The sequence below is a fragment of the Sarcophilus harrisii genome, chromosome 2, assembly GCF_902635505.1.
Source record: "Sarcophilus harrisii chromosome 2, mSarHar1.11, whole genome shotgun sequence".
NCBI lineage: Eukaryota > Metazoa > Chordata > Mammalia > Dasyuromorphia > Dasyuridae > Sarcophilus > Sarcophilus harrisii.
This window is the reverse complement of record NC_045427.1, coordinates 39,839,802-39,911,283: the sequence shown is the minus strand read 5'-3', so window position 1 is coordinate 39,911,283 and position 71,482 is coordinate 39,839,802. Positions and strand designations below refer to the sequence as shown.

Genomic DNA, 71,482 nt, shown 5'->3' with positions numbered 1-71,482 from the left:
AACAGTTTCACTCTCTCCCTCTAACTCATTTCCCTCTGCAGTCCAGGAATGAGAAGAGAAAACAAAGGAAAAAAAGCCATCGTCACTCTCTTAACAATTGAATTTGCTTTGAAATTTTATTCCCCAACCATCATTCTAAAGGTCTTTCTTGAAGCTGCAACCTGGCCAGGGTTGGAGCTTAGAAAAGAAACCTTTAATTGTTGACAGGGGCATAGAACGCCAATCCAGAAAAAAATAGGAGAGAGTGTGCTAAGAGCAAAAGGTCTTGGGACTGAGAAAATTAGGAGCAGAAAAGTTCCCACCCGTGAGGTTGGGTAGGAAAGTGAGAGAAAGGACATTGCACAGCTATGCTATTCCTTCCACAGCTAGGCTATTCATCACCCCACAAGGAGCTAAGGAAAGTTTAAGCAAGTGCTCTGAGGCTAGGAAAAAAAACCAGAGAGCCGTTTGGAATCCCACTTGTCTTTGTAATCATGAGCATGAGCACGCAAAAGCATAAAAGGTTGTGACAGAGGCATTACTCTAATGCAGGATAGATAGAAATCAGGGAAACCAAGTCCGGTTTTAAAATGTATGGGACGAGCATGCTTCCTGAGAGGGCTGGAAGCTGTGGCTCCTTTAAGATTCAGGCAAAGGGTCTGGGAAGGGGATGGCCCATTTGTCCAGTTTGTGGGTAAACTTCTGTTAATTTAAAAGTTGGTGGAACTGGTGGGACTGATATTGGGGAGTGGGAAAGTGGTTGAATTATTGTTAACATTTTAACTGTATCACTGTGTTTAAGATTTATTAAAACTGGGATTTGTTAAAAACTGTTTAACTATTGCTATATGTTTGAGGGATTTTTAGGAAACTTACCATACTAGTCTGTTGTGTATAGGAATTTTGATTCACTCTTGGGATCTATATGTGGAATGGTAATTTGATCATTTCTTTCCGTGTAAAAAAAGGGAGGAAGAAAACTGGTTGAAATTGGTCAGGCAATTGGGGGGAAAAACTGCTGTATTTTTCTTAGGTATTTCTGCCCTGCCCCCTATTTCATTAGTTCAGATTGAATTGGAAATTATTTAACTCCTTGCTTAAAATTTGCTGGACTTCGAGTTGCTGATTATGTTTGAACGTTGAATTCCCTTATTCTGCTGGAATTGCCCTGGCAGACTCAGTTTTGGGGATTATTTTTTTAGAAACAACCAGAAATCAGACAACTGTCTTGGGACTGGCAGTCTCTCTGATCTGTTTCTTCACTCCTGTTACCCCAGTTCCTTAATTAGCATTTCAGCATTTTGATATCAGGCCTCTAATAGTTTGGGGTTCCCTGCCTTGGTCTAACTGCATAATCTGCTCAGAAATCTGTCTCCCAGTAGCAGCTCCTGTTCCATAGAGAGAGGACAGGTGGAGCTACTCCAGGCCCCACTTTTTCCCTTTTGGAGTCCCTGACAGATTTGGGGTGCCCTCTTAGGGTAGCAGGACTGTCTTTAGCACTGCTACTCAGCAGAGGCTGAATTAATGCACAAATGGCCACAGACCTCAAACTGTCCATCTCTGTCTGAGATGCTCCCCAACTGCAGAGGACCTGAACAGGGAGGCCTGTGTGTCTCCCTAAATGAGGAATGCTGTTAATAACTCTGGGATTTTCAGGGAGAGACTGGTCCTTACCATAAATCCTTGCATGTTTCTAGTTTTAGTTTGATATATATGCTTTACATAGGGTTGATCAAAATTATGGTGCTAAGACTTTCTAGAGGAAGGTAATTCAATGATTTGAATATTCAGAAGAAAGAGAATATGTAATGTTGTGCCACAGTTCTCAGTTTCCATAATTATCCTGACCCAGTTCTGACTCAGTTTCCCTGCTGCTCAAAGCTCAGTCCTGCTAAACTTCCCCCTCCTCTCCCTGTCAGAACCGATTGTCAGAGTCCCTTTTCCCATTCTCAGCACCCTGACTCCACCCTGCCTCAGTCTAACCCTTGAGTCTGAACCATGTGTATACAGGTCATTGAAAACACTCATGATTTGCTGGATTCTTGGAGACCATAATCTCATTCAGCCCTGGGACCAAACCACCGATCCATTTGGTCCCAGTAAATATCTACCATTTCATAAATTATCAAATATTCTCTAATCTCTATCCTGCCTCAGTTTCTCCAGCATTACAGATTGGCGCTTAAATTGGGTCCACACGCCAGACCTCTCACTTCCACAGAGAAGAAAAGGAAAAACATTCTGATTTTTCTTTTGGATCAAGCTCGATCATAATTATATGGTATTCAATATATAGCTTTGATATCTTGCTGATAAACATATAGTTTTTGAGAGGAGAGTTACAAATTGTTACTAATTGAAAAAGTGCTCAATCTCATAATCAAAGCGATGCAAATTAAAACAACTTTGGTGTACCACTCCATAGATGTTATATTGACCAAAATCACCCAAAGCAACAAAATCCCAGCTGGCAGAATTACAGAAAATCTTTAGAGTATCTTTTGGTAGTACATAGTAAAAATTACAAAAAATTATTGTACCCACTGACCCAGGAATTCTATTTTTAGAAATATAACTTGAAGGCATGGTTTATTTTTTTTTAATTCCCATAGTATTTTATTTTTCAAATACATGTAAAAATAGTTTTAAACATTTGTTTTTATAAGACTTTGTGTTCCAGATTGCTCTCCCTTCCTTACCTCACTCTTCTACAAGATAGCAATATGTGCAATTCTTTTAAACATATTTAAACATATTTCCATATTTGTCATGTTGTGCAAGAAAAAAAAAAATCAGACCAAAAGGGAAAAACTGTGAGAAAGAAAACAAAAAACTAAAACAAACAAGAAGTGAAAATAGTATGCTTTGATCCATATTCAGTCTTAATAGTCCTCTTTCTGTATGAGGATAGCATTTTCCATTCCAAGTCTATTGGAATTAAACAGTATTTTATGTTATTACAAAAAAAGGGAAACCATTTGAATATCTAATATTTATAGCTATCATTTAAGGTTTGCAAAGCACATATCTTATCTCTGATTCTCACATTAACCTTATTAGCATCTTCATTTTATAGAGCCATAGATATAGAATATCTTGCCTAGGTCATGCAGCTATTAAGTATGTGAGATTGGATTGAACTTAAGTCTTCTTTTTTTTTTCTTTTATTGTTTTTTTTCCTGGTTATACATGTATATTAACTTTTAAAATACACATTTCTTTATGAATCATGTTAGGAGAGGAAAAATAAGAACAAAAGAAAAAAATCATGGGAGAGAAAAAAAATAAGTGAACATAGCATGTGTTGAATTACATTCAATCTTCATAGTCCTTTTTCTGGATGCAGATGGCATTTTCCATCCAAATTTATTGGGATTGCTTTGGACCATTGAACCATTGAGAAGAACCAAGTCTGTCATAGTTGGTCATTGCACAATCTGGCTTTTATTGTGTAGAATATATTCCTGGTTCTGCTTGTTTTCCTCAGCATCAATTCATGTAAATCTTTCCAGGCCTTTCTAAAACAGTTTGTTCATCATTTCTTATAGAGCAATAATATTCCATTACCTTCATATGCCAAAACTTATTCAAACATTTCCCAGTTGATGGGCATTTACTCATTTTCCAATTCTTTGCCACCACAGAAAGAACTGCCACAAACTTTTTTGCACATGTATGATTTCCTTGGGATACAGACCCAGTAATGGCACTGCTAGATCAAAGATATTCAGCTTGATAACTTATTGGGCATAATTCCAAACTGTTCTCCAGAATGGTTGGATCATTTCACAACTCCACCAACAATGTATCAGTGTCCCAGTTTTCCCACATCTGTAATATTCTCTGGTTTGGTTTTCTTGTGTTCTCTGGAAGCAGCCTTCCTTTCAGTTCAGTAATCACCAGGAGAACAACCAGGTATTAAAGTCCAAATCCTTTAAGGTCTCCTTGCCTGGGGCTGGGCAGCTTTCTTAGAGGCCTTCTGGAGTCTTGATTTCAGTGGAGGAAATGTAGGAGGCCAGGCCAGCCACCATGAGCCTGACTGAAGATGGAAGATGGAATGAATCTGGTCCACTCCTTGCTGGCTTTTATATACTCCATTATCATAGGTGTGAATCTTGTGGAACTATATTAAGTACTAGGTACATGTAAACACCATGCTAAACTAGATATCTATTGCATTGACTTAACACCTTATAAGAATCCTTGTTTCACTGAATGGATGCCCACCAATTGGAGAATGGCTGAATAAATTGTGGTATATGGATGTTATGGAATATTATTGTTCTGTAAGAAATGACCAGCAAGATGATTTCAGAAAGGCCTGGAGAGACTTACATGAACTGATGCTGAGTGAAATGAGCAGGACCAGGAGATCATTATATACTTCAACAACAATAATATATGATGATCAAGTCTGATGGAAGTGACTCTCTTCAACAATGAGATGATCCAAACCAGTTCCATTTGTTCAATAATGAATAAAACCAGGGTCACCCAGCGAAGGAACTCTGAGAAATGAGTATGAACCACTACGTAGCATTCCCAATACCTCTGTTTTTGTCCACTTGCATTTTTTATTTCCTTCACAGGTTAATTGTACATTATTTCAAATTTTGATTCTTCTTGTGCAGCAAAATAACTGTAGGATATGTATACATATATTGTATTTAACATATACTTTAACATATTTAACATGTATCGGTCTACCTGACATCTGGGGAGAAGGGTGAGGGGAAGAAGGGGAAAAATTGGAACAAAAGGTTTTGCAAGGGTCAATGCGGAAAAATTACCCATGCATATATCTTGTAAATAAAAAGCTATAATAATAAAAAAGAAAGAAAAAAAGAAAGAAAGAAAGAAAACTTTATAAACAAAACAAACAAACAAAAAATCCTTGTTTCAGAGTTCTGGCCTATAACACACATCTCCTCAAACATTCATCATTATCTTTTCTTGTCATCTTAGCCAATCTGAGAGATATGGAGTGATACCTCATGGTTATTTTAATTTGCGGTTCTCTAATCAACAGTGATTAAGAGCAATTTTTTTTCATATGAATATAGATGGCTTTAATTTTATCATCTAAATTAGTATGGCAGAAACTAGGCATTGACCCACACTTAACACTGTACACCAAGGTAAGGTCAAAATGTGTTCATGACCTAGACATAAAGAATGACATTATAAATAAATTAAAAGAACATAAGAGAGTTTACCTCTCAGACTTGTGGAGGAGGAAGAAAATTATGACAAAAGAAGAACTAGAGATCATTATTGATCACAAAATAGAAAACTTTGAGTATATGAAATTGTTAAGTTTTTGTACAAGCAGAACTGATGAAGACAAGATTAGAAGGGAAGCAATAAACTGCAAAAACAATTTTAGTTAAATGTTCTGATAAAGGCCTTATTTCCAAAATATATAGAGAATTGACTCTAATTTATAAGAAATCAAGTCATTCTCCAATTGATAAATGGTCAAAGGATATGAATAGGCAATTCTCAAAGAAATTGAAACTATTTTTAGCCATTTGAAAAGATGCTCCAAGTCATTATTAATCAGAGAAATGCAAATTAAGTCAACTCTGAGATACCACTACACACCTGTCAGATTGGCTAGAATGACAGGGAAAGATAATGCAGAATGTTGGAGGGGATGTGGGAAAACTGGGACACTGATGCATTGTTGGTGGAATTATGAACAAATCCAAACATTCTGGAGAGCAATTTGGAACTATGCTCAAAAAGTTATCAAACTGAGCATACCCTTTGATCCAGCAATGTTTCTACTGGGCTTATATCACAAAGAGATCATAAAGAAGGGAAAGGAACCTGTATGTGCAAGAATGTTTGTGGCAGCCCTCTTTGTAGTGGCCAGAAACTGGAAACTGAGTGGATGCCCATCAGTGGGAGAATGGCTGAATAAATTGTGGTATATGAATATTATGGAATATTATTGTTCTGTAAGAAATGACCAACAGGATGATTTCAGAAAAGCCTGGAGAGACTTACATGAACTGATGCTAAATGAAATGAGCAGGACCAGGAGATCATTATGTACTTCAACAACAATACTATATGATGATCAATTCTGATGGACGTGGCCATCTCCAGCAATGAGATGAAACAAATCAGTTCCAATAGAATAGTAATGAATTGAATCAGCTACACTCAGCAAAAGAACTCTGGGAGATGACTATGAACCACTATATAGAATTCCCAATCCTTCTATTTTTGTCCACCTGCACTTTTGATTTCCTTCATAGGCTAATTGTACACTATTTCAAAGTCGGATTCTTCTTGTGCAGCAAAATAATTATATGACTGTATACATATACTGTATTTAACATATATTTTAACATATTTAACATGTATTAGTCAACATGCCATCTGTTGGGAGGAGATGGGGGAAAGGAGAAGAAAAATTGGAACAAAAGGTTTTGCAATTGTCCATGCTGTAAAATTATCCATGCATATATCTTGTAAATTATTATTTACAATAATGAAAATGAAAAATATAATGAAAAAAAATAATGAAAAATTTAAAAAAAATTTCATGATCTGAAAATTGGCTTGAACTCAGCCTTCTGATGCCAAGTCGAAAGCTCTGTTCAGTTCACTGCCCAGCTGCCTATACTTCTTTAATATAGAGACATTGGTGAGGAAAGTCTTCTGTCACAGATCGGTACCTGTTGTACAAGGAAAGTCTCAGGTTGTTACTTGGAGCACTGAGAAGTGGTGATTTGCTTGGGTCAAAATAGTGCAGCAGGGGTGAATTTGAACCTGGTTTCCTGTCCCTATAACACACTACAATCTTGATTGAAATATTGTGCATCTCTGCAATAAAATTAAAACCAACACATAGAAAGAATACAAAGAAACCTGCAAAGATTCATAAAATAATGCAAAGTGAGAGGGCAAGAAACTGAAGCAGAAGGAGTGTTCACTAATTATGAACCCCCAAAGAAGAAAAGTGAATGAGAATGAAGAGAGAATCCTGAAGAATACTATGTTACCAAATATGGCTTGATAGAGCAGGACCAAAATTCACTCGTTTAAATATGAGCAGTTATTAAGTTGATTGTATTAATGTACAATACTATTTTTAATGAAACATTTCATTGAACCAATATATATTACCAGGAAGACAATTTTCTGACAATGAGCCCTTACTTTGCTAGGCTAGTCCCCAGATATTTATTCAGTCAACGAGCATTTATTAAGCCTTTATAGTTCATCATGCATCCCTGGGTCCATTTTCAACATTTTTTTCAGCTTAATAAGACATCCTTAAATTTCTAAAAACATATTTTTAAAAATTTATTTTGGTCAATTAGCCAACATTTATATTCTCTCTCTTTCCTTATCCCCTAAATTTCATTCATTTTTTATTTATTTTTAAGACACATTGCTTTAAAACACATGTTGGGAGAGAAAAATGAGAACAAAAGGGAAAAACCATGGGAGAGAGATTAAAAAAAAAGTTTTTAATCAGAAAAAAGAAGTGAACCCAACATGTGTTGATTTACACTCAATTTCCATACTTGTCTTTCTGGATGCAGATGGTATCTTCTATCCAAAGTCTATCAGGATTGCTTTGGATAACCTCCACTTCCCAACTTTAAGCCCTGTTGGCAATTTAAATCCTTTTCAAGAACTCAAATCATATGTTACCATAAGTGCCTAATAAATGCCTGTTGCATTGAAGCTTCCTTTACCAGTCTGGGAGCTCCTTGGGGGCTATATCTCAGATTTCTCTCCATTAGTAAGCTCTCTGTAAATATTTTTTGAATGAATAAATGAGTTACTTGGAACAAAGGAAAAAGACTGGGAAGTAGAGGGCGCCATTTTGAAATTTGTCACCAGAAGGATAAGATTTATTTGCCTAAAGTCTTTAAGGCATGTATCAGGTCCTAGTAGAAGGCAAAGGGATGGATTCCTTGACCTCTGCTGGTAGCCCCCAGATAGCAAGTCTGTAGAGTCCCTGAGCTCTTGCATCCAAACAGGGAAAACTCAATTTCAGGAGCAAAGTTGTAGGGCAAGAAGAGGAGGCAGGTCAGAGCAGGGGAGGCAGAGCTGCAGATGGGGAGAAGAAGAGACTGGCCCCTTGGCCCTTGGAGAAGACCTCTCTGGGAAGAGGAAGAGGAGCAGCTGCCCCACCTGCTTATCACTCCAAGATGTCTTGGAGCTGGGTAGGGCAGTGGAGAGAAGGAAGGTGCATCTCCGGCCTCTCCTGAGAGCCAAGGCTATTGGCCCAGTGCCCCACTGGTGAGGGAAGGCAGAGATATAAGGAGGGAGGGAAACACTGGGCCAGCTGTCTCACCCGGGCACCATGGCATTGCTTCAGCTCCTGTCCTGCCTGGCCTTCGTGGCTGCCGTCTCAGGTGAGTCCTGTTCCCTGATCCTCACCCAGCAGGCCATTGTCAGCCCCCATGAGCTCTCACAGAGTCAGGGAGGTGCCTGGAAATAGATGCTGCCTCTGCTGCTTCCTACCTCTGTATCCCAGCACAAGTCACTTAAGCTCTGAGGAAGAAAAGGGAGTGATGGATGGCCTCTGGGGTCCCCTCCAGCAGTGGATGTCTGGACTCGGGACTCAGGTGATGAGAGAGGAGGGGCCCCTGCTTTCATCCCCCCCACCCCTAATAATGGCATTCCTCAGATTAAGAATTCACTTTGGAGGGTAATAAGTGTTTTTTTTTTTTTTTTAACTTGCACTTATCCCTGAAGAGGTTTAGAGACAGTAGCTTACAGCTTAGTAAAAACTAGTCTGAAATTTTGCTTTCTTCGTAAATTGGTATTGAAATCAGCTCTTAGTTGGAGAAATTTGGAGGAGAAAGTGATGTTAGATCTGAGTAATGGAGAGCGCCTGAGGGAAGATGGGGGGGTGAGGGGAGGAGAATGGGGTGGCCCAGAGTTGGGGAGCTACTTTCAAATTTCAGTCCTGGGTGGGTAGGGCTCTGCCTTCGTTTGCATTTCCGGGGTGGGGAGGTAGCTGTGGCCTGAAGCCCAGAGACAATGTCTGGGCACCTGAGAGGGCTCTCCCCACTCCCCAGACCAGGGCAAGGAGAGCCCACTCTAGGGAGAGCCTTGTTCAGGGAAGGCTGATGGCAACCGAGGGGACTTCAGCTGCTCCTAGAGGCAATCCTTCATTTCCAGCCCCCTCTCCTCTTCCCATTCTCTGGCAGAAATGGGACTGGATGTTACAGGGGAGAGGGAGGAAATTCCTTCCCTCATATACCAGAGCCAGGGGATCCCTTAAGAGCCCTCAGGGTGAACCCGGCAATGGGCTTTCTTTGTCCCTTGAGGTTTTGAGTCCTGGCTGGCATAGACTGTTCCCCCTCCTGAAACCCTGGACAGGTGTTGACCTTCAGCTCCCCTTATCCCCTTTCTCCTATTCCCTGCAGGTGAACTGGGTTTAACCCAAAGCTGATTACTATGGGGAACAAGAGGCTGGTCAGGGTTGAGGCGAGGGGTCTCCAGCAGCAGCTAAGACTTCAGAGGCCTGAGAGACTGGAGGGTGGAGAGGTGGTTAGAGCCCACCCAGCTCCTCCAAGGCTGGGAACCCTAAGCACCTTTATTTTCTCCATGCCCCTAGGCTGTGGTGTTCCTGCCATTAACACTGACTTGAATAGTATGTTCATGATTGTCAATGGTCAAAATGCTGTTCCTGGTTCTTGGCCCTGGCAAGTCTCTCTGCAGGTGAGTACCTAGACCTGCTTCATGGGAAGTGGAGCTATTACCTCCCCTCCACTTCCTTCCCCACCCCCAGATCTTTTCCTCTCCCTACAGGATAAAGGGAAGTGGGTGGAGGGTGGAATGGCCAGTGAGGGAAAAAAGAGGGATTGAGAGGCTCCAAGAAACCTCCTGGGTGGTTGGCAACAGCCTCATAAACATCAGCCTTCGTGACCCACAGCAGCTTCTGCCCTACTAGGCAAGGAGGAAATGCCAGTCCCAGATGGTGTCCAGCTTGGCAGGAGACCCAGCCAGTCTTGTCTGGGATCCCTCTTCATCCCAGTCTCCCAGTCCTGCACCCCGACTACGTTCTCTGGGCCAAGGCTTGGTGGACCTCTTGTCTGCCTCTGAGACTGTCCCTCGGTGCCCAGGGGAGGCTCCTGAGCTCTCCAAGTTTTCAGAATGCACATGATTCCTGTCTGTTCCCTTCCTTTCCAGAGAAGAGGTAACCACTTCTGCGGGGGCTCCCTCATCAGTAACAAGTGGGTGGTCACAGCTGCTCATTGCTATGTCAAGTAGGTCAAAAAAAGGTTTTTCCTTCCCTCCTTTGGAGGGGTGGTAGTGGTGGTGAAATGGGATGAGTTCTTGGGGTATTCAGTGACCTTTGATCCATGGGCCCTTCCCTTTGCTTTAGGACAACAGACAAGGTGATTGCTGGAATGCATGACATGAACTCTTATAGAGAAAAGGTCCAAGTTCTGAGGATTGCCAAGGTACAGTCTTGGCCCAGGGAAGGGGATGGGAGGAGTGTGGGATGTGCTGGGGATGTGGCAGCTGGGGCTTCCTGCATGGACCAAGGACATGTACAAGAGAGAATTCAAGCATTTATGGTGAGCAGGCCTGTGTAAATAAAGATAGGCTCTCTGATGGGAACTAATAAAATCAAAGCTATGATTTAAGGTTATTAAGAGTTGACATTTAAAAAGGGCTTATATGTAGAGTTGGCCAACAAGCATTTATTAAGTGCTTCTTATGTGGCAAACATTGTGCTAAGTTCTGGGGAAACCACAAAAGGAAAAAAAAAAACTTAACCCCCCTAATCCAACCAAACCAAATCCAAATCCAACAACAACAAAAACCCGCCAAATCTGAAAGCCCAGGATCCCTACTCTCAAGGACCTCGCACTCAAATGGGGAAGAGTATGTTTACATAATTGTGTACATAAAGGGGAAATTGGAGGCAGTCTCAGAGGGAAGGGGCAGGAGAACTTGCAAATAGTTATATAGCAATTTAAGACTTGGAAAGCACTTTACAAATACTATCTCATTATGTTCTCAAGCTATTTTGGGAAGTTGATATACTTATTATTCCTATTTTGTGGATGAGGAAACTGAGGCAGGGAGAGATGAAGTGATTTGACCAAGTTTACCCAGCTAGTCAATATCTAAGGCAGAATTAGAATTCAAGTCTCCTTAACTTTCAGTCTAGCCTACCATCTACTGTTTCATGCAGCTGAAAGTCTCATGCAGAGGGTAGGATTGAGCTGAGTCTCAAAGATGGCTGCGTGTATTTGAATTTGATCCCTTGTGAAGTAGGGAATGCAGGTCTTTGCCATTTTCCAGATAAGGAAACTCAAGCTCAGTGAGCTTCACTAACCTAGCCATGATTACACAGAGAGGATATAAGTTGCTCCTGTGGGGATTTTTCCTTTCCACAGATGGGAAGGCAGTTGAGAGGAAAATGAGGATTTGGGTAGGAATTTTGCTCTTGTTCTACAGCCACACACAACCTGGGGGTTCCAAGGACCTCAATGGGCCATAGCCAGCTCTAGAGATTGGAGGGAAGTAGAGATGATCAGCCAAGTAAGAGATTCTTGGGTTCAAATTACAGAGAAGTGGGAAAGGACTCTCCTTTTCTCTTTAGACAGAGAGTTCGAGAAAGAGAAAGACTTAGAGAGTAAAGGCAATCCATTATAAGGTTCCTTGGGAACTGGTGCCATAAACATTCGTGATTATTGCAAGTCTCTAACAGACAGTCTCACGGCAGGATGATTTCTATAACCTCTACAGCTCAGCCAGAGTCCCAGCCTCCCCATTGAGGGGGAGACACCAGTGGCCCTTTTGTCAGCCTGGAATATGTGATGGCAGTCACAACTCCTGCCCCAGGGTGCAATGAACCTGCACTCTCTAGGGCAGTCTGGGCTTCAGACCTCCTCCCAGCCAGGTAGTAAGGAGAGCTACAACTAAGTTTTTTCACTGAGATGAGTTCTGAGGGTGCAGGTATACACTGGATCCTTCCATTTTTTGTTTCAAGGTGAAATCCTCCTTAGCTTGCACCAACATAAGCTGTTGAAGAGCATACAGTAGCTGGGAAAAGCTGCTTCTTTCTGGAGGAGAGGGGAAGGTAGAAGAGACTTAAGCAGAAAAGCAAAGTTGAAGACAACTGTTCTAAGGACAGCCTTTTAGGCTGATTCTTGGACTGGGAATTTAATGGCTGGATTCAAATCCCATCTAGCCGTGAGCAAAGGAACTAGGGGGTACAGTGGATGGAGTGCAAGGTCTGGAGTTCCAACTCGGCCTCAGAAACTTCCTAGCTGTGACTCAGTTTGTGTCACTTTCCTCATTTGACAAATGAGCTAGAAAAGGAAATGACACATGATTCCATTCTTTTTGCCAAGAAAATCCCAAATGGATGTGACCAAAATGACTCGGTAATAAAGAAAAAGCTTCCTAATACTTTGATCAGGGTAAAAGTGGAGTCGGCGTTCTTGTGAGGTAGTGAGTCTCTCATCATCAGAAGTCTTCAAGGAAAGTCTGGATAACGGTGGTCAGGAAGGGCATAGAAGGGATTCCTCCAGATATTTAGCTGGACTGGGTCATCGTTGAAATTCCTCCTAATTCTGAGGCACTAGGAGGTGCCAATGAAGCTTTAGGGATGGGGGGCGAGGGGAGTCTCAGTCTCCTGTCCCTGGTCTTCCTTTCAGATCTTCAGGAACAAAAATTATGACCCAGACACTCTTATCAATGACATTGCCCTGTTGAAACTGGCCACACCTGGCAATTTAGAAAATGTGTTTTGTTCGTTTCGTTTGTGTGCTAGCGGTGATTTTCAAGGTACTACTGTAAATTGGTTGGGGTAGGATTATTTATAATGGTGAGTGTGAGAGGGGTTACTGGGTACTAGGTACTTTTGATATTTTCTATAGTACTTTTTGTTACTTTTTTTGTTTATACTAAGATTTTGTGTCTACTCATATACTTAAAATTGGCAAGACCATGGATGGTTTTTAATTGGAGAAATTAAAATACATTAATTTGTTATTTTCTAAAATATTTTTTAGATTGACTTTTAATTTTCACTTGTGATTTTTTACTATTAAATTGCAAAATTTTTCTATACTTTATAAGCTAAGTTCTGTAGTATAAATAGAAATAAAAGTAACTCAATGTCTTTCTGTGTGGATGTTTTAAAGAATCCTTCCCATACCTGCTGAATGACCCTTTTCAAGTCCATTTGTTTGAATAATTTGTAAGTTTCTGGTTCACTTGCAATTATCACAAAATATCAGAATCAAATCCAGAACTTAGCTCTTCAGCCTGGATTTAATTATAATACCATCTCAGTAAAATAAGAAATATTATTGTAAAAATTAACTTGCTTATATTTAAGGTTATATAGTATAAGCTTTAAACAAGTAAGAACCATATTTGCTCCTTGTCTCTTTCCAATCTTTCTGTGTGTTCAATTTTGTTTTCAATATACCTGTGAGCAATGCGTACCTTATTAATTTTTAGGTGATATTGCTATCTTTTTATTGCTATATTAGTTCAGATGTATTGCTCTTTTCTCTCCTTCCCGTGCCTTAAGTGTCATGCCTCCCTGCAACAAAAGAAAACAATTAAGCAAAAATACTATCTACAGTGACCTAATTTAACAATGAAAATATAATTTTGTCCCTGTAGACCTCGGCCTCTCTCCTCTCTGCTAGAAGGAGGAGGGCATGTCAAATAATGTTTTTTTAGAACCAGTATTTGTTTTATGCATGTGTTTTTAGTAATTAGAATTTGATTTCCCACAGAATACTCCTTTTAAAAAATGTTTATTTTTAATTTTTATTTCCCCCAATTATATGTTTAAAAAAACCTATTTTTTGTGTTATACAAATTTAACGCTGGAGAAACTGAGGCAGGATAGAGATTAGAGTATATTTAATAATTTATTAAATGGGAGAGATTTACTGGCACCAAATGAATACATGGTTTGGTCCCAGGGCTGAATGAGACCATGGTCTCCAAGAATCCAGCAAACAATGAAAGTTCTCAATGACCTATATATACATGTGGCTCAGACTCGGGAGGTAGACTAAAGTAGGGGCAGAGTCAGGGTGCTGAGAGAGGAACGGGACTCTGATAGGGTGGGGTGAGCCACTGGAGATGAGATGACATAATCAGGCGGAGGCACCCCAGACATAGGGAGAGGCATCTTGATAAGTTGGTATCTGACATTCTGATAGCTTGGGATGGGGAGAGGCATTCTGATATTCTACAACATAAGACCTTTTATCCTTATCAAATATTTTCATAAAGAGGGAGGGAAGGTTTTGCAGGACTGAGAAGCAGGGAAACTGAGTCAGGACTGGGTCAGGATAATTATGGAAACTGATGAGTGCAAGTAGCTGATCTTTCATTACCATTGACTAAAGTAGGCAAAGCCTGCAGGCCCAAGTGTCAGCTTCTTAAAAAATTCGCGGCTTTTTCTTGGGTTGCTCTGTAAAAAAGTTGCAAGTGGGCACTGGGGGGGTGCTCTCTCCTGGCTCCGAACACATGCCTTTTGCTCAGAGTTTGGAGGACTCCCGGCTCTGGCGAGATCCTGAGTAAAGGTTTTGTTCTATACCTTGAAATGCCCCCCGAGAGTTTAATTTTGGATAAAATTGTCCCACACGCTGAGAACTGCGGCATAACACATATACAGACATTTTAAAAAATCTATTTCCTTATGCATCATGTTGGGAAAGAAAAATCAGAACAAAAGGGGAAAATCATGGTGGGGTGGGGATGGGGGAGGAATAAACCAGAAAAAAAAAAAGTGAATATAGCATGTGTTGATTTACATTCAGTGTCCATAGCTCTGTGTGGATGTGAATGGCGTTTTCCATCCAAAGTTTACTGGGATTTCTTTGGATCACCAAACCATCGAGAAGAACCAGGTCTTTCCTAATTCAACATCGCACAATCTTGCTGTTACTGTGTATCACGTATTCCTGGTTCTGCTTATTTCTCTCAGAATTGGTTCATGTCAATCTTTCCAGGCCTTTCTAAAATCAGCTTGCTGATCATTTCCAATGGAACAATAATGTGCCATTGCTTTCATATACCAAAATTTATTCAGCCATTCCCCAACTGATGGGCAACCACTCATTTTTCAATTCCTTGTCACCACAAAAAGCTGCTACAAACATTTTTGCTCACGTGGGCCCTTTTTCTTCTTTTATGGTTTCTTTGGGATACAAAGTAAAAACATTTCTAAAGAAAGTATTATACTTTTAATTGTCAATTTTTAATCATTCTTTTCTGCTAAAAGTGAATGAGAAAAGGGGGAGAGCCAAGCTTGGAACAGAGTCTGGATATACTTTTCGGTCTAGATTTATCCTTTTCCTTGGTACTTTCTTAAATCCTTTCTTCTTCATTTTCTTAAATCTTTCTATACTTCTACTCTCTCAAGCCTATTCAGTTCACTAGCTCTGTTTAACTCTACTTCCTTCCTGTTCTGTTTCTGTAGCCAGTAGATTTCAAATATCTTCCACGTGTAGAGTTTGCTGTCCAATACTAACTGCAAGAGCTACTTTGAGTCTGTCATCATGGACACCACAATCTGTGCTGGAGCCAATGGCGTTTCTTCCTGCATGGTACCTGCCTCTCTCTGTCTCTCTCTTCTCTGGTTTTTCTCCTTTCTTTTAGAATCACAAGTGGAGTTGCCCTGAAAAGGATCTTATTATCTATATTATAAATGAGAAAACAGAGGTTTAGGAAATCAAAGTGATTTAGCATCCTGTTAATAAGCAGCAAAACCAGTCTCAATCTGGTGGTTCCCTCCCAACTCCAGTTCCATGACATCCCTCCCCCTCATCAATCACTCTCACAGAAGGAGAGTGAGAAGGAACTCTTAGATGTTCTAATTCTATCTTCAGTCTCTTTACAAACTGCCTGTCACAAGTGGTTATCCATCTTTCATTAAAACTAATTTATAAAAATGTATTCTACCTAGTCTACTTTTAGACATTTAACTGTGAGGAGTAGCTAGTTGGTAGTCGATGGAGTTCTGGGGCCAATATCAGTTCAAATCTAGATTCAGACACTGACTAGCTGGTGACCTTGGGTAGACATTTTAATTCTGTTTGCCTCAGTTTCCTTGTTCAAATGAATTGGTGAAGAAATGAAGAATTACTTCACTATATTTACAAGAATACTGTGTAAATAGGTCACAGAGTGTCAGATATGTCTGACAACAATTGAACAACACAACTTCTCTTTTATCTGGTTGGTGGCACTGCTGAAAAAACTGAGATCATATGGAGTAGCTAGGTGACACAGTGGCTAGAGCTCCAGCCCTGAAGTCAGGAGGAGCGCAGTTCAAAATCTGGTCTCAGACACCTCCCAGCTGTGTGAATTTGGAGCAAGCTACTTAACCTTGATTGTTTCAGAGGTAAAAGAATGAGATAGACACAGCATATTTGAAGAGGCAAAAGGACTTGGATAAATGTCATCTTTATTATTTTTGTATTCTCCTCCCCTCCTGTAATTGAAAAGTTCAAAACAAGCCTCTGTGGTGTAATGAGAGACTAGTCATAGTGTCATGATATTAATACCTGGAATAAGCCACCGAATTTTCAGTTCTTCATCATTTTCATTTATTTCCATACCAACTTAAAGCTTCAACAAGCTTCTAAGGCAGAAAAGATAAAATGGTGTTATCTCCATATAAAGGTATTCTTTTCTGCCATCCCATGAAGCCTCTGGTCACATGACAACAAAGTATCAGCCCCAGGATTCATATTCAAGTCTTCTGAGTCTAAATCATGAGTCTAAAATCGTGGGGGGGAAGGGAGGAGGAGAGAAACCCAAAGGAAAAAGTGAATATAGCATGTGTCAATTTACATTAAGGGTCCAATAGCTCTCTCTGGATGCAAATGGCGTTTTCCATCCAAAGTTTATTGGAATTTCTTTGGCTCACCGAACCACTGAGAAGAACCAGGTCTTTCATAGTTGACCATGGTGCAATCTTGCTAGTTGCCCTAAAGCACCCTGAGCTGCTTTGGGGCTCAGTTTGGGGTGCTGACAGACTCTTTCAATTTCTCTTGTGTCTTGTCTCCTTAGGGTGACTCCGGTGGACCCCTGGTCTGCAAGAAAAACGGTGCCTGGACCCTGGTTGGTATTGCGTCCTGGTCAAGTCTTCAGTGTACCACCCACACCCCTTCTGGGTACACGCAAGTCACCAAGTTCATCCCCTTTATCGAGAAAATCCTGGCCCACAACTGAGCCATCCTCCCCCCAAAAAAGTGGGTACTTTCAACTCTCCCTATCCCCCAATGCCAATAAATATATCTATACAGGAACATTGAGCCTCTTTTCTTTGCCGTCAGAAGAGATCTAAATGCCCATCAAATGTAGAACAACCCATCCTCAGAGAACCTGGTACAGTCCCAAGAGGCCAGAACTTTGGCAGGACTTCAGGGGATACTGGTTTCATTTCTACTGTTGATGTTGCTGACAGTTGAGAAGAGGCACAGGACTTATTTCTGCGACTCCACCTGGCAGAATGTAACGTCTAAGCCTCGAAGTTCGGCCTCTTTAGGAAGAGCCAACACCATCCCATTGACTTTCCTCAAGTGCCTGACTTCATTTGGGTACTTCTGGATACTCATCTCCCCAATTTTTCCCAACAGACACATTCCCCCACATGCCCACTCATTTCCCTTAATGACTTCTTAGGGCACCATATTCTAGGAAGGGCATTGCTACAAACTGGAAGAAGGGGAAAGAACTGGGGACCATGCCATATGCTGATCAACAGCTAGAACTAGAGCTATTTAACTTTAAAAAAAAAAAAAAAAGACAAGGAGAATGGGACATAAAAGCTTTCACCTGAAATTTGAAGAGCTGCCTGGAAGTGACTGAAACTGTCTATTAATTTCATGGAATAATGGAAAGAACGGTTAACTCTAGAGACAAAGGACTTGGATTCAAATTCTGTCATCAGAAGCTGCTTCCTGCCTGTTGAGATATGGGAAAGGAAGGGATTAAGAACACCGGGTAAAAGCAGCAGAGAATCAGATTTAGGTTCAGTGTAAAGAAATACTTCCTAACAACTGGGAACTCTTTTCCAGAGTTAAAGAAACAGCATTAGGAGGTATTGGGTTTTCTTTTTTTTCCTTTTGTTTATTTTTTAAGCTTTTAATTTTCAAAACATATGTAGGGATAATTTCACAACACTGACCCAGATTTTTTCCTCCTTCCGTCCACCCCCTCCCCTACATGGCAACCAATCTGGATTTCCTTCTGATGGAGCTCTTCAAAGAAGTTCTAGATAATGACTTGTAGTCCGGGTATTAGCTGAACTAATGCACAAATGGCCACAGACTCAAACTGTCCATCTCTGTCTGAGATGCTCCCCAACTGCAGAGGGACCTGGAACAGGAGGCCTGTGTGTCTCCCCCTAAATGAGGAAATGCTGTTAATAACTTGGATTTTCAGGGAGAGACTGTCCTTACTTCATAAATCCTTGCATGTTTCTAGTTTTAGTTTGATATATATGCTTTGTGAGTGTAGGGGTTGATTAAACTAAAGTAAGACTTTCTAGAGGAAGGTAATTCAACATTTGAATATTCAGAAGAAAGAGAATATGTAATGTTGTGCCACAGTTCTCAGTTTCCATAATTATCCTGACCCAGTTCTGACTCAGTTTCCCTGCTGCTCAAAGCTCAGTCCTGCTAAACTTCCCCCTCCTCTCCCTGTCAGAACCGATTGTCAGAGTCCCTTTTCCCATTCTCAGCACCCTGACTCCACCCTGCCTCAGTCTAACCCTTGAGTCTGAACCATGTGTATACAGGTCATTGAAAACACTCATGATTTGCTGGATTCTTGGAGACCATAATCTCATTCAGCCCTGGGACCAAACCACCGATCCATTTGGTCCCAGTAAATATCTACCATTTCATAAATTATCAAATATTCTCTAATCTCTATCCTGCCTCAGTTTCTCCAGCATTACAGATTGGCGCTTAAATTGGGTCCACACGCCAGACCTCTCACTTCCACAGAGAAGAAAAGGAAAAACATTCTGATTTTTCTTTTGGATCAAGCTCGATCATAATTATATGGTATTCAATATATAGCTTTGATATCTTGCTGATAAACATATAGTTTTTGAGAGGAGAGTTACAAATTGTTACTAATTGAAAAAGTGCTCAATCTCATAATCAAAGCGATGCAAATTAAAACAACTTTGGTGTACCACTCCATAGATGTTATATTGACCAAAATCACCCAAAGCAACAAAATCCCAGCTGGCAGAATTACAGAAAATCTTTAGAGTATCTTTTGGTAGTACATAGTAAAAATTACAAAAAATTATTGTACCCACTGACCCAGGAATTCTATTTTTAGAAATATAACTTGAAGGCATGGTTTATTTTTTTTTAATTCCCATAGTATTTTATTTTTCAAATACATGTAAAAATAGTTTTAAACATTTGTTTTTATAAGACTTTGTGTTCCAGATTGCTCTCCCTTCCTTACCTCACTCTTCTACAAGATAGCAATATGTGCAATTCTTTTAAACATATTTAAACATATTTCCATATTTGTCATGTTGTGCAAGAAAAAAAAAAATCAGACCAAAAGGGAAAAACTGTGAGAAAGAAAACAAAAAACTAAAACAAACAAGAAGTGAAAATAGTATGCTTTGATCCATATTCAGTCTTAATAGTCCTCTTTCTGTATGAGGATAGCATTTTCCATTCCAAGTCTATTGGAATTAAACAGTATTTTATGTTATTACAAAAAAAGGGAAACCATTTGAATATCTAATATTTATAGCTATCATTTAAGGTTTGCAAAGCACATATCTTATCTCTGATTCTCACATTAACCTTATTAGCATCTTCATTTTATAGAGCCATAGATATAGAATATCTTGCCTAGGTCATGCAGCTATTAAGTATGTGAGATTGGATTGAACTTAAGTCTTCTTTTTTTTTTCTTTTATTGTTTTTTTTCCTGGTTATACATGTATATTAACTTTTAAAATACACATTTCTTTATGAATCATGTTAGGAGAGGAAAAATAAGAACAAAAGAAAAAAATCATGGGAGAGAAAAAAAATAAGTGAACATAGCATGTGTTGAATTACATTCAATCTTCATAGTCCTTTTTCTGGATGCAGATGGCATTTTCCATCCAAATTTATTGGGATTGCTTTGGACCATTGAACCATTGAGAAGAACCAAGTCTGTCATAGTTGGTCATTGCACAATCTGGCTTTTATTGTGTAGAATATATTCCTGGTTCTGCTTGTTTTCCTCAGCATCAATTCATGTAAATCTTTCCAGGCCTTTCTAAAACAGTTTGTTCATCATTTCTTATAGAGCAATAATATTCCATTACCTTCATATGCCAAAACTTATTCAAACATTTCCCAGTTGATGGGCATTTACTCATTTTCCAATTCTTTGCCACCACAGAAAGAACTGCCACAAACTTTTTTGCACATGTATGATTTCCTTGGGATACAGACCCAGTAATGGCACTGCTAGATCAAAGATATTCAGCTTGATAACTTATTGGGCATAATTCCAAACTGTTCTCCAGAATGGTTGGATCATTTCACAACTCCACCAACAATGTATCAGTGTCCCAGTTTTCCCACATCTGTAATATTCTCTGGTTTGGTTTTCTTGTGTTCTCTGGAAGCAGCCTTCCTTTCAGTTCAGTAATCACCAGGAGAACAACCAGGTATTAAAGTCCAAATCCTTTAAGGTCTCCTTGCCTGGGGCTGGGCAGCTTTCTTAGAGGCCTTCTGGAGTCTTGATTTCAGTGGAGGAAATGTAGGAGGCCAGGCCAGCCACCATGAGCCTGACTGAAGATGGAAGATGGAATGAATCTGGTCCACTCCTTGCTGGCTTTTATATACTCCATTATCATAGGTGTGAATCTTGTGGAACTATATTAAGTACTAGGTACATGTAAACACCATGCTAAACTAGATATCTATTGCATTGACTTAACACCTTATAAGAATCCTTGTTTCACTGAATGGATGCCCACCAATTGGAGAATGGCTGAATAAATTGTGGTATATGGATGTTATGGAATATTATTGTTCTGTAAGAAATGACCAGCAAGATGATTTCAGAAAGGCCTGGAGAGACTTACATGAACTGATGCTGAGTGAAATGAGCAGGACCAGGAGATCATTATATACTTCAACAACAATAATATATGATGATCAAGTCTGATGGAAGTGACTCTCTTCAACAATGAGATGATCCAAACCAGTTCCATTTGTTCAATAATGAATAAAACCAGGGTCACCCAGCGAAGGAACTCTGAGAAATGAGTATGAACCACTACGTAGCATTCCCAATACCTCTGTTTTTGTCCACTTGCATTTTTTATTTCCTTCACAGGTTAATTGTACATTATTTCAAATTTTGATCTTCTTGTGCAGCAAAATAACTGTAGGATATATACATATATTGTATTTAATATATACTTTTAATATATTTAACATGTATCGGTTCACCTGACATCTGGGAGAAGGTGAGGGAAGAAGGGGAAAAATTGAATGTAAAAGGTTTTGTATAATATGGAAAAAATTACTCATGCATATATCTTGAAATAAAATACAATAATAAAAAGAAAGAAAAAAAGAAAGAAAGGAAGAAAACCCTATAAACAAAAAACAAACAAAAAGAATCCTTGTTTCAGAGTTCTGGCCCATAACACACATCCCCTCCAACATTCATCATTATCTTTTCCTGTCATTTTAGCCAATCTGAGGGATTTGGGGTGATACCTCAGAGTTGTTTTAATTTGCATTTCTCTAATCAACAGTGATTTAGAGCATTTTTTTCATATGAATATAGATGGCTTTAATTTTATCATCTAAATTAGTATGGCAGAAACTAGACATTGACCCACACTTAACACCGTACACCAAGATAAGGTCAAAATGGGTTCATGACCTAGGCATAAAGAATGAGATTATAAATAAATTAGAAGAACATAAGATAGTTTACCTCTCAGACTTGTGGAGGAGGAAGGAAATTATGACAAAAGAAGAACTAGAGATCATTATTGATCACAAAATAGAAAACTTTGAGTATATGAAATTGTTAAGTTTTTGTACAAGCAGAACTGATGAAGACAAGATTAGAAGGGAAGCAATAAACTGCAAAAACAATTTTAGTTAAATGTTCTGAAAGGCTTTATTTTGGGTAATATATAGAGAATTGACTCTAATTTATAAGAAATCAAGTCATTCTCCAATTGATAAATGGTCAAAGGATATGAATAGGCAATTCTCAAAGAAATTGAAACTATTTTTAGCCATTTGAAAAGATGCTCCAAGTCATTATTAATCAGAGAAATGCAAATTAAGTCAACTCTGAGATACCACTACACACCTGTCAGATTGGCTAGAATGACAGGGAAAGATAATGCAGAATGTTGGAGGGGATGGGAAACTGGGACACTGATGCATTGTTAGAATTATGAACAACCAAATATTCTGAGAGCAATTGAACTATGCTCAAAAGACAACTGACATACCTTTGATCCAGCAATACTTTTACTGGGCTTATATCACAAAAGAGACTCATAAAGAAGGGAAAGGAACCTGTATGTGTAAGAATGTTAGGCATTCTTCTTTGTGGTGGCTAGAAACTGAAACTGAGTGATGCTCATCAGTGGAGAATGGCTGAATAAATTGTAAGTAGTGAATATTATGGAATATTATTGTTCTGTAAGAAATGACCCAACAGGATGATTTCAGAAAAGCCTGAGAGACTTACATGAACTGATGCTAATGAAATGAGCAGGACCAGAAGATCATTATACTTCAACAACAATACTATATGATGATCAATTCTGATGGACGTGGCCATCTCCAGCAATGAGATGAAACAAATCAGTTCCAATAGAATAGTAATGAATTGAATCAGCTACACTCAGCAAAAGAACTCTGGGAGATGACTATGAACCACTATATAGAATTCCCAATCCTTCTATTTTTGTCCACCTGCACTTTTGATTTCCTTCATAGGCTAATTGTACACTATTTCAAAGTTTGATCTTCTTTGTGCAGCAAAATAATTATATGACTGTATACATATACTGTATTTAACATATATTTTAACATATTTAACATGTATTAGTCAACATGCCATCTGTTGGGAGGAGATGGGGGAAAGGAGAAGAAAAATTGGAACAAAAGGTTTTGCAATTGTCCATGCTGTAAAATTATCCATGCATATATCTTGTAAATTATTATTTACAATAATGAAAATGAAAAATATAATGAAAAAAAATAATGAAAAATTTAAAAAAAATTTCATGATCTGAAAATTGGCTTGAACTCAGCCTTCTGATGCCAAGTCGAAAGCTCTGTTCAGTTCACTGCCCAGCTGCCTATACTTCTTTAATATAGAGACATTGGTGAGGAAAGTCTTCTGTCACAGATCGGTACCTGTTGTACAAGGAAAGTCTCAGGTTGTTACTTGGAGCACTGAGAAGTGGTGATTTGCTTGGGTCAAAATAGTGCAGCAGGGGTGAATTTGAACCTGGTTTCCTGTCCCTATAACACACTACAATCTTGATTGAAATATTGTGCATCTCTGCAATAAAATTAAAACCAACACATAGAAAGAATACAAAGAAACCTGCAAAGATTCATAAAATAATGCAAAGTGAGAGGGCAAGAAACTGAAGCAGAAGGAGTGTTCACTAATTATGAACCCCCAAAGAAGAAAAGTGAATGAGAATGAAGAGAGAATCCTGAAGAATACTATGTTACCAAATATGGCTTGATAGAGCAGGACCAAAATTCACTCGTTTAAATATGAGCAGTTATTAAGTTGATTGTATTAATGTACAATACTATTTTTAATGAAACATTTCATTGAACCAATATATATTACCAGGAAGACAATTTTCTGACAATGAGCCCTTACTTTGCTAGGCTAGTCCCCAGATATTTATTCAGTCAACGAGCATTTATTAAGCCTTTATAGTTCATCATGCATCCCTGGGTCCATTTTCAACATTTTTTTCAGCTTAATAAGACATCCTTAAATTTCTAAAAACATATTTTTAAAAATTTATTTTGGTCAATTAGCCAACATTTATATTCTCTCTCTTTCCTTAACCCCCCCCCCCAAATTTCATTCATTTTTTATTTATTTTTAAGACACATTGCTTTAAAACACATGTTGGGAGAGAAAAATGAGAACAAAAGGGAAAAACCATGGGAGAGAGATTAAAAAAAAAGTTTTTAATCAGAAAAAAGAAGTGAACCCAACATGTGTTGATTTACACTCAATTTCCATACTTGTCTTTCTGGATGCAGATGGTATCTTCTATCCAAAGTCTATCAGGATTGCTTTGGATAACCTCCACTTCCCAACTTTAAGCCCTGTTGGCAATTTAAATCCTTTTCAAGAACTCAAATCATATGTTACCATAAGTGCCTAATAAATGCCTGTTGCATTGAAGCTTCCTTTACCAGTCTGGGAGCTCCTTGGGGGCTATATCTCAGATTTCTCTCCATTAGTAAGCTCTCTGTAAATATTTTTTGAATGAATAAATGAGTTACTTGGAACAAAGGAAAAAGACTGGGAAGTAGAGGGCGCCATTTTGAAATTTGTCACCAGAAGGATAAGATTTATTTGCCTAAAGTCTTTAAGGCATGTATCAGGTCCTAGTAGAAGGCAAAGGGATGGATTCCTTGACCTCTGCTGGTAGCCCCCAGATAGCAAGTCTGTAGAGTCCCTGAGCTCTTGCATCCAAACAGAAAAACTCACCTCTGCAAGTGCAAAAGCAGAGCAAAGTTGTAGGGCAAGAAGAGGAGGCAGGTCAGAGCAGGGGAGGCAGAGCTGCAGATGGGGAGAAGAAGAGACTGGCCCCTTGGCCCTTGGAGAAGACCTCTCTGGGAAGAGGAAGAGGAGCAGCTGCCCCACCTGCTTATCACTCCAAGATGTCTTGGAGCTGGGTAGGGCAGTGGAGAAGGGCAGACCTGGCCTCTCCTGAGAGCTTACATGACAATGAAAGTGCCTCCCACTGGTGAGGGAAGGCAGATATAAGGGAGGGAGGGAAACACTGGGGCCAGCTAATCTCACCTGGGCACCATGGCATCGTTTCCAGCTCCTGTCCTGCCTGGGCCTCTGTGGCTGCTGTCCCTAGGTGAGTCCTGCTCCCTTGGATCCCTCACCCAGTGAGGGCCATTGTCAGCCCCTCATGAGCTCTCACAGAGTCAGGGAGGTGCCTGAAATAGATGCCTCTGCTGCTCTCACCTCTATCCCAGCACAAGTCACTTAAGCTCTGAGGAAGAAAAGGGAGGATGGATGGCTCTGGGGTCCCCTCCAGCAGTGGATGTCTGGACTGGACTAGGTGAAGGAGAGAGAGGGCTCCTTGGAAGCCATCCCCCCACTCCCTAATAATGGCATTCCCTGATTAAGAATTCACTTTGGAGGGTAATAAGTGCTTTTTTTTTTTTTTTTTTAACTTGCACTTATCCCTGAAAAGAGGTTTAGAGACAGTAGCTACAGCTTAGTAAAACTAGTCTGAAATTTTGCTTTCTTCTCAGAAATTGGCATTGGAAATCAGCTCTAGTTGAGAAATTTGGAGGAGAAAGTGATGTTAGATCTGAGTAATGGAGAGGCCTGAGGTAGAAGATGGGGGTGAGGGGAGGAGAATGGGTGGCCTGTAGAGTTGGGGAGCTACTGCCACCCCAGTCCTGGGTGGGCAGGGCCTGCCTCTGCTCTGCATTCCGGGGTGGGGAGGTAGCTGTGGCCTGAAGCCCAGAGACAATGTCTGGCACCTGAGAGGCTCTCCCACTCCCCAGACCAGGGCAAGGAGAGCCCACTCTAGGGAGAGCCTTTGTCGAAGGCTGATGGCAACTGGGAGGGACTTCAGCTGCCCTAGAGGCAATCCTTCATTTCCAGCTCCTTCCCTCTTCCATTCCTCTACAGAAATGGGACTGATGTTACAGGGGAGAGGGAGGAAATTCTTCCCCATATACTAGAGCTAGATCCCTTAAGAGCCCCTCAGGGTGAACCTGCAATGGGCTTCTCTCTTTTGTCCCTTGAGGTTTTGAGTCCTGGCTGGCATAGACTGTTCCCCCTCCTGAAACCCTGGACAGGTGTTGACCTTCAGCTCCCCTTATCCCCTTTCTCCTATTCCCTGCAGGTGAACTGGGTTTAACCCAAAGCTGATTACTATGGGGAACAAGAGGCTGGTCAGGGTTGAGGCGAGGGGTCTCCAGCAGCAGCTAAGACTTCAGAGGCCTGAGAGACTGGAGGGTGGAGAGGTGGGTAGAGCCCACCCAGCTCCTCCAAGGCTGGGAACCCTAAGCACCTTTATTTTCTCCATGCCCCTAGGCTGTGGTGTTCCTGCCGTTAACACTGACTTGAATAGTATGTGTTCATGATTGTCACTCTGGTCAAAATGCTGTTCCTGGTTCTGGTCCTGGCAAGTCTCTTGCAGAGTACCTAGACCTGCTTCATGGGAAGTGGAGCTATTACCTCCCCTCCACTTCCTTCCCCACCCCCAGATCTTTTCCTCTCCCTACAGGATAAAGGGAAGTGGGTGGAGGGTGGAATGGCCAGTGAGGGAAAAAAGAGGGATTGAGAGGCTCCAAGAAACCTCCTGGGTGGTTGGCAACAGCCTCATAAACATCAGCCTTCGTGACCCACAGCAGCTTCTGCCCTACTAGGCAAGGAGGAAATGCCAGTCCCAGATGGTGTCCAGCTTGGCAGGAGACCCAGCCAGTCTTGTCTGGGATCCTCTCTCATCCCAGTCTCCTCAGTCCTGCACCTCACCACGCTCTCTGGGCTGGAGGCTGGTGGACCTCTGTCTGCCCTCTGACTGTCCCTCGGTGCCCAGGGGAGGCTCCTGAGCTCTCCAAGTTTTCAGAATGCACATGATTCCTGTCTGTTCCCTTCCTTTCCAGAGAAGAGGTAACCACTTCTGCGGGGGCTCCCTCATCAGTAACAAATGGGTGCTCACAGCTACTCATTGCGATGTCATGTAGGTCAAAAAAAGGTTTTTCCTTCCCTCCTTTGGAGGGTGGTAGTGGTGGTGAAATGGGATGAGTTCTTGGGGTATTCAGTGACCTTTGATCCATGGGCCCTTCCCTTTGCTTTAGGACAACAGACAAGGTGATTGCTGGAATGCATGACATGAACTCTTATAGAGAAAAGGTCCAAGTTCTGAGGATTGCCAAGGTACAGTCTTGGCCTATAGGAAGGGGATGGAGGAGTGTGTGATGGGGTTGGGGATGGGTAGCTGGGGCTTCCTGCATGGACCAAGGACATGTACAAGAGAGAATTCAAGCATTTATGGTGAGCAGGCCTGTGTAAATAAAGATAGGCTCTCTGATGGGAACTAATAAAATCAAAGCTATGATTTAAGGTTATTAAGAGTTGACATTTAAAAGGGCTTATACAGAGTTAATAACAAGCATTTAATAAAGCTTCATGTGGCAAACATTGTGCTAAGTTCTGGGGAAACCACAAAAGGAAAAAAAAAAACTTAACCCCCCTAATCCAACCAAACCAAATCCAAATCCAACAACAAATAAAACCCTACTAAATCTGCAGAAAGCCCCAGGATCCCTACTTCCAGTTTTGATGGTAATTCACAGGCAGATAACCTTCTAACTATGTACATCAATACTCCTTTATTCCAAGAAGCCCAGGCATCTCATTCTAAATATCATCAGGCTGCTCAAGTTTTATGTTTTCAATTTGGAATAATAAGAGAGGAAGCTAGGAGCATAGTAAAAGCCTGTATGGCTTGCCTTCCTTTCCACGCTCCTACACTGCCTCCCGGGAAGAAGACCCAATGAAATCTGGCAAATGGATGTGACCCATTATAAATCTTTTGGTTGTCTGTCTTTTATCCACGTTGTGGTAGACACCTTTTCAGGATTCACTTTTGCAATACCAGGAGCAAAAGAGACAGCCCAAGTGCTCACTGAATTCCTCACACAAGCATTTGCCATTATGGGTGTGCCACATGCAATAAAAACAGACAATTGTCTTGCCTATACTTCCAAACGTTTTGCACACTTTTGTGCACAGTATAAGATTTTACACACCACTGGCATACCTTTTACTCCTTAAGGACAGACAATAGTAGAGAGGAGAAACAGAGACATTAAAACGCTCCTCCAAAAACAAAAGAAAGGGGGAGCCACAGGTAACCCTAGAGAACTTCTAAATCTAACTCTTTATATTATTAACTTCTTGATTTTTGACAAAGATGCACTGGCTCCGGCAGACAGGTTTTATAACCCGCTGGAAGGTCAGTGTCCAGTGGGAGTAGCTCCACTATCTTTAGAAAATCGCCAGGTGATGTGGAGTGACCCAGAAAGTGGTGACTGGAAGGGATCAGATAGGCTAACTGCTTGGGGGAGAGGGTTTGCTTGTATCTCTACAGGTGGAGAAGGAATCAGATGGGTGCCAATGAGCCGTATTTACCTTGTCTATTGCAAAGAGACGGAGCAGACCCTTGAAATGAAGGAGAAGACCCAAGAAATATCCGGTAGTTCTGTTGCTGATTGTGTTCACCATTGAAAGAGCATGGGAGTTATGGCGTTTGACTCATGGACATTCAAAATTGTTGGACTTCAAAACCCTCAGGAATCATTAAATTCTCTGAGATATAAGATTATTGTAGGACTTGAAAACCCTCAGGAATCATTGGATTCTCTGAGAAATGATAAGACTGTTACAGGACTTTAAAATCTGCTGGAATCATTGGATTCCCTAACACATAAAAAGACTTTTGCAGGACTTCAAAAACTTAGGGAGATCATTGGATTCCCTGACATTTGAACCAATGGACAATTGATTGGTTTTGGACTATCTCTTGGCTGCTGAAGAAGGCGTATGTGTGACTGTTGTTTACATACCCTCCTTCTAGGACTTCTGGCGATCTTTTACAACACCATGTTAATTTATATTGTTTGCTATTCCGCTACTTGCGTGTACAATTCATGTTTGTTATACCACATCGAGCCTGCACTGAATGAGGGGAGGGTCATCACTAATAGCCTCTGCGTTATTGCTATGTGCTTGTGTAACACCTCCCATGATGATGTGTTTGTGTATAAGACCCTTCAGCCCAGAAACCCACTAGCAATCTCCACTTTCCTTTGGTGCTTTTCATCTCCCTTCCTGAGATGTCAGGGAGGGCGTGATCATCTCCTTTTTAGTGCTTTCACCTCCTTTCTTGAGAAGTTAGGGAAGGTGTGATCACCTCCCCTTGCGGACTCTGAGCTCCCTGAGGAGTCAGGGATGGCATGACCACCTGTGTTCTAAAACAAAAGAAAGTGGGAGATGTAATGGGCTGAAGCTTGAGTTGATGCACTGAGGTCCCAAGCACATGAGACTAAACAGTAATTGTACCATACTCTATTAATATATATGCTTGGAGAAAGAATGGCCCCCGCCCACTCTTTGTGCAAGTCCTGATGTGTTGTATAGGAAATGACAATTTTGGTGGGTGGAGGCAGAGGGATGGAGAGAGGGGCAGAAAGAGATTCTGGCTGTCTTCTGGTCTGGCTGGCTTCTTGACTCAGCTGCACACATTGCAATCGTGAGCCTCCCTTCACCTCCAATCCTTCTTCACCTCTACTGAGAATAAAGATTGAAGATTTTCCCTTAACTTGAATTCCTGACTCCGGTTGATTTTAAAATACGTGGTCATCACAGAGAATGGTTTGATTTCTTATAAATTAGAGTCAATTTTCTATATATTTTGGAAATGAGGCCTTTATCAGAACCTTTAACTGTGAAAATGTTTTCCCAGTTTGTTGCTTCCCTTCTAATCTGTTTGTATTAGTTTTGTTTGTACAAAGGCTTTTTAATTTGATGTAATCAAAATTTTCTATTTTGTGATCAATAATGATCTCTAGTTCATCTTTGGTCACAAATTTCTTCCTCCTTCACAAGTCTGAGAGATAAACTATCCTATGTTCCTCTAATTTATTTATAATCTCGATCTTTATGCCTAAATCATGGACCCATTTTGGTCTTATCTTGGTATATGGTGTTGTGTGGTCCATGCCTAATTTAAAGGCAGAAAATTTATAAGCCAATCCATAACCTATTTTAAATGCATGTGAGATTCCTACAATGGTTGATCACATGCCTAACTGCTTCTCCAGATTGGAGTGAAGCCATAAAAAACTGAGAATGTGTATCCACAGTAACATAGAGGCTCTGTCTTTTAAAATGAGTAATTTTACTCATTGGTCTTAAAACATCAAATTTCAAACCATAAGGGTTTTGTCCTATAGGGAGCATAGGAGAGTGAAAAGAAAGACAAACTGTACAGTCTTTTGCCATACTCCTAGCTTCCTCTTTAGTTATCACAATTTGCAAATATAAGGCTCTAATAGCCTGATTATAAAAGATATGATTTGAAAGTCCACTCTGAAAATGGATATATAGGATATAATATTTATCTGAGTGTTTTCTCACTCATTCTTGAAGTTCTTTAAAGAGCTGATAATATATTTTAAAAACTACAAATTTTACTTGAGCTGTGGCAATTCTTGGTACCACATCTACTAAATAAGCTGAATCAAAATTTATTTTTACATACCCACGTGCAAGACTTAGAGCTGTAGCCAATAAACTTTTTCACTCTGGGATGGTTTCATAGTACACATCAATTTGTGCATTGATATGAGAGATATATAATTCACCAGGTCTTGTCCTAGATAATTTTACTACCTTCTCAATGGCTTTTATTGAAATTGTAACCACAAGCACAGGGTAAATTTTAAATTATTTATTTGATTGTACTGGGAGGTTCACCCACTTCATACTGTCTCCTTGATGAAGGATTTCTAAGGGTGCCTTTTTTATAACAAAATTTTATATTTCCAATACTTTTAAAATTATTTTTTCAGCCATATTAGATAAAGCCAATTCAATCTCTTTTAGAGCCTCTAGAGCTTCTTTTTTAAAATGATATTGTGAGTTTAAAGCACTGTTTCCTCTTAAAGATAGTACCACCTTAACTCTTGGAGATACTTATCTCACAAGAGCAAAGTCATCAGCCACACAGTAGAGCTGTTCTTTATGCCATGTGGCAAGTCTGTCCATTCAAATCCTTTATAAGGCTCAGCTGGATTAATGCTGGCCACTGAAAAGATAAATTCCTTCATATCCTCCTTATCTAGGGAAATAAATTTCTTAATCCTAAAAGACCATTCCTCAAGCAATTGAGGAGATGGAAGCCCAAGCTGAAGAGCTTCTACTGTCTCCACATGTCCATTTACTTTTCTGGGATCAATAAACATTCCCCATTCCCCAAATTTCCTTTTTATAGCAAAGTTAAAGGGATTCCAAGGACTTAAGAGAAGCTTGTAAATGTCCTTGGTTAAGTCTTTTCTGTCCTATGCCTAATGAAATTTGAATTTTTTCATTTTTTAAGAAGTCTCTACCCCATTGATTAATAGGGGACTTTTCAATTGTAAAATAAATAAATTTTTCTGTTTTAAATTTAAATTTCGATTTCCAAAAGGTAGTACTAATTTTAGCTATCATAGATCCTTTTATGCCAGACATATACGTATTTGCTGTAGTCTTTAACCAATTACTAGTCCAGCTGGGCACATCTAATAGTTGTATTATCTACATCTATGCCCACCAACCTTTTCGATAGTCTGCTTTTCATACAGATAATGAGCAAAGGACGCTCGGCTATGAAAACTTCCATCCTTGATATCCTTAAATTCTCTTGCCTAAAGTCAAAGTTTGAATTACTAATACTGAATTGTTTTCCAGGAGTGTGAATCAATAGATCTGATGTTACTTCTCCTCCTGGGTCATATCTATCTATACTAGTGATTAAGGCAGCAGTTTTCCAAATCATTCTATAAATAAACACTGTTTTATAAATACTTGTAGGGGGTTGGCAATCAAGCCAACCTGTGGAAGTGAAAATTCCATGGGGTAAGCAAAGGGGAGTTCCAATTCTCCAAAGACTATCCTTGCAGTTCTATAGGTATAAAACTCCACTCTCTCTAACTGCAATATCTGCTTAGAAACTAACTCAGCTGTGTTCTTAAAGATTTGCTGAATACCATAGCAATTACTGTTCTCAAGATGCCACAAGTCTTTCTTGGCTCGGGCCATAAAACCTACTGCATTAACTGTTACTATTTGAATTTGAATCAGCCATTCAGGAGGCTAATCAATTTCTGTTATAACAGATATATCAGCTCTTTGATTAATCATTCCTAAGAATGGCCTGTTTTCTATATAAATAGTACAAATGGGTTGTTCTTGCCCAATCATTTGAGTAAAATTCACCTCACCAAAAGAATGTAATGGGAATGCTTTAGCAATTGGATGATCTCCCTTTAAGTTAAGTTGTTCCATATATTTTAATATCATAGTATGTACAATCACAAATGCATAGTCTGAAAGTCCGATTACTAATCTATCGCCAGCCTTAGGTTGTACCTCAACACGTGCAGTAGTCCATGGGTTAATGTTAAAACCCTTAACTGCATTCACCAAATACTGTATATATTTCTCATCAAAGCCTGATCCTAATCTATCTAGTATGTTTTTGGGGTCCTCATGGGACCCCCTCGCCACTTTCCCTGAACCGCACTATTATTTCCTCTTCCTGGTCCTACAAAATTTTACCACATGGCCTATCTTGCCCCAAGCAAGGTCAAGGAATTTTCTGCCTCCTATTGGTCACTTACGGCATTGAGCTTGGAAATGTCCTTTTCTGCCACAGTTATAACTTTTCTTTCCTTCTATCTTCCTATCCTCCTTCTGTGTGAATCCCTGAGCTACGTCATTGCCTCTGCATTAATAGCCTCATAATCTGCTTCATTACATCTATCTATAATTTCAGAGATAGGAACTTCTTTAGCGAGTTCAGCCACTATATTTCTGCATACCTTGTTCATTCCCTCTTTTAACAATTGCCTGAAAAGAAGGTCAGAAGCACTATTTTTCCATATAGCTGTGTCAACTGCTGTTTTAAATCAGGACATATAATCTTGAATAGATTCTCAGGAGGCCCTGTTTTATTGAAGTGAGATGTTGCTGTACTAGCCCCTCCCTATTTACTCTCTCCCAAGCCTGCATAGCACATTGTGAGATAGGTGCAAACACACTCACATCGTATAATATTTGGGCCTGAGCTGTGGAATAGCGGCCTGTGACAGCAATTATTAGCACAGACTCTTTCTAGTCCTGATGGTCATTGGCCACAGCATATTTCTGAGCTGATTTAGTAAATTCTGATAGCCACACTGCTGACTGACCAGCAGTGAAACAAGCAAATGTTGTACATTTCCAATCATTCGGGGTAAGGGCATATCTACTCGATATCAGTTATAAAATTTGTACAGTATAGGACGCGTTTGGGCCATAGCTTTCACAAGCTTATTTTGCCTCTTTTAACATTTTAAATGGGATTAGAACATGTGTTCCACTTCCTACCCCATAGCTCTCTATAGCATAGGCCTGTAGACCCCAATCAACAGCAGCTGACTCCATTAAACCTTCCTGTAAAGATGTAGGGGATTGTTTTTTCTGTGCTCAAGGGGAAAAACACTTGGTCTTTGTAAAGCAATCTCCTGTCTTCTCTGGCTCAATCTGTAGCCAGGGCTCTGGCTTATCTCTCTATTCTAACTTCCTTTCTCAGTTTCTTCTGCCTCAGTTTTTTTCCAGAACTGTTGTACTTCCTGGTCTAATTGCTGTAACCTGGCCTTTGCTTTATCTCCTATTTCTGCTTGAAGGCCTACTTCCTGCATCTTTTGTTCCATCTGTCTAATTTCCTCACCCTTCTTCTCTTGCTGAGCTGTACTTAAGGGACTTAAGGGCTGGAGGCACATATCCTGATAAGCCTTCTAATGAAGGATAAATATTTTTGGCATTGGGGAAAACTCCTGCTTTTCTTTTTCTTTGGGTGTATTTTTTGTTAAAGAATCATCCTTTCTAATTTCTTTTAATTCATAAGCTTGCTGTTTATTTACAACTCTACTCTTGTGTCTGGTAAGATTGACCAATAATGTATCTCTACCTTCTCTTCTGGATGAGGAATTGTTATGCCTTCTTGGATATCAATTTTTAATAATTAATTAATATCTCAAGGCTTAGCGATGTATATATTATGCCTCACATCTGGCACCATATAACCGCTAATCTCACCTTATTCCTAGGCCTTTTCAAAGGGGTCTCTGGTAAATATAACATAATCTTACCTCGATTTTGAGGTCCTCAGAAGTCATCCAGCTGCTGTCTCATATGAACACAGTTTGAGCATAAAAGAGCACCTGAGAGTTTATGGCAAACAAGCTTAGACTTTATTCATGCGGTTTACACCTCACTTTAAGACCTCCTGCACTACCTTAGTATCTCTCCCCAAGGCCGAGCTCCAGGTGGAAAAGAGAAGAGAGAAAAGAGAGAGGCTTCCTTCCTTTTCAAGCTTATATGGAATCCATGAGGTCACAGGCACAAGCCAATCCATGATGAAGATTACCTCCTGAACTTGACAAGATCTCAGAGTGAGATTTTAGGATTCCCCTCATGGCTGGAGGTCCCACCCATGAAGGAAGTCCCTAAGTACTCAACTCCAATCACATTGGGGATCTTGAGACCATTGGTCTACTCCATCTCAACTGTGCTTGCCTGACCTTTCCAAAGGACCCTTACAGGAAATTATGACCAAAGAATAACTAGAGATCATTATTAATCACAAAATAGAAAACTTTGATTATATCAAATTGAAAATTTGTACAAGCAGAACTAATGCAGACAAGATTAGAAGGAAAGCAATAAACTGGGAAAACATTTTTACAGTCAAATGTTCTGATAAAGGCCTCTAATATATAGAGAATTGACTCTAATTTATAAGAACTCAAGTAATTCTCCAATTGATAAATGGTCAAAGGATATGAACAGACAATTCTCAAAGAAATTGAAACTATTTCTAGCCATATGAAAAGATGCTCCAAGTGATTATTAATCAGAGAAATGCAAATTAAGACAACTCTGAGATACTACTACACACCTATCAGATTGGCTAGAATGACAGGGAAAGATAATACAGAATGTTGGAGGGGGTGTGGGAAAACAGGGACACTAATACATTGTTGGTAGAATTGTGAATACATCCAGCCATTCTGGAGAGCAATTTGGAACTATGCCCAAACAGTTATCAAACTGTGCATACCCTTTGATCCAGCAGTGCTACTATTGGGCTTATATCCCAAAGACATCTATAAGAAGGGAAAGGGACCTGGATGTGCAAGAATATTTGTGGCAGCCCTCTTTGTAGTAGCCAGAAACTGGAAACTGAGTGGATGCCCATCAGTGGGAGAATGGCTGAATAAATTGTGGTACATAAATATTATGGAATATTATTGTTCTGTAAGAAATGACCAGCAGAATGATTTCAGAGAGGCCTGGAGAGACTTACATGAACTGATGCTGAATGAAATGAGCAGAACCAGGAGATCATTATATACTTCAACAACAATACTATATGATGATCAGTTTTGATGGACGTGGCCATCTCCAGCAATGAGATGAACCAAATCAGCTCCAATAGAGTAGCAATGAACTGAACCAGCTACACCCAGTGAAAGAACTCTGGGAGATGACTATGAACCACTACATAGAATTCCCAATCCTTCTATTTTTGTCCACCTGCATTTTTGATTTCCCTTCACAGGCTAATTGTACACTATTTCGAAATCCAATTCTTCTTGTGCAGCAAAATAACTGTATGGACATATATACACATATTGTATTTAATATATACTTTAACATATTTAACATGTATTGGTCAACCAGCCATCTGGAGGAGGGAGTGGGAGGATGGAGGGGAAAATGGGAACAAAAGGTTTTGCAATTGTCAATGCTGAAAAATTACCCATGCATATAACTGGTAAATAAAAAGCTATAATAAAAATTTTTTTTAATTTCATCATCTGGAAATTGTCTTGAACTCAGACTTCTGATGCCAAGTCTAGAGCTCTATTCAGTTCACTGCTAGCTGCCTATACTTCTTTCATATAGAAACATTGGTAAGAAAACCCTTCTATTACAGATCCTGTTGTACGAGTAAACTCTCATGTTGTTACTCAGAGCACTGAGAAGTGGTGATTTGCTTGGGTCAAAATAGTGCAGCAAGGGTGGATTTGAACCTGGTTTCCTGTCCCTAAAGCACACTACCATCCTGAATGAAATATTGCACAACTAATAAAATAAAGACCAACACATAGAAAAAATACAAAGAAATTGGCAAAGATTCATAAAATAATGCAAAGTGAGGGCCAAGAAACTGAAGCAGAAGGAGTGTTCATTAATTATGAACCCCGAAAGAAGAAAAGTGAATGAGAATGAGGAGAGAATCCTGAAGAATGCTAAGAGCAATTCACTAAAATATGGCTTGGATAGAGTATTCGTTTAAATATGAGCAGTTATTAAGTTAAGTTGGTTGTATTAATGTACAATACTGTTTTTTAATGAACATTTCATTGAACCAATATGTATTACCAGGAAGCCAATTTTCTGACAATGAGCACCAACTTTACTAGGCTAGTCCCTGGATGTTTAGTTAGTCAGTCAACCAGTATTTATTAAGCCCTTATAGTTCATCATGCATCCCTGGGTCCATTTTCAACATTTTTTTTTCAGCTTAATAAGGCATGCTTAAATTTTTAAAAACATATTTTGAAAAATGTATTTTGGTCAATTAGCCAACATTTATATTCTCTCTCTTTCCTTAAACCTCTGCCCCCAATTTCATTTATTCTTTATTTATTTTTAAGACACATTGCTTTAAAACATATATTAGGAGAGAAAAATGAGAACAAAAGGGAAAAACAATGGGAGAGAGAGAAAAAAAGGCTTTATAGTCAAAAAAAGAGAAGTGAACCTAACATGTGTTGATTTACATTCAATTTCCATAGTTCTTAAACTGGGATGCAGATGGCATCGTCTATCCAAAGTCTATTGGGATTGCCTTGGATTACCTCCATTCCCCAATTTTAAGCCCTGCTGGCCATTTAAATCCTTTTCAAGAACTCGAATCATATGTTATCATAAGTGCCTAATAAATGCCTGTTGCATTGAAGCTTCCTTTACCAGTCTGGGAGCTCCTTGAGGGCTATATGTCAGATTTCTCTCCATTAGTAAGCTCTATGTAAATATTTTTTGAATGAATAAATGAGTTACTTAGAACAAAGGAAAGAAAGACAGAGCAGGCGTATTTGAAATTTGTCATGAAGGATGAGTTGTTACCTAAAGTCTTTAAGGCATGTATCAGGTCCTAGTAGAAGGCAAAGGGATGGATTCCTTGACCTCTGCTGGTAGCTGAAGCGAATCCACATGAGGACCTAGTCTTGCATCAAACAGGAGCTCAATTTCAGGAGCAAAGTTGTAGGGCAAGAAAAGGAGGCAGGTCAGGACAGGGGAGGCAGCAGGGGAGGCAGAGCTGCAGATGGGGAGAAGAAGAGACTGGACCCTTGGCCCTTGGAGAAGACCTCTCTGGGAAGAGGAAGAGACAGCCTTCCTGCTTATCCTCAAAGGTGTCTTGGAGCTGGGGAGAACCTTGATGGAGAGAAGGTACATCTCCGGACTCTCAGGAGGCCAAGGCTAATGGCCCAGTGCCCCACTGGTGAGGAGAGCGAGATACTCTAGAGGAGGGAACTGGGCCAGCTGTCTCACCAGGCAACATGTCATTGTAGCTCCTGTCCTGCCTGGCCTTCGTGGCTGTAAATGTCCCAGGTGAGTCCTGTTCCTGATCCTCACCAACGGACATTGTCAGCCCCATGAGCTCTCACAAGTCAGGGGAGGTCCTGAATAGATGCACTCTGCTGCTACCTCTGTGTCAGCACAAGTCCCATGGCTCTGGGAAGGGGTGATGGATGGCCTCTGGGGTCCCCTCCAGCACTGGATGTCTGAACAGGACTCCAGTTGATGAGAGGGAGGGCCCCTGCTTTCACCCCACCCCTAATACTGGCATTCCTCAGATTAAGGTCACTTTGGAGGTAATAAGTGTTTTGTTTTTAACTTGCACTTATCCTGAACAGAGTTTCGAGACAGTAGTTTACAACAGTAAACTAGTCTGAAATTTGCTTTTCTTCGTAAATTGGTGTGAAATCAGCTGTTGGTTACAGGAGGAAATCTGGAGGAGAAAGTGATGTTAGATCTGAGTAATGGAGGCGCCTGAGGGAAGATGGGGGGGTGAGGGGAGGAGAATGGGGTGGCCCAGAGTTGGGGAGCTACCAAATTTCAGTCCTAGGTGGAGTGAGCTCCTGGCATTTGCATTTCCAGGTGGGGAAGCAGCTGTGGCCTGAAGCCCAGACAATGTCTGGGCACCTGGAGGCTCTCCCCACTCCCCAGACCCGGGCAGAGCCCACTGGGAAAACCTTGTTCAGGAAGGCTGATGGCAACCAGCAGGGGACTTCAGCTGTTCCTAGAGTGATCCTTCATTTCCAGCTCCATCTCCTCTTCTCATTCTCTGGCAGAAATGGGACTGAGATGTTACAGGGAGGAGAGTTCCTTCCCTCATATACCAAACCAGGGGATCATAAGAGCCTCAGGAGTGAACCCGGCAATGGGCTCTTTGTCCCTTGAGGTTTTGGTCCTGGACGCCATAGACCCTTCCTAAGCCCTGGACCAGATGTGGGCCTTAGCTCCCCTATCCTTTCTCCTATTTCCTGGGTGAACTGGGTTCAGCAAAGCTGATTATTCCTGGGAACAAGAGGCTGAGTGAGGGGTTGGGGCAAGGGAGTTCTACTCCAGTAACACCTAATACTTCAGGCCTGAAAGGAGACTAGGGGAATGGTTAGGGTCACCAGCTCGTCAAGGCTGGAACCTAGCACCTTTATTTCTCCATGTCCCTAGGCTTGTGGTGTTCCCGCCATTAAAGCCTCACCTGAATAGTATGTTCCATGATTGCCGTGGTCAAATACTGTTCCACGGATTCTTGGCCTAGCAGAGTCTCTCTGCAGGTGAGTACCTAGACCTGCTTCATGGGGGTGGAGCTATTATCCCCCTCCCCTCTTGCTTCTCACTCCAGATCTCTTCCTCTTCCTACAGGATAGGGGAAGTGGGTGGAGGGTGGAATAGCCGATGTGAGGGAGAAAGAGTTGAGAGGGCTCAAGAAACCTCCTGGGAGGCTGGCAACAACCTCATAAATATCAGCCTCCGTGACCCACAGCAACTTCTGCCCTACTAGGCAAGGAGGAAATGCCAGTCCTAGATGGTGTCCAGCTTGGCAGGAGACCCAGCCAGTCTTGTCTGGGATCCCTCTTCATCCCAGTCTCCCGGTCCTGCACCCCGACTACGTTCTCTGGGCCAAGGCTTGCTGGCCCTCTTGTCTGCCTCTGAGACTGTCCCTCGGTGTCCAGAGGAGACCCCTGAGCTCTCCAAGTTTTCAGAATGCACATGATTCCTGTCTGTTCCCTTCCTTTCCAGAGAAGAGGTAACCACTTCTGCGGGGGCTCCCTCATCAGTGGCACCAAATGGGTGCTCCCACAGCTACTCATTGCGATGTCCTTGTAGGTCAAAAAAGGTTTTCCTTCCCACTCCTTTGGAGGTGGTAGTGGTGGTGAAATGGGACGACTTCTTGGGATATTTGACCTTTGATCATGGGCCCTTCCCTCTGCTTTGGAGAACAGACAAGGTGATTGCTGGAATGCATGACCTGAAGTCTTATGAGAAAAGGTCAAGTTCTGAGGATTGCCAGGTACAGTCTTTGCCCAGGGAAGGGGATGGGAGGAGTGTGGGATGTGCTGGGGATGTGGCAGCTGGGGCTTCCTGCATGGACTAAGGGTATGTACAAGGGAGAATTCAAGCATTTATGGTGAGCAGGCCTGTGTAAATAAAGATCAGTTCTCTGATGGGAACTAATAAAATCCAAGCTATGATTTATGATTATTAAGAGCTGGCATTTAAAAAGGGCTTACAAGTTGGCCAACAAGCATTTATTAAGTGCTTCTTATGTGGGAAACATTGTGCTAAGTTCTGGGGAAACCACAAAAGGAAAAAAAAAAAAAAACAACCAATCCAACCAAACAAAAAAAACCCCCCAAAATCTGAAAGCCCAGGATCCCTACTCTCAAGGGACCTCACACTCAAATGGGGAAGACTGTGTTTAAATAATTGTGTACATGAAGGGTAAATTGGAGGCAGTCTCAGAGGGAAGGGCAGGGAAACTTGCAAATAGTTATAGCAATTTAAGATTTGAAAGGCACTTTACAAATACTATCTCATTGTGTTCTCAAGCAACTTTGGGAAGTTGATACACTTATTATTCCTATTTTGTGGATGAGGAAACTGAGGCAAGCAGAGATGAAGTGATTTGACCAAGTTTACCCAGTTAGTCAATATCTAAGGCAGAATTAGAATTCAAGTCTCCTTGGCTTTCCAGTCTAATACCATCTACTGTTCATGCAGCTGAAAGTCATGCAGAGGTAAGATTGAGCTAGTCTCAAGTAAGGCTGTGTATTTGAATTTGATCCCTTGTGAAGTAGGGAATGCAGGTCTTTGCCATTTTCCAGATGAGGAAACTCAAGCTCAGTGAGCTTCACTAACCTAGCCATGATTACACAGAGAGGACATAAATTGTTCCCATGGGGATGCAGGTATACAGTGGAACCTAACATTTTTTGTTTCAAGGTGAAATCCTCCTTAGCTTGCACCAACATAAGCTGTTGAAGAGCATACAGTAGCTGGGGAAAGCTGCTTCTTTCTGGAGGGGAGGAGAAGGTAGAAGAGACGTAAGCAGAAAAGCAAAGTTGAAGACAACTGTTCTAAGGACAACCTTTGAAGCTGATTCTTGGACCAAATTCAATGGCTGGGTTCAAATCCCATCTACTGCCTGTTCTAGCCGTGAGCAGGGCAGCTAGGGGGTGCAGTGGATGGAGTGCAAGGTCTGGTGTCCTCCTCCCGAGTTCCAACTTGGCCTCAGAAACTCCCTAGCTGTGGCTCAGTTTGTCTCAGTTTCCTCATTTGGAAAATGAGCTAGAAAAGATAATGACAAATGATTCCATTCTTTTTGCCAAGAAAATCCCAAATGGATGTCACCAAAATGATTCAATAATAAAGAAAAAAAAAAGTTTCCTAATACTTCGAGCAGGATAAAAGTGGAGTTGGTGTTCTTGTGAGGTAGTGAGTCCATCATCATCAGAAGTCTTCAAGGAAAGTCTGGATAACAGTGGTCAGGAAGGGCATAGAAGGGATTCTTCCAGATATTTAGCTGGACTGGGTCACTTTTGAAATTCCTCCTAATTCTGAGGCACTAGGAGGTGCCAATGAAGCTTTAGGGATGGGAGGGGAAGAGGTCTCAGTCTCCTGTCCCTGCTCTTCCTTTCAGGTCTTCAACTACAAAAATTTTGACAGTGGCACTCTTAGCAATGACATTACCCTGTTGAAATTGGCCACACCTGCCCGCTTCCAGAAGAATGTGTCACCTGTCTGCCTGCCCAGTGCCAGCGATGACTTCCCCGAAGACACTACCTGTGTTACAACTGGCTGGGGCAGGACCAAGTACTATGGTGAGTGTGAGAGGGGCTCAATGGGCACTAGATACTTTTGTATCTTCCATAGCACTTTTTGTTAGTTCGTTTACAATTAAGACCTCTCAGTCCAATTCACATACCCCAAACTACAAGACCATAGATTTTATTTTGTCTGAGAACTAAAAAACACATTAATTATTATTTTCTAAAAATGTCATCTTTTTTAGACTGACTTTACTTTCACCCAGGACTTTTTAATTAAATAGCAAAATCCTTCCATAATTTTAAGGCTTCAAGCTCAGCATAAACACAAACAAACTAAACCTTTTTGGGTAGCCGCTGTGTGTGGATGTTTTAAAGAATCCTTTCCATACTGGCTAACTGCCCCCTTTCAAGTCCATTTGTTTGAATAATTTGTAAGAGTTTCTGGTTCACTTGCAATTATCACAAAATATGAGAAGCAAATCCAGTAGTTAGATCTTCAACTTGGATTTAATTATAATACCAGCTCAATAAAATAAGGAATATTATTATAAAAATCATAAATATTAAATTGCTTATATTTAAGGTTACATAGTATAAGCTTTAAACAAATAAGAACCATATTTGCTCCTTGTCTCTTTCCAATCTCTTCTATGTGTGTTCAATCCAAATTTTTTTGAATATACCTGTAAGCAATGCGTATCTTATTGTTTTTTAAGTGACATTGCTATCTTTTTATTCCTATATTAGTTCAGATGTATTGCTCTCTTCTCTCCCTCCCATACCCTAAGTGTCAAGCCTCCTTGCAACAAAAGAAAACAATTGAGCAAAAATACTATCTACAGTGACCTAATTTAACAATGAAAATATAATTTTGTCCCTGGAGACCCCGGCCTCTCTCCTCTCTGCTGGAAGTAGGAGGGCATTTCAGATGATGTTTTTTTAAGAACCAATATTTGTTTTATGCATGTGTTTTTAGTAATTAGAATTTGATTTCCCACAGAATACTCCTTTAAAAAAAATGTTTATTTTTTAATTTTGTACACCACAATTGTAACCAAAAAAAACCCACTTTTTGTTATACAAGTTAATGATACTGGAGGAAACTGAGGGCAGGATGAAGTTAGGTGTATTTAATAATTTCTTAAATGGAAGAGATTTACTGGGACCAAATGGATGCATATGGTTTGGTCCCAGGGCTGAATAAGACTATGGTCTCCAAGAATCCAGGAAACGATGAGAGTTTTCAATGACTTGTATATACATGTGGCTCAGACTCAGGAGGTAGACTGAGGCAGGGGCAGAGTCAGGGTGCTGAGAGAAGAACAGGCAGAGGTATCCCGGACATAGGGAGAAGCACTTTGCTAAGTCCGTATCTGACATTCTGATACCTTGGGATGACATTCTGATATTCGAAAACATAAGAGCTTTTATCCTTATCAAATATTCTGATAAAGAGGGAGGAGAGGTTTTGCAGGACTGAGAAGCAGGAAAACTGAGTCAGGACTGGGTCAGGATAATTATGGAAACTGATGAGTGCAAATGGCTGAAATGAAGATCTCCCATAACCATTGACTAAAGTAGGCAAAGCCTGCAGGGCTAAGTTTCAGCTTCTTACAAAAATCATGTGCTAGGGGGGAAAGAAAGATTTACAGCCTGTCAACATTCCAGTTCCTAATCGAGAACAGAACCTATATCTGTCAGAATGTATAAGGGTACTGGGTGGGTCGAGACTTTTCTTGAGTTGCTCTATAAAAAGTTGCAAGTGGGCACTGGTAGCCCTCTCCTAGCTCAAACACATGCACTCCAGTTTGGATGACCCCAGCTCACGAGATCCTGAATAAAGTTTTGTTCTATACTGTAAGAATGCCCCTAGAGTTTAATTTTGGATAAAATTGTCCCACACACACTGAGAACTGTGGCATAACACATGAACCACCCAAAACCTATTTCCTTATGTATCATGTTGGGAGAGAAAAATTAGAACAAAAGGGGAAAATCTTGGTGGGGGTGGGAATAAACCAGAAAAAAAGAAGTGAATATAGTATGTGTTGATTTACATTCAGTGTCCATAGCTCTCTCTGTATGTGAATGGCGTTTTCCAGTCAAAGTTTATTGGAATTTCTTTGTATTACTGAACCAGGTCTTTCCTGATTCAACATCGCACAATCTTGCTGTTACTGTGTACCATGTATTCCTGGTGCTGCTTATTTCTCTCAGCATCGGTTCATGTCAATCTTTCAAGCCTTTCTAAGAGTAGTTTACAAATCATTTCCTATAGAACAATAATGTGCCATTGCTTTCATATACCAAAATGTATTCAGCCATTCCCCAACTGATGGGCAACCACTCATTTTTCCAATTCCTTGCCACCACAAAAAGCTGCTACAAACATCATCAAGCCATTCTCCAATTGAAAAATGGTCAAAGGATATGAACAGACAATTCTCAGATGAAGAAATTGAAACTATTTCTAGTCATATGAAAAGATGCTCCAAGTCATTATTAATCAAATACAAATTAAGACAACTCTAAGATACCACTACACACCTGTCAGATTGGCTAAGATGACGGGAAAAATAATGATGATTGTTGGAGGATGTGGGAAAACTGGGACGATGATGCATTGCTGGTGGAGTTGTGAACAGAATCCAACCATTTTATAGATGATTTGGAACTATGCTCAAAAGTTATCAAACTATGCATACCCTTTGATCCAACAGTGTTACTACTGGATTATATCCCAAAGAGATTATAAGAAGGAAAGGGACAGTATGTGCACGAATGTTTGTGGCAGCCCTTTTTGTGGTAATGAAACTGGAAACTGAATGGATGTCCATCAGTTGGAGAATGGCTGAATAAATTGTGGTATATAGAAAATTATGGAATATTACTGTTCTGTGAAGGCCAATAACAGGATGATTTCAAGAAAGGCCTGGAGACTTACATGAACTGATGCTGAGTGAAATGAGCAGGACCAGGAGATCATTATACTTCAACAACAATACTAGATGATGACTGAACCCCTGATGGATCAGGCCATCCTCAGCAACAAGATCAACCGTCATTTCTAATGGAACAGTAATGAACTGAATTAACTATATCCAGAAAAAGAACTCTGGGAGATGACGAAAACCATTACATTGAATTTGTCCCTATATTTATACACACAAATAACCTTTGATTTCCTTCACAAGCTAATTGTGTACACAATAATTAAGTCTGATTTCTTTTTGTACAACAAAATAATGTTTTGGTCATATACTTATTGTGTATCTAAGTTATATTTTAATATATTTAACATCTACTGGTCATCCTGCCATTTAGGGGAGGGTAGGGGGTAAGAGGTGAAAAATTGGAACAAGAGGTTTGGCAATTGTTAATGCTGTAAAGTTACCCATGTATATATCCTGTAAATTAAAGGCTTTTTTTCTTCTTTTATGGTTTCTTTGGGATACAAAGTAAAAACATTTCTAAAGAAAGTACTGAGCACTCTTTAATCACTTTTTCACAAAAGTGAATGAGAAAAGGGGGAGAGCCAAGCTTGGAACAGAGTCTGACATACTCTTCGGTCCAGATTCTATCCTTTCCCTATACTCTTCTCTTAAATCCTTCTTCATTTCTTCTTAAATCCTTCCCCTATACTCTACCTCTGCCCATTCAATTCACCAGCTCTGTTTAACCTACTCTCCTGTCTTTTGTCTCTGCAGCCAGCAGACTCCCAAACATCCTCCAACAGGCAGAGGTGCCCCTGCTATCCAATACTAACTGCAAGAACTACTTTGAGACTATCGTCAAGGACACCATGATCTGTGCTGGAGCCAATGGCATTTCTTCCTGCATGGTACCTGCCTCTCTCTGTCTCTCTCTTCTTTGGATTTTCTCCTCTCTTTTAGAATCACAAATGGAGTTGCCCTGAAAAGGATTTTATTAACTATATTACGAATGAGGAAACAGAGGTTAATAGGATATCAAAGTGATTTAGCATCCGGATAAAAAGTAGCAAAACCAGTCTCAATCTGGTGGTTCCCTCCCACCTCCAGTTCCATGGCATCCCTCCCCCTCAACAATCACTCTTACAGAAGGAGAGTGAGAAGGAACCTCAGGATGTCTAACCCATCTTCAGTCTCCCTACAAACTGCCTGTCACAAGTGGTTATCCATTTTTCCATTAAAACCACTCATAAAAAGGTACTCCCTGCCTAGTCTACTTTTAGACACATTTAACTGTGAGGAGCAGCTAGTTGGTGCAGTGGACAGAGTTCTGAACCTGCAATATCAGTTCAAATTTAGATGCAGATACTTACTTAGCTGGGTGACCTTGGGTGAGGCATTTCACCCTGTTTGCCTCAGTTTCCTTATCTGTAAAATGTATTGAGAGAAGAAAATGGAGAACCACTCTACTATCTTTGTCAAGAATACTGCAAATAGGGTCACAGAGTGTCAGATATGACTGACAACAATTGAACAACACAACTTCTCTTTTGTCTGGTTGGTGACACTGATGAAAGAACTGAGATCATATGGAGTAGCTGTGTGACACAGTGGCTAGAGCTCCAGCCCTGAAGTCAGGAGGACCGCAGTTCAAAATCTGGTCTCAGACACCTCCCAGCTGTGTGACCCTGGGAAAGTCACTTAACTCCGATTGCTTCAGAGGGGGGAAATAGAACTGAGATAAAGACATGAAAATATTTGAAGAGGCAAAAGCACTTGGATAAATGTCATCTTTATTATTTTTGTATTTTCTTCCCCTCCTGTAATTGAAAAGTTCAAAACAAGCCTCTATGGTGTAATGAGAGACAAGTCATAGTGTCATGATATTAATACCTGAAATAAGCCACCGAACTTTCAGTTCTACATCATTTTCATTTATTTCCATACCAACTTACAGCTTCAACAAGCTTCTAAGGCAGAAAAGATAAAATAGTGTTATCTCCTTATGATAGTATCCTTTTCTGTCATCCCATGAAGCCTCTGGTCACATGACAAGAAAGTATCAGCCCCAAGCTTCAAATTCAAGTCTTCTGAGTCTAAATCATGAGTCTAAAATCATGGGGGTGGGAAGAAGAAACCCGAAGGAAAAAGTGAATATAGCATGTGTTGATTTACATTAAGGGTCCATAGCTCTCTCTGGATGCAAATGGCGTTTTCCATCCAAAGTTTATTGGGATTTCTTTGGCTCACTGAACCACTGAGAAGAACTAGGTCTTTCATAGTTGACCATGGTGCAATCTTGCTAGTTGCCCTATAGCACCCTGAGCAGCTTTGGGGTGCTGACAGACTCTTTCAACCTCTCTTGTGTCTTGTCTCCTTAGGGTGACTCCGGTGGACCCCTTGTCTGCAAGAAAAACGGCACCTGGACCCTGGTTGGTATTACCTCCTGGGCAAGTACTAAGTGTACCACCCACCCCTTGATTACCCCGGAAGGAGTCCTGAGATTCATCTCCTTTATCCGGAAAATCCTGTACAACTGGGCCATTTCCCCATAAAAGTGGAATTTTCAGCTCTCATCCCCAATGCCAACAAATGTATCCTATACAGACATTCAGCCTGTTTTCTTTGCCTTCAGAAGAGATCTAAATTCCCATCGCATGTAGAACAACCAGTCCTCAGAGAGCCTGGCATGGTCCCAGGAGCCCATAACTTTGGCAGGAGCTTCTGGGGATACTGGTTTCATTTCTAGTGATGATGTTGCTGAGAGAGTTGAGAAGAGGCACAGGACTTATTTCTGCAACTCCATCAGGCAGAATGTAATGTCTAAGCCTCGAAGTTAGAGTTCAGCAAGTACCCCTCTTTAGGAGAATATCTTTCATCGATGACTTTCCTCAAATTGCCTGACTTGTTTGGGTACTTCTGGATATCATCTCTAATTTTTCCCAACAGACACGTTTACATGCCCTCATTTCCCTTAATGACTTCTTAGAACATATTCTAGGAAGACATTGCCTGGAAGGTAGGGAAGGTCTGGGGACTATCCCATATGCTGATCAACAGCTAGAACTAGAGCTATTTAACTTTAAAAAAAGACAAGGAGAATGGGGCATGAAAGCTTTCACCTGAAATTTGAAGAGCTGACTGAAACTCTCTAGACTGAAACTGTCTATTAATTTCATGGGATAATGGAAGATAGTTGCTCTACAGGCAAGGACTTAGTTCAAATTCTCTGTCATCGAAGCTGCTACCTGTTGCAGGATGTATATGGGAAAGAGGATTAAGAACACTGATTGTGAGAGAATCAGATTTATGTTCAGTGTAAAGAAATACTTCCCAACAGCTAGGAACTCTTTTCCAGAATTAAGGAAATAGCATTAGGAGGTAATGGGTTTTCTTTTATTTCCTTTGGTTTATTTTTTAAGCTTTTAATTTTCAAAACATATGCTGGGATAATTTCACAACATTGACCCTTGCATAGCATCTGTGTTTCAGATTTTTTCCTCCTTTCCCCCATCCCCCCCCCCAGATGGCAAGAAATTTGGATTTCCTTTTGATGGAGTTCTTCAAAGATGTTCTAGATAATGACTTGTAGTCTGGGTATTACTCTACAGGTATAGATTGTATGAGGTGGACTCCAAATTTTCTTCCAAGGTTGAAATCTTGTGGTGAATTTGTAGTGTTTGCTCTGGCTTCTCCCAGGCTTGCTTTATCTACCCATCGGGGTTCTAGGATATTCTGAACAATAAGAGGGTTTCTGTGTTCATTATTATTGGATTAAGCCCCACTAGCTGCATCCCCCCTCCATCTTAGGGTTCAGGAACTAGAACCCTAGTTCCATTTAACCACTGGATATCAATTTACTTTTCCAAGAGAAAATTGACTTCAAAAATATGGCAAGAACATACAAATACTTTCCCCAACCCCTTCCAGCACACCACTCTCAATTTCTCACTCATAGTTTAATTCCTTCAGAGCACTGGTTCTACGAAGTTCACATATGCCAGGTGAGCCCTTATTTCAACTATCACTAAGCTGAGGTGCCAAAGATCCAGAGTATCCACATGGTGAGGTACCTTTACACTAAGGTCATTGAGGCTCTAGTTTTAAAAAAAAAAAAAAACCTAGCATTTATAGAGCTTTTTAAGGTTTGCTGAATACTGACAGTTAATTCAGTTAGCTGAGCTGTCCTGGTTGCTGGGTGGCTGAATAAGGATTTATTAAGCAGATTACTCTGTGCCAAACAATGTGTCATTTGCTGCATGTATGTATGTATAAATAACAAGCAAAACAGATTTTTGCCCTCCCAGACATTTAAGCCTTTATTGCCTGCTGTTATCTAATGGGGAGAAAATGTGTCAATCTCTAGGTACAGGATATGCAACTACATATCAAGGAGATACAGTAACCCTTCTGGGACAGCACCAGCTCTTGGCACTACCTTTGGCCCAAGGCAGCATTTGACTAGGCTGTTTTGGAGCCAGGGATCCTAAGAGGTAGCAGTGATGAGTGAGAACATTCCAGGTGTGGGGTAAAACTCATACAAAGACATGATGCAGTTGGAGACTGAGTATCCAATTGGAGAAATGACAAGAAAGTATATAGGTGGCTGGATCCTAAAATGAGTGGACATAACTTTGTTTTTTTTTAATGAGTGCAGAGTGGAGAGATTCTGGGAAGATGGTGCGATGGGGCAGAAAACTTCCAGCTTTCTAATTTTCCTGATAAAATAATAAAAAAAGACAGTCCATTGTCTCAGAGGAATTGAAGATAGAGCTATGGAAAGAAACGAAAATTAGGATTAAGTGATGGTTCTCCTAAAACACTGAGAGAAGACTCCAGGAAGGAACTGACTTCCAGAGGTTCTCCCAGGGTGAAGTACAAACACCTTCAGGCCAAGTCTGCTAATTCAGCAAATATCAAGCCTTAACCACAGCTGGGGTGGGAGACAGCTTCTGCTTTAGGTACTTTCATCACTGGCTCTTTTCAACAATGCAACCATTCAAGACAACTCCAGTGGACAGTCGATGCAAAGTACCATCTGCATCCAGACAGAACAATGAAGAGTGAATGTGGATACAACATAGTATTTTGACTTGTTTGCTTGCTTTTTCTTTCTCGTGGTTCCCCTGCTTTTAATCTGATTTTTCTTGTACTATGTGACCAACATGAAAATAGGTTTTAAAAATTGCACATATTTAATCTATATCAGATGGCTTGTTATCTTGGTGAGGGGGAGGTCAAAAAAAAGGAGGGAGAAAAATTTGGAACGCAAAATCTTACAGAAATGAATGAAAGGGCAGCTTGATATCCAAGTGCACAGGCTTTGAAGTCAGGAAGACCCGAGTTCAAATTCCACCTCAGATATTTAACACTTATTAGTGGTGTGACTCTAGACACGTCACTTAACCTCAATTGCCTTGCCAGGAAAAAAATGTTGAAAACTATTACACATATTTGAGAAATTAAAATACTGTTGAGGAACTTTCATGTCTCAGATTGGGGGGAGAAGGGATTGATTTAGGAGCAAAAGATTGAAAGACCTTCCACTGTTGATGGATGCTAGATTTAGCTGTGCTGACCAAATGTATTCTAGGTTGTGGCAAGCCAACTAGCACATATCTGATAAATACAGTAGCAGAGGGGCTGTCACTCTTGCAAAAGAGAAAGTTCCAGGGCAGAGAGGACAGGCATTGTTTGTAGCTATCAAAAGACCAAAGGGTACAAGATAATTTGTGTGACAGTGTGGCTGGGAGCCCTGTAGGGGAGAGGAGAGTCATGGACTGGGCCCCAAGGCAGATCTCAGAAAATACCAGCAAAAGGACCCCCATGTCTCAGGATGTTATCCCATGTCTCTTTTATTGTCCTTACTCAATTTCCCTAATTATCCTCACTCAATCCAGTCTGGGTTTCCCAGCTTCTCAGTTCTGCAAAATCTCCCTTCCCTCTTTATCAGAATACTTGATAAGGATAAAAGATCTTATGTTTTAGAACATCAGAATGCCTCTCCCCATCCCAGATTGCAGAATGCTCAGGCTGTCTTATCAAGATGCTGCCTCCCCATGTCCAGGGCCTCCCCAATTTTCTGCCTCAGTTTTTCCAGAACTGTTGTACTTCCTGGTCTAATTGTAACCTGGCCTTTGTTTATCTCTATTTCTGCTTGAGCCTACTTCACCATCTTTTGTTCCATCTGTCTAATTTCCTCCTTGCCCTTCTTCTCTTGCTGAGCTGTACTTAGGGACTTAAGGGCTGGGCTTTATATCCTGATAAACCTTCAATGAAGATAATATTTTGGCATTAGGAAAACTCCTGCTTTCTTTTTCTTTGGGTGTATTGCACATTGAATCATCCTTTCTAATTTCTTTTTAATTCATAAACACTGTTTATTTAACTCTACTCTTGTGTCTGGTAGATTGACCAATAATGCTTTCTACCTTCTCTTCTGGATGAGGAATTGTTATGCCTTCTTGGATATAATTTTTAATAATTAATATCTCAAGGCTTAGCGATGCTTATATATTATGCCTCATCTGGCACCATACCGCCCTATCACCTTATTCCTAGGCCTTTTCAAAGGGTTCTCTGGTAAAAATAATATAATCTTACCTCGATTTTGAGGTCCTCAGAAGTCCTCCAGCTGCTGTCTCATATGAACGCAGTTTGAGTATTAAAGAGTATCTGAGAGTTTATGGCAAACAAGCTTAGAGTTTATTCATGAAGTTTACACCTCACTCTAGGACCTCCTGCACTACCTTAGTATCTCTCCCCAAAGCCAAGCTCCAGGTGGAAAAGAGAAGAGGGAAAAGAGAGAGGCTTCCATCCTCCTCAAACTTATATGGAATCCATGAAGTCACAGGCACAAGCCAATCGATGATGAAGATTACCTCCCGAACTTGACAAGATCTCAGAGTGAGATTTTAGGATTCCCCCCATGGCTGGAGGTCCCACCCATGAAGGAAGTCCCTAAGTACTCAACTCCAATCACATTGGGGATCTTGAGACCATTGGTCTACTCCATCTCAACTGTGCTTGCCTGACCTTTCCAAAGGACCCTTACAGGAAATTATGACCAAAGAAGAACTAGAGATTATTATTGATCACAGAATAGAAAACTTTGATTATATCAAATTGAAAAGTTTTTGTACAAGCAGAACTAATGCAGACAAGATTAGAAGGGAAGCAATAAAATGGAAAATTTTTTACAGTCAAATGTTCTGATAAAGGCCTCATTTCCAAAATATATAGAGAATTGACTCTAATTTGTAAGAAATCAAATCATTCTCCAATTGATAAATGGTCAAAGGATATGAACAGACGATTCTCAGATGAAGAAATTGAAACTATTTCTAGTCATATGAAAAGATGCTTCAAGTCATTATGTAATGCCAGAGAAACTGAGCAAGACAGAGATTAGAGACCAATTCAATAGTTTATTAAATGGAGAGATAAACTGGGACTAATGGATCCATGTTTGGTCCCAGTGCTGGATGAGACTGTCATCTCAAAGAGTCCAGCACTAAATATCACAGAGCAAGCTTTTTTTATAGGATAACAAGAACAATGACATAATGGGGGAGGTACCTGGATGGGGATAACCTAATGGGGGGAGGCACCTAGGATAACAGAATGGAGGGAGGTTACTGATATTCTAATGACATCTAAAATGGATAAAACTTTATCCTGGTAAACATTAAGAAGGAATGATTATAACCTAAAGATATAGAACCTTTATCTCATCAACCATTTAAGAGGGAATGATTATAGCCTGGGGTATTGGGGCAGAGCAACTGAGGTTGACCTTTATCTCATCAAACATTAAGAGGGAAAGGCTATAACCTGAGGCAGAGTAACTAAATAGGACAATGGAGAAACTGAGTCAGGACATTAAAAGGGAACTGTGGCATAGCATTCCACACACTCTCTCTTCTAACTATTCAAATCTTTGAATTACTTTCCTCTAGAACAGGGGTCCTCAAACTATGACCCACGGGCCAGATACGGCAGCTGAGGACGTTTATCCCCCTCACCCCAGGCTATGAAGTTTCTTTATTTAAAGGCCCACAAAACAAAGTTTTTGTTTTTACTATAGTCCGGCCCTCCAGAGTCTGAGGAACAGTGAACTGGCCCCCTATTTTAAAAGTTTGAGGACCCCTGTTTTAGAAGGTCTTAGCACCATAATTTTGACAAACGCTATGTGAAGTAAATAGACTAAATAAAAATTAAAATAAAGCTAGAACAACGCAAGGACTTATGGCAAGGTCAAGTCTCTCTCTGATAATCCCAGAGTTAATCAGCAATACACTAAGTTCCTTATTTCAATTATGTCAGGCCCTCTGCAGTTGGGAAGTATATGGACAGTTAGGTCTGTGGGCATTTGTGCATGACTTGGCCTCTGCTTACAGAGCAGCAGGGCTCAAAACAGTTGTGCTGCCCACTCAGAGGGGTAACCCACTCCAGGGGAGAAGGGTGAAGCTTGGATTAGCTCCACCTGTCCCTGCCCAGAGGAACAGACAGGGCTGCAGAAAGGATCAGATTTCTGAGCAGACCCCCCCAAAACTTTTAGAGGCCCAATATCAACTACAAAGTCTTTTTAAGTATGCTGAAACACTAATTAAGGACCTGGGGTAACAGGAGTGGAGAAACAGATCAGAGACTGCCAGTTCCAAGATAGGTATCCAATTTCTGGTTATTTCTAAAAAATAATCCCCAAAACTGAATCTTCCAGAGCAATTCCAACAGAATAAGGGATTTCAAAGTTAAAGCAAAACCAGCAAATCATAAGCAAGGAGTAAAAAATGAAAAGGACTGTTTAAAGGACTTCCAATTAAATCTGAACTAGTAAGATAGAGGGTAAGGCAGAAGTACCTAAGAAAATACACCAGTTTCCCCAATTTCCTATTTCTTCCTCCCTTTTTTTTCTTTCAGAAAGGAATTACCAAATAACCATCCCACATATAAATCATATATATATGCATATACATAACAGACTAAAAGTCCCTCAAACATAACAGCAATAGTTACACAAGTTTAACAGTTTTCATACCAAGTCTTAAACACAGTAATACAGTTAAACTTCTAACAAGTCAACCACTTTCCCACTCCCCCATATCAGTCCAAATTACATCAGGAAAAGGAGCGATGGTTCTCAAAAGCTGCTTCCTGCTGGAAATGGGAGAAGATGCTCAGTCCAGGGAAGGGGATGGGTGTAGTGTGGCGTGCTGACAATCAAAGCTTGATCTACGTCCCAGAAGCAAGTCAATATATCTGTAATTTGACCAAATCTAGAAACAAAAACAAATGTAACAAAGAAAAGTTAAAACAGTCTGAGATAGAAAGACTGGTCCCCAAGGACTACTACAAGATGTGGCCTCTCCTTCGTTATAAACCTTAAAAAAACTTGAATATCCAGACACAAGATCTAGTAACCAATAGATGACCAGACTAAATACTTATTTGCTCAAGTATTTAGGATATAATGATTACCGATGACCAGATTGGAAACAGCAAGCTATGACATAATGAATTAACAATTTTTCATTGACCATTGCTCTGATTATAGAAATCAGTTACAGGAAGAAAAAAAAATGCAGTGACATATTAACTACAACTCCAAGAAATTTTACCTCAAATAACAAATCCTAAACAGATATTTACCATAACCTATCAGTTTGCTGCTTTTAGCCAAGAACCAGATAGCTACAACTTGATAAAAAATGTCTGGAACAGTTTAGAAGGAGGGGAGAGGAGAGGATTCCACGTGACTGCCCTTCCCCCCACTCCACCTCCCAAGAGGATGGGGGAAGAAAGTCGAACTAAACTTCACTCTAGGCTAACTAAATGCTCCAGTAGCTAAAGTAACAGCAGTGGGGGGCAAGTTTAAATCTTTACAAAAGATCCCTACCCCATCCAACATTTAAATTAGCAGAATCAGTGGACGGGTGGGTGAGTGGGGGAATTCCATAAAACCCACATGTCCAGCAGAGCTGGATTTAAAGCATAATTTACAATGTTATAATATAGGTAACAAACAGCTTTAAATTCCCAATAATATAAAACTGCTTTTCCTGTCTCATTTCAAATAATGAAACAGCATAGTTTTTCTTTCTCTCCTTCTGGCCCCATGTGGCCATTATTCCCAATGGACTCCTCCTAAGCTCTAACTTGGCCAGAATTGAAGCTTTCAGAAAAGTCAGATCCTTTTTGCTACATACTTTACCTAATTGGAGGTACATGACCCCTTTCAGGCAAGTTAACAGAACTTCTTTTTTTTTTTTTTTTTTTAATTTAATAGCCTTTTATTTACAGGATATATACATGGGTAACTTTACAGCATTAACAATTGCCAAACCTCTTGTTCCAATTTTTCACCTCTTACCCCCCCCCCTCCCTAAATGGCAGGATGACCAGTAGATGTTAAATATATTAAATATAACTTAGATACATAATAAGTATACATGACCAAAACATTATTTTGCTGTACAAAAGAATCAGACTCTGAATTATTGTACAATTAGCTTATGAAGGAAATCAAAAATGCAGGTGTGCATAAATATAGGGATTGAGGAATTCAATGTAATGGTTTTAGTCATCCCCAGAGTTCTTTTTCTGGGTATAGCTGGTTCAGTTCATTACTGCTCCATTACAAATGATTTGGTTGATCTTGTTGCTGAGGATGGCCTGATCCATCAGAACTGGTCATCATCTAGTATTTTGTTGAAGTATATAATGATCTCCTGGTCCTGCTCATTTCACTCAGCATCAGTTCAGTGTAAGTCTCTCCAGGCCTTTCTGAAATCATCCTGTTGGTCATTTCTTACAGAACAGTAATATTCCATAATTTTCATATACCACAATTTATTCAGCCATTCTCCAACTGATGGACATCCATTCAGTTTCCAGTTTCTAGCCACTACAAAAAGGGCTGCCACAAACATTCGTGCACATACAGGTCCCTTTCCCTTCTTTATAATCTCTTTGGGATATAATCCCAGTAGTAACACTGCTGGATCAAAGGGTATGCACAGTTTGATAACTTTTGAGCATAGTTCCAAACTACTCTCAAAATGGTTGGATTCGTTCACAACTCCACCAACAATGAATCAATGTCCCAGTTTTCCACATCCCCTCCAACAATCATCATTATTTTTTCCTGTCATTTTAGCCAATCTGACAGGTGTGTAGTGGTATCTTAGAGTTGTCTTAATTTGCATTTCTCTGATTAATAATGACTTGGAGCATCTTTTCATATGACTAGAAATAGTTTCAATTTCTTCATCTGAGAATTGTCTAACAGAACTTCTTTAACAAGCTATTGTTCTTTTAAGATCTTATACTTAAAGATAACTAATTCTAGCCTGAATAGGCCAACAGTAAAATTTCCCAGATTTAGAATCATCTTTAAATTCCTAATCAAATGTTTTCTCCAGCTGGAATTCAGTATTGAAATAACCAATTTCCAAATTTGATCATTGTTCTTAACTTTAACAGCGCCCTTAAATTAACAAAACAAACAAATTACACAGAACACAACTAGACTGTCTAGCAGCCATTTAACACAAACAAAAAAATCACACAGAAAAACTGTCTACCAGCCATTTAATACAGACAAAAAAATCACATAGAACACAGAGCATACATACACAGAAAACAGAACACATCTAGACAGTCTAGCAGCCATTTAACATAGACAAAAAAAATCACACAGAAAGACTGTCCACCAGCCCATTTAACATTTAACACAGACCAGGGGCTATCTGGAAAGAATAGCCCTGAGGGAAGTTGTCTGCTCCAGTCTTTCCTCCCATGATCCAAATGGTGCTCCCCCCCTTTTTTTTAAGCCAGATGGTGTCTTACAAAGAAGACACCCCAATAGTGACAACCGCATCTGGTTTGACACATAATCAAGGCTAAGAAAAAAATCCAGGAGGGCCCAGCCTGTCTAGGCCCAGCCTTCCTGCCAAGGCAGAGACTGGAAAGTCTCTTATCTCTAGTCCTCCTCATTTTCTAATTATCTCGTGGGGGCCTCCAAAATTTAATGCTGGAGAAACTGAGCAAGACAGAGATTAGAGACCAATTCAATAGTTTATTAAATGGAGAGAAATACTGGGATCAATGGATCCATGTTTGGTCCCAGTGCTGGACGAGGCTGTCATCTCAAAGAGTCCAGCACTAAGTATCACAGAGCAAGCTTTTATATAGGATAACAAGAACAATGACATAATGGGGGAGGTACCTGGATGGGGATAATCTAATGGGGGGGAGGCACCTAGAATGACACAATAGAGGGAGGTTACTGATCTTCTAATGACATCTAAAATGGATAAACTTTATCCAAAAAAGGAATGATTATATTCTAAAAATATAAAACCTTTATCTCATCAACCATTTAAGAGGGAATGATTATAGCCTGGGGTTTTTGGGACAAAGCAACTGAGGTAGACCTTTATCACATCAAACATTAAGAGGGAAAGGCTATAACCTGAGGCAGAGTAACTAAATAGGACAATGGAGAAACTGAGTCAGCACATTAAAAGGGAACTGTGGCATAAGAATTATTAATCAGACAAATGAAAATTAAGACAACTCTGAGATACCACTACACACCTGTCAGATTGGCTAGAATGACAGGGAAAGATAAAGCAGAATGTTGGAGGGGATGTGGGAAAACAGGGACACTGATACATTGTTGGTGGAATTGTGAATATATCCAGAAATTCTGGAGAGCGATTTAGAATTATGCTCAAAAAGCTATCAAACTATGCATACCCTTTGACCCAGCAGTGTTACTATTGGACTTATATACCAAAAATCTTAAAGAATGGAAAGGAACCCTTATGTGCAAGAATGTTTGTGGCAGCCTTCTTTGTAGTGGATAGAAACTGAAAATTGAGTGGATGCCCATCAGTGGGAGAATGGCTGAATAAATTGTGGTACCTGAATATTATGGAATATTATTTTTCTGTAAGAAATGACCAGCAGGAGGATTTCAGAGAAGCCTGGAGAGACTTACATGAACTGATGCTGAATGAAATGAGCAGAACCAGGAGATCATTATATACTTCAACAACAATACTATATGATTATCAGTTTTGATGGACGTGGCCATCTCCAGCAATGAGTTGAACCAAATCAGCTCCAAAAGAGTAGTAATGAATTGAACCAGCTACACCCAGCAAAAGAATTCTGGGAGATGACTATTAACCATTACATAGAATTCCCAATCCCTCCATTTTTAACCGCCTGCATTTTTTATTTCCTTCACAGGTTAATTGTATACTATTTCAAAGTCCAATTCTTCTTGGGCAGCAAAATAACTGTATCGACATATGATAGATATTGTATTTAACATATACTTTAACATGTTTAACATGTATTGGTCTATCTGCCATCTGGAGGAGGGAGTAGGAGGAAGGAGGAGAAAAATGGAACAAAAGGTTTTGCAATTCTCAATGCTGAAAAATTACCCATGCACATATCTTGTAAATAAAAAGGTATAATAAAAAAAAATTTCATCATCTGGAAATTATCTTGAACTCAGACTTCTGATGCCAAGTCTAGAGCTATGTTCAGTTCACTGCCCAGCTGCCTATACTTCTTTCATGTAGAAACATTGGTGAGGAAAGTCTTCTGTCACATATTGGTACCTGTTGTACGAGTAAAGTCTCAGATTGTTACTCGGAGTACTGAGAAGTGGTGACTTGCTTGGGTCAAAATAGTGCAGCAGGGGTGGATTTGAACCTGTTTTCCTGTCCTATAGCACACTACGATCCTGAATGAAATATTGTGCATCTCTGTAATAAAATTAAGACCAACACATAGAAAGAATACAAAGAAATTGGCAAATATTCATAAAATAATGCAAAGTGAGGGGGCAGGAAACTGAAGCAAAAGGAGTGTCCACTAATTATGAATCCCCAAAGAAGAAAAGTGAATGAGAATGAAGAAAGAATCCTGAAAAATATTAAGAGCAAGTCACTAAGATATGGCTTGGATAGAGTAATGGACCAAAATTCACTCGTTTAAATATGAGCAGTTATTAAATTAAGTTGGTTGTATTCATGTACAATTCTGGTTTTTAATAAAACATTTCATTGAACCAATATGCATTACCAGAAAGCCACTTTTCTGAAAATGAGCCCCAACTTTGCTAGACTAGTCCCCAGATATTTACTCAGTCAACCAGCATTTATTAAGCCCTTATATTCATCATGCATCCCTGGGTCCATTTTCAACATTTTTTTTCAGCTTAACTTATTAAGCATGCTTAAGTTTTTTAAAATATAATTTTTAAAATTTATTTTGGTCAATTAGCCAACATTTATTTTCTGTCCCTCTTTCCTTATTCCCCCGTCAATTTCATTCATCCTTCATTTGTTTTTAAGACACATTGCTTGGGAGAGAAAAATGAGAACAAAATGGAAAAACCATGGGAGAGAGATAAAAAAAAAGTTTTTTAGTCAGAAAAAAAAGTGAACCTAAAATGTGTTGATTTACATTCAATTTCCATAGTTCTTTAACTGGATGCAGATGGCATCTTCTATCCAAAATCTATTGGGATTGGCTTGGATTATGCCCACTCCCCATTTTTAAGCCCTGCTGGCCATTTAAAACCCTTTCAAGAACTCCATCATATGTTTCCATTAAGTACCTAACAAATGCCTGTTGCATTGAAGCTTCCTTTACCAGTCTGGGAGCTCCTTGGGGGCTATATCTCAGATTTGTCTCCATTAGTAAGCTCTCTGTAAATATTTTTTGAATGAATAAATGAGTTACTTGGAACAAAGGAAAGAAAAGACAGGGAAGCAGAGGGCGCCATTTTGAAATTTGTCACCAGAAGGATAAGATTTATTTGCCTAAAGTCTTCAGGGCATGTATCAGGTCCTAACAGGAGGCAGTGGGATGGATTCCTTGACCTCTGCTGGTAGCCCCCAGAAAGCGAATCCGCAGGGACCCTGAGCTCTTGCATCCAAACAGGGAAAACTCAATTTCAGGAGCAAAGGTGTAGGGCAAGAAGAGGAGGCAGGTCAGAGCAGGGGAGGCAGAGCTGCAGATGGGGAGAAGAGACTGGACCCGTGGCCCTTGGAGAAGACCTCTCTGGGAAGAGGAAGAGGAGCAGCTGCCCTACCTGCTTATCACTCCAAGGTGTCTTGGAGCTGGGTAGGGCAGTGGAGAGAAGGAAGGTGCATCTCCGGCCTCTCCTGAGAGCCAAGGCTATTGGCCCAGTGCCCCACTGGTGAGGGAAGGCAGGGATATAAGGAGGGAGGGAGACACTGGGCCAGCTGTCTCACCCGGGCACCATGGCATTGCTTCAGCTCCTGTCCTGACTGGCCTTCGTGGCTGCTGTCTCAGGTGAGTCCTGTTCCCTGATCCTCACCCAGCAGGCCATTGTCAGCCCCCATGAGCTCTCACAGAGTCAGGGAGGTGCCTGGAAATAGATGCTGCCTCTGCTGCTTCCTACCTCTGTATCCCAGCACAAGTCACTTAAGCTCTGAGGAAGAAAAGGGAGTGATGGATGGCCTCTGGGGTCCCCTCCAGCACTGGATGTCTGGACTCGGGACTCAGGTGATGAGAGAGGAGGGGCCCCTGCTTTCATCCCCCCCCATCCCTAATAATGGCATTCCTCAGATTAAGAATTCACTTTGGAGGGTAATAAGTGTTTTGTTTTTTTTTTAACTTGCACTTATCCCTGAACAGGTTTAGAGACAGTAGCTTACAGCTTAGTAAAAACTAGTCTGAAATTTTGCTTTCTTCGTAAATTGGTATTGAAATCAGCTGTTAGTTGGAGAAATTTGGAGGAGAAAGTGATGTTAGATCTGAGTAATGGAGAGCGCCTGAGGGAAGATGGGGGGGTGAGGGGAGGAGAATGGGGTGGCCCAGAGTTGGGGAGCTACTTTCAAATTTCAGTCCTGGGTGGGTAGGGCTCTGGCTTCGTTTGCATTTCCGGGGTGGGGAGGCAGCTGTGGCCTGAAGCCCAGAGACAATGTCTGGGCACCTGAGAGGGCTCTCCCCACTCCCCAGACCAGGGCAAGGAGAGCCCACTCTAGGGAGAGCCTTGTTCAGGGAAGGCTGATGGCAACCGAGGGGACTTCAGCTGCTCCTAGAGGCAATCCTTCATTTCCAGCCCCCTCTCCTCTTCCCATTCTCTGGCAGAAATGGGACTGAGTGTTACAGGGGAGGGAGGAAGTTCCTTCCCTCATATACCAGAGCCAGGGGATCCCTTAAGAGCCCTCAGGGTGAACCCGGCAATGGGCTTTCTTTGTCCCTTGAGGTTTTGAGTCCTGGACGCCATAGACCCTTCCCCCTCCTCAAAGCCTGGACCAGATGTGGGCCTTCAGCTCCCCTATCCCCTTTCTCCTATTTCCTGCAGGTGAACTGGGTTCAACCCAAAGCTGATTATTCCTGGGAACAAGAGGCTGGTGAGGGTTGGGGCAAGGGGTTCTCCAGTAGCAGCTAAGACTTCAGAGGCCTGAGAGATGGGGGGATGGGGGGGTTGGAGGGGTGGGGAGGGATAGTTAGGGACCATCCAGCTTGTCCAAGGCTGGGAACCCTCAAGCACCTTTATTTTCTCCATGCCCCTAGGCTGTGGTGTTCCCGCCATTAAGCCTCACCTGAATAGTATGTTCATGATTGCCAATGGTCAAAATGCTGTTCCTGGTTCTTGGCCCTGGCAAGTCTCTCTGCAGGTGAGTACCTAGACCTGCTTCATGGGGAGTGGAGCTATTATCCCCCTCCTCCTCTTCCTTCCCCACCCCCAGATTTTTTCCTCTCCCTACAGGATAAAGGGAAGTGGGTGGAGGGTGGAATGGTCAGTGAGGGAGAAAAGAGGGATTGAGAGGCTCCAAGAAACCTCCTGGGAGGCTGGCAACAACCTCATAAATATCAGCCTCCGTGACCCACAGCAGCTTCTGCCCTACTAGGCAAGGAGGAAATGCCAGTCCCAGATGGTGTCCAGCTTGGCAGGAGACCCAGCCAGTCTTGTCTGGGATCCCTCTTCATCCCAGTCTCCCAGTCCTGCACCCCGACTACGTTCTCTGGGCCAAGGCTTGGTGGACCTCTTGTCTGCCTCTGAGACTGTCCCTCGGTGCCCAGGGGAGGCTCCTGAGCTCTCCAAGTTTTCAGAATGCACATGATTCCTGTCTGTTCCCTTCCTTTCCAGAGAAATAGTGCCCACTTCTACGGGGGCTCCCTCATCAGTAACAAATGGGTGCTCACAGCTGCTCATTGCGATGTCATGTAGGTCAAAAAAAGGTTTTTCCTTCCCTCCTTTGGAGGGGTGGTGGTGGTGGTGAAATGGGACGACTTCTTGGGATATTTGGTGACCTTTGATCCATGGGCCCTTCCCTCTGCTTTAGGAGAACAGACAAGGTGATTGCTGGAATGCATGACATGAACTCTTATAGAGAAAAGGTCCAAGTTCTGAGGATTGCCAAGGTACAGTCTTTGCCCAGGGAAGGGGATGGGAGGAGTGTGGGATGTGCTGGGGATGTGGCAGCTGGGGCTTCCTGCATGGACTAAGGGTATGTAAAAGGGAGAATTCAAGCATTTATGGCCAGTAGGCCCTGTGTAAATAAAGATCAGCTCTCCAATGGCAACTAATAAAATCTAAGCTATGAGTTAAGGTTATTAAGAATTGGCATTTAAAAAGGGCTTATATGTAGAGTTGGCCAACAAGCATTATTAAGTGCTTCTTATGTGCCAAACATTGTGCTAAGTTCTGGGAAAACCACAAAAGGCAAAAACACAAAACAAACAAACAAAAAAAACAACCAATCCAACCAAACAAAAAACCCCAAAATCTGAAAGCCCAGGATCCCTACTCTCAAGGACCTCACACTCAAATGGGGAAGACTGTGTTTAAATAATTGGGTACATAAAGTGTAAATTGGAGGCAGTCTCAAAGGGAAGGGGCAGGAGAACTTGCAAATAGTTATATAGCAATTTACAACTTGGAAAGCACTTTACAAATACTATCTCATTGTGTTCTGAAGCAACTTTGGGAAGTTGATACTTATTATTCCTATTTTGTGGATGAGGAAACTGAGGCAGGCAGAGATGAAGTGATTTGACCAAGTTTACCCAGCTAGTCAATATCTAAGGCAGAATTAGAATTCAAGTCTCCTTGACTTTCAGTCTAGCCTACCAGCTACTGTTTCATGCAGCTGAAAGTCTCATGCAGAGGGTAGGATTAAGCTGAGTCTCAAAGTAGGCTGTGTATATTTGAATTTGATCCCTTGTCTTCACAAGGAATGTGAATGCAGGTCTTTGCCATTTTCCAGATGAGGAAACTCAAGCTCAGTGATCTTCACTAACCCAGCCATGATTACACAGAGAGGACATAAATTGTTCCCATGGGGATGCAGGTATACAGTGGAACCTGCCATTTTTTGTTTCAAGATGAAATCCTCCTTAGCTTGCACCAACATATTCTTTTGAGGAGAATACAGCAGCTGGGGAAAGCTGCTTCTTTCTGGAGGGGAGGGGAAGGTAGAAGAGACTTAAGCAGAAAAGCAAAGTTGAAGACAACACTTCTAAGGACAGCCTTTTAGGCTAATTCTTGCCCCAGAAATTCAATGGCTGGGTTCAGATCCCATCTACTGCCTGTTCTAGCCATGAACAAAACAGCTAGGGGGTGCAGTGGATGGAGTTCAAGGTCTGGTGTCCTCCTCCCGAGTTCAAACTCCAACTCGGCCTCAAAAACTTGAGCTAGAAAAGATAATGACAAATGATTCCATTCTTTTTGCCAAGAAAATCCCAAATGGATGTGACCAAAATGACTCAGTAATAAAGAAGAAAAAGCTTCCTAATACTTTGATCAGGGTAAAAGTGGAGTTGGCGTTCTTGTGAGGTGGTGAGTCCCTCATCATCAGAAGTCTTCAAGGAAAGTCTGGATAACGGTGGTCAGGAAGGGCATAGAAGGGATTCTTCCAGATATTTAATTGGACTGGGTCACCTTTGAAATTCCTCCTAATTCTGAGGCACTAGGAGGTACCAATGAAGCTTTAGGGATGGGGGGCAAGGGGAGTCTCAGTTTCCTGTCCCTGATCTTCCTTTCAGATCTTCAGGAACAAAAATTATGACCCAGACACTCTTATCAATGCCATTGCCCTGTTGAAACTGGCCACACCTGCCCACTTCCAGAAAAATGTGTCCCCTGTCTGCCTGCCCAGTGCCAGTGATGATTTCCCTGAAGACACTACCTGTGTTACAACTGGCTGGGGGAGGACCAAGTACTATGGTGAGTGTGAGAGGGGCTCACTGGGCACTAGGTACTTTTGTATCTTCCATAGCACTTTTTGTTCGTTTACAATTAAGACCTCTCAGTCCAATTCACATACCCCAAACTACAAGATCATGGGTTTTTTTTTTTTTGTCTGAGAACTAAAAAACACATTATTATTTTCTAAAAATGTCATCTTTTTTAGACTGACTTTACTTTCACCCAGGACTTTTTAATTAAATAGCAAGCCCTTCCATAATTTTAAGGCTTCAAACTCAGCATAAACACAAACAAACCATCTAAACCTTTTTGGGTAGCCTCTGTGTGTGGATGTTTTAAAGAATCCTTCCCATACTGGCTGACTGCCCCCTTTCAAGTCCATTTGTTCAAATAATTTGTAAGAGTTTCTGGTTCACTTGCAATTATCACAAAATATCAGAAGCAAATCCAGTACTTAGCTCTTCAACCCGGATTTTTATACTATGATCTCAATAAAGAATTGCTTACATTTAAGGTTATACAATATAAGCTTTAAACAAATAAGAAAAACTATATTTGCTCCTTGTCGCTTTCCAATCTCTTCTGTGTGTGTTCAATCCAATTTTGTTTTGAATATACTTGTAAGAAATGTGTATCTTTTCCTATAGGGTTATTATTATTTTTTAAGTGATCTTTTTATTTCTATATTAGTTCGGATGTATTGCTCTCTTCTCTCCCTCCCATGCCCTTAGTGTCAAGCCTCCCTGCAACAAAAGAAAAAATTGAACAAAAATACTATCTACAGTGACCTAATTTAACAATGAAAATATAATTTTGTCCCTGTAGACCCCGGCCTCTCTCCTCTCTGCTAGGAGGAGCAGGGCATGTCAGATAATGATTTTTTTTTTGAACCAATATTTGTTTTATGCATGCGTTTTTACTAATTAGAATTTGATTTCTCACAGACTACTCCTTTTAAAAAATGTTTATTTTTAATTTTTTAATTTTTATTTCCCCCAATTATATGTAAAAAAAAAAAAAAAACAACATTATTTTGTATTTATACAAATGTAATGCTGGAGAAACTAAAGCAAGATAGAGATTAGAGTGTATTTAATAATTTATTAAATGGGAGAGATTTACTGGGGCCAAATGGATGCATGGTTTGGTCCCAGGACTGAATGAGACTATGGTCTCCAAGAATCCAGCAAACAATGAGAGTTCTCAATGACCTGTATACCCATGTGGCTCAGACTCAGGAGGTAGACTGAGGCAGGGGCAGAGTCAAGGTGATGAGAGAGGAACAGAACTCTGACAGGGTGGGATGAGCCTTGGGAGACAAGATGACATAATCAGGCAGAGGTATCCTGGACATGGGGAGAGGCATTTTGCTAAGTCCGTATTTGTCTCTCCCCATCCCAAGGTAGCAGAATGTCATTCTGATATTCTAAAACATAAGAGCTTTAATCCTTATCAAATATTCTGATAAAGAGGGAGGGGAAGTTTTGCAGGACTGAGAAGCAGGGAAACTGAGTCAGGACTGGGTCAGAATAATTATGGAAACTGATGAAGCTGAAGTGAAGATCTCTCATAACCATTGACTAAAGAAGGCAAAGCCTGCAGGGCTAAGTTTCTGCTTCTTAAATATCATGTGCTAGGGGGGAAAGAAAGATTTGTAGCCTGTCAACATTCCAGTTCCTAATCAGGGAACAGAACCTATATCACCAATCAAGAATGTATATGAGGGGCACTGGGGATGGGTTGGGGCTTTTTCTTGGGTTGCTCTCTGTAAAAGTTGCAAGTGGACACTGGATGGCCGCTCTCTCCTGGCTCCAAACATATCCCTTTTGCTCAGAGTTTGGATGACCCCTGGCTCTGGCGAAATCCTGAATAAAGGTTTTGTTCTATTCCTTGAGATGCCCCGAGAGTTTAATTTTGGATAAAATTGTCCCACACACTGAGAACTGTGGCATAACACATAGACAGCCATTTTTTAAAACCTATTTCCTTACGTATCATGTTGGGAGAGAAAAATCAGAACAAAAGGGGAAAATCATGGTGGGGGTGGGAATAAACCAGAAAAAAAGAAGTGAATATAGCATGTGTTGATTTACATTCAGTGTCGATAGCTCTCTCTGCATGTGAATGGCATTTTCCAGCCAAAGTTTACTGGGATTTTTTTAGATCAGCAAACCACTGAGAAGAACCAGGTCTTTCCTAATTCAGCATCGCACAATCTTGCTGTTACTCTGTATCACATATTCCTGGTTCTGCTTATTTCTCTCACCATAGGGTTCATGTCAATCTTTCCAGGCTTCTCTAAAATCAGCACAAGATTCCTATAGAACAATAATGTGCCATTGCTTTCATATACCAAAATGTATTCAGCCATTCCCCAACTGATGGGCAACCACTCATTTTTCCAATTCCTTGCCACCACAAAAAGCTGCTACAAACATTTTTGTTCACATGGGTCCTTTTTCTTCTTTTATGGTTTCTTTGGGATACAAAGTAACAACATTTCTAAAGAAAGTACTAAGTACCCTTTAATTACGCTTTCACAAAAGTGAATGAGAAAAGGGGAGAGCCAAGCTTGGAGTAGAGTCTGACATACTCTTCAGTCCAGACTCTATCACAATCATTTCTTCCTGAATCCTTCCCCTATACGCCACCTCTGCCAGTTCAATTCATCAGCTCTGTTTAACCCACTCTCCTGTTTTTTGTCTCTGCAGCCAGCAGACTCCCAAACATCCTCCAACAAGCAGAGGTGCCCCTGCTGTCCAATACTAAATGCAAGACATTCTGGGGGAGTTTTGTCAAGGACAACATGATCTGTGCTGGAGCCAATGGCGTTTCTTCCTGCATGGTACCTCTCTCTCTCTCTACTCTGGCTTTTCTCCTCTCTTTTAGAATCACAAATGGATCTTATTATCTATATTATAAATGAGGAAACAGAGGCTTAGGAAATCAAAGTGATTTAGCATCCTATTAATAAGTAGCAAAACCAGTCTCAATCTGGTAATTCCCTCCCACTTCCAGTTCCATGCAATCCCTCCTCCTCACCAATCACTCTTACAGAAGGAGAGTGAGAAGGAACCTCAGAATGTCTAACAAATGTTCAGTCTCCCTACAAACTGCCTGTCACAAGGGGTTATCCATCTTTCCATTAAAACCACTCATAAAAAGGTACTCCCTACCTAGCCTACTTTTAGACACATTTAACTGTGAGGGGCAGCTAGTTGGTGCAGTGGACAGAGCTCTGGGTCTGCAATATCAGTTCAAATCTAGATTCAGACACTTACTTAGCTGGGTGACCCTGGTAAGACATTTCACCCTATTTGCCTCAGTTTCCTTGTCTGTAAAATGAATTGGAGAACAAAATGGAAAAACACTCCAGTATCTTTGCCAAGAATACTGCAAATAGGGTTACATAGTGTCAGATATGACTGACAATAATTGAACAACACAACTTCTCTCTTGTCTGGTTGGTGACACTGCTGAAAAAACTGAAATCATATGGAATACCTAGGTGACACAGTAGCAAGAGCTCCAGCCCTGAAGTCAGGAGGACCACAGTTCAAAATCTGGTCTCAGACACTTCCCAGCTGTGTGACCCTGGGCAAGTCACTTAACCCCAATTGCTTCAGAGGGGGGAAAAGAACTGAGATAAAGATATGAAAACATTTGAAGAGCCAAAAGCACTTGGATAAATGTAATCTTTATTATTTTTGTATTTTCCTTCCCTCCTTTAATTGAAAAGTTCAAAACAAGCCTCTATGGTATAATGAGAAGCTCTAGTCATGGTGTCATGATGTCAATACCTGAAATAAGCCACCGAACTTTCAGTTCTTCATTATTTTCATTTATTTCCATACCACCTTACAGCTTCAACAAGCTTCTAAGGCAGAAAAGATAAAGTAGTGTGATCTTCATATGATGGTATCCTTTTCTGCCATTCCATGAAGCCTCTGATCACATGACAACAAAGTATCAGCCCCAGGATTCAAATTCAAGTCTTCTGAGTCTAAATCATGAGTCTAAAATCATAAGGGAAGGTGGGGAATAAAACAGAAGAAAAAAAAGTGAATATAGCATGTGTCAATTTACATTAAGGGTCCATAGCTCTCTCTGAATGTGAATGTGTTTTCCATCCATAGTTTACTGGGATTTCTTTGGCTCACCGAACCACTGAGAAGAACCAAGTCTTTCATAGTTCACCATGGCACAATCTTGCTAGTTGCCCTATAGCACCCTGAGCTGCTTTGGGGGGCTGATATACTCTTTCAACTCTCTTGTATCTTGTCTCCTTAGGGTGACTCTGGTGGACCCCTGGTCTGCAAGAAAAATGGTGCCTGGACCCTGGTTGGTATTGTCTCCTGGTTAAGTTCTCACTGTACCACCCACACCCCTGCTGGGTACGTCCGAGTGACCCAGCTCATCTCCTTTATCGAGGAAACCCTGGCCTACAACTGAGCCATTCCCCCCCCCCCAAGAAAGTGGGTACTTGTAACTCTGCCCATTCCCCAATGCCAATAAATGTATCTATACAGGAACATTCAGCCTGTTTTCTTTGCCTTCAGAAGAGATCTAAATGCCCATCGCATGTAGAACAACCCATCCTTAAAGAGCCTGGCATGGTCCCAGGAGCCCAGAACTTTGGCAGGAGTTTCTCGGGATACTGGCTTCATTTTTAGTGATGATGTTGCTGAGAGAGTTGAGAAGAGGCACAGGACTTATTTCTGTGACTTCACCTGGCAGAATGTAACATCTAGGTCTTGAGGTTGGGGTTCAGCGAGTACCCCTCTTTTAGGAAGAGCCAGCACCATCCCATTGACTTTCCTCAAGTGCCTGACTTCATTTGGGTACTTCTGGATACTCATCTCCCCAATTTTTCCCAACAGACACACTCCCCACATGCCCACTCATTTCCCTTAATGACTTCTTAGGGTACCATATTCTAGGAAGGACATTGCCACAAACTGGAGGAAGGGGAAAGGATTGGGGATCATGCCATATGCTGATCAATAGCTAGAACTAGAACTATTTAGCTTTAAAAAAAGAAGGAGAATGGAGCATGAAAGCTTTCACCCAAAATTTGAAGAGCTGCCTGGAAGTGGATGTACTGAAACTGTCTAGAAGTTTCATGGAATAATGGAAAGAACTATTAACTCTAGAAGCAAAGGACTTGGATTCAAATTCTGTCATCAGAAGCTACTTCCTACCTGTTGGCATATGGAAAGGAAGAGATTAAGAACACTGGGGAAAAGCAGCAGAGAATCAGATTTATGTTCAGTGTAAAGAAATACTTCCCAACAACTAGGAACTCTTTTCCAGAGTTAAGGAAATACCATTAGGAGGTATTGGGTTGCCTTTTATTTCCTTTTTTTTTTAAGCTTTTAATTTTCAAAACATATGCAGGGATAATTTGACCACATTGATCCTTGCATAGCCTTGTATTTCAAATTTTTTCCTCTTTCCCCCCACCTCCTCTCCTAGATGGCAACCAGTTTGGATTTCCTTTTGATGGAGTTCTTCAAAGATGTTCTGGATGATGACTTGTAGTCTGAGTATTACTCTATAGGTATAGGTCATAGGAGATGGACTCCAAATTTTCTTCCAAGGTTGAAATCCTGTGGTGAATTTTCAGTGTTTGCTCTGGTTTCTCCAGGTTTGTTTTATCTACCCTTTGGGGTTCTAGGGTACTCTGAAGGATAGGAGGGGTTCTGTCTTCATTGTTATTGGATTAATCTTCACTAGCTGCATCCCCCCTCCATGTTAGGGTCTAGGAACTAGAACCCCAGTTCCATTTAACCACTGAATATCAATTTGGTTTTCTTTTTTTTTTTTTAATTTAATAGCCTTTTGTTTACAGGTTATATGTATGGGTAACTTTACAACATTAACAATTGCCAAAGCTCTTGTTCCAATTTTTCACCTCTTACCCCCTACCCCCTCCCCCAGATGGCAGGATGACCAGTAGATGTTAAATATATTAAAATGCAAATTAGATACACAATAAGTATACATGACCAAACTGTTATTTTGCTGTACAAAAAGAATCTGACTCTGAAATATTGTACATCAATTTGGTTTTCTAAGAGAAAATTGACGTCAAAGATATGGCAAGAGCATAAAAATACTTTCCCCAATCCCTTCCAGGACACCATACTCAATTTCTCACTCATAGTTTAATTCCTTCAGAGCACTGGTTCTACCAAGTTCACATATGCCAGGTGAGCCCTTATCTCAACTACCCCTAAGCTGAGGTGCCAAAGATCCCTTGCCCCTCAGGCACTGATGCTCCACTATGTCTATAGCATGTGAGGTACCTTTTGAACTCATAAGGTCATTGAGGCTCTAGTTTAAAAAAAAATCTAGCATTTGTAGAGCATTTTAAAGTTTGCTGAATACTGACAATTCAGTTAGCTGAGCTGTTCTGGTTGCTAGGTGAGTGAATAAGGATTTATTAAGCAGATTACTCTGTGCCAAACACTGGGACAAATGCTGTATGTATGTATAAATAACAAATAAAACAGATTTTTGCCTTCCCAGACATTTAAGCCTTTAATGCCTGCTGTTATCATTACTGTTCCAATGGGGAGAAAATGTGTTAATATTGTGTGAAATGGAGAGATAAAGTGAAGAACTTACATGAATGTTTAAATTCTTTTTCTGTATTTTTTATTATTCCTATGTCTCTGTGACCTGCCTAAGTATGTTATGTGCAAGCCAATAGTTACTTAAAACTAGATATATTTACTTAACCAGAAATGATGACATTTATCCTTGTTCAATGTTATCAATATTTAGATTATTAAATGCCATCACCTCAGTAATCTGAAGTTTGAAGGTCTGACTGATGATTCCTCTCGGAATCAAGGAAACAAAGCATTCCTTTCTAATCTGTCTTTGGTACCAATGTTTAACATTCAATTAGGGGAGAGGTCACCTATTTCTCAATGCTCCCCAATTTATGATGTAATCCTTTATAACCAAACCTATAAAAATTGTATATCTTTCCTAAATCTTTAGCCCTTCTACTGCAAGCTCTCTCTCCTTCCCTCCTTGCAGTAGAATTGCTCATTCTCATGAACATTTATTAATAAATAACTTTTCTCCTTTCTACTGAGTGATCTCTGAGTAGTCATTTTGGGTAAGGGTCTTCTACATCCCTCACAGTTGGGGGCTCATCCGGGATGGGGTCTTTGTGGAAGATGGCTATGTGCACCACAAACAAGGACAGGTGCCCACTAAATAGTTTTCTCCATAGTCTCTGGCTCTAGATGAGCAGCCTCCCTCCCCTCTTAGACAACGACCCGAGGCAGGTATATTCAGTGGAATGCAGAATTGAAGATTGAAGGAAGTAGAGTCCTGATGGCCAGCAGCAGGCTGAAAAGAAACACGTGTTCTCAAGGTCATGCTCTTGGGAAGTCTGTGGTTCTGTTGGCTGGGTCAAGGGAGGCCCTGAAGGATTAGCCCTCCTAAATTTATTTTTGGTGTGGACTACTGTTCACCCCAACAATAAAAGACTTTTCCTAAGGAGGCTCTTGGGTGGCTGTTTGGGTGTGAGGATAACGAAGGATCTCCGCCTGGGCATGAGGGCAACATAGGGCTTCCACTGACACCTGGATCAGGTCCAGGATGGTATAGAAGCAGTCCAAAAACTTGTATCAGGATGTTAGCTAGGGAATTCAACACTGGGATGAACTTCCCAGATATAAAAGGGAAGAAAACTGGAAGGATGTATATCCCAGGACTATTTGGGGATATCAGACTTAAATCTGTATGTAAAAGGTGAAAATAGAGTTTTATGTTTGTCTGTGTGTGTATGTCTGCTTTGCATTGCTTTTGTTCTATGTTAAAAAGTTAGCAAACTCATAAGAGATAAGAATTCAACCTCTGTGTTAAAAATATCAGGCTGAATTGTGGGA

The 71,482-nt window shown here is 40.7% G+C and overlaps 3 protein-coding genes across 4 annotated transcripts; all 3 read left to right on the top strand.

Moving 5' to 3' along the window:
• The first annotated feature begins 8,178 nt into the window (after positions 1-8,178).
• Positions 8,179-17,258, top strand: LOC100926099 (chymotrypsinogen 2-like). Its single transcript, XM_031949224.1, has 7 exons — positions 8,179-8,363; positions 9,575-9,678; positions 10,150-10,226; positions 10,346-10,424; positions 12,636-12,722; positions 15,462-15,557; positions 17,026-17,258. The coding sequence occupies exons 1-7, from the start codon at positions 8,312-8,314 to the stop codon at positions 17,185-17,187; spliced, it is 657 nt and encodes a 218-aa protein (XP_031805084.1). The 5' UTR covers positions 8,179-8,311; the 3' UTR covers positions 17,188-17,258.
• A 7,795-nt stretch (positions 17,259-25,053) lies between these two features.
• LOC116420954 (chymotrypsinogen A-like) lies at positions 25,054-46,914 on the top strand. The gene is made up of 6 exons (XM_031949223.1): positions 25,054-25,108; positions 26,793-26,883; positions 27,072-27,150; positions 41,300-41,480; positions 45,137-45,270; positions 46,741-46,914. The coding sequence occupies exons 1-6, from the start codon at positions 25,054-25,056 to the stop codon at positions 46,912-46,914; spliced, it is 714 nt and encodes a 237-aa protein (XP_031805083.1).
• Positions 46,915-60,906: 13,992 nt separating this feature from the next.
• Positions 60,907-68,239, top strand: LOC105749238 (chymotrypsinogen A-like). 2 transcript variants are annotated; one of them, XM_031949999.1, is made up of 6 exons: positions 60,907-61,038; positions 61,512-61,588; positions 61,708-61,786; positions 63,410-63,590; positions 66,284-66,417; positions 67,863-68,239. In XM_031949999.1, exons 1-6 carry the CDS (start codon positions 60,925-60,927, stop codon positions 68,022-68,024), a joined length of 747 nt encoding a protein of 248 aa, XP_031805859.1. In that variant the 5' UTR covers positions 60,907-60,924; the 3' UTR covers positions 68,025-68,239. The 2 variants fall into 2 exon arrangements, with proteins under 2 accessions (XP_031805859.1, XP_031805860.1); XM_031950000.1 differs by having other exon boundaries at positions 60,977-61,038; positions 61,273-61,588; positions 67,863-68,236.
• Positions 68,240-71,482: the final 3,243 nt, after the last annotated feature.

Excerpts from the sequence above, each read along its gene's own strand:
- LOC116420954 (XM_031949223.1), top strand. The coding sequence starts at position 25,054 with ATGGCATCGTTTCCAGCTCCTGTCCTGCCTGGGCCTCTGTGGCTGCTG. Across the intron at positions 26,884-27,071 it reads CCTTCCTTTCCAGAGAAGAG|GACAACAGACAAGGTGATTG; the intron begins GTAACCACTTCT and ends CCTTTGCTTTAG. Across the intron at positions 45,271-46,740 it reads ATGGCATTTCTTCCTGCATG|GGTGACTCCGGTGGACCCCT; the intron begins GTACCTGCCTCT and ends TTGTCTCCTTAG.
- LOC100926099 (XM_031949224.1), top strand. The coding sequence starts at position 8,312 with ATGGCATTGCTTCAGCTCCTGTCCTGCCTGGCCTTCGTGGCTGCCGTC. Across the intron at positions 9,679-10,149 it reads CCTGGCAAGTCTCTCTGCAG|AGAAGAGGTAACCACTTCTG; the intron begins GTGAGTACCTAG and ends CTTCCTTTCCAG. Across the intron at positions 10,425-12,635 it reads AAGTTCTGAGGATTGCCAAG|ATCTTCAGGAACAAAAATTA; the intron begins GTACAGTCTTGG and ends TCTTCCTTTCAG.
- LOC105749238 (XM_031949999.1), top strand. The coding sequence starts at position 60,925 with ATGCCCCTAGGCTGTGGTGTTCCCGCCATTAAGCCTCACCTGAATAGT. Across the intron at positions 61,787-63,409 it reads AAGTTCTGAGGATTGCCAAG|ATCTTCAGGAACAAAAATTA; the intron begins GTACAGTCTTTG and ends TCTTCCTTTCAG. Across the intron at positions 66,418-67,862 it reads ATGGCGTTTCTTCCTGCATG|GGTGACTCTGGTGGACCCCT; the intron begins GTACCTCTCTCT and ends TTGTCTCCTTAG.